Source organism: Silene latifolia, chromosome 1, assembly GCF_048544455.1.
Source record: "Silene latifolia isolate original U9 population chromosome 1, ASM4854445v1, whole genome shotgun sequence".
NCBI classification, from domain to species: Eukaryota; Viridiplantae; Streptophyta; class Magnoliopsida; order Caryophyllales; family Caryophyllaceae; genus Silene; species Silene latifolia.
This window is the reverse complement of record NC_133526.1, coordinates 9,392,757-9,456,141: the sequence shown is the minus strand read 5'-3', so window position 1 is coordinate 9,456,141 and position 63,385 is coordinate 9,392,757. Positions and strand designations below refer to the sequence as shown.

Sequence of the window (63,385 nt, the reverse complement as noted above, 5' to 3'; positions counted from 1 at the left end):
AGAACAAGGTATTAAATAGTATGTCAACAAAATTCAATTATGATTATGATTATGATCAAAGTTCTTAAGCATGATAATTTGAGATAAGGTTTATAATGATTCGGTCTTCTTAAGTTAATGACAAGTGAAAATTGAGGATATATACTTGCATGGTCTATCAGTTTTACAGACTTATATGACTAAAGAACTATTTTAATATAGTTTTGTATATTATCACTAAAGGTTAAGTCACTTGTCAATTAAAAACTTGTGTTTTCAGATTTAATAATTGGCCAATCGGATTTATAATAACGGGTCTAATATTTTAGGTTGTTTGATCGACACAATAAGTTGCCAAAGTAACCACTATTGTGTAAGTTGAATGATTTAGAATATTATGACTACAGTGTGTGATTGAGTTTCATGCGGATAATGGTCGGCCCAAAGGAAGGCTATTATTTGGCCGAAATTCAATCATGCTTGTGGTGGTAAGTATGTAACAATTGTAAGGTTTCCATGTGAATATTAAGTCGGCCCAAAGGAAGGCTTAATGTTTGACAGAAATTTATTGTTAATACTTGATCACTACACCAAGATGACCACTTACAAGTTAATTTTATGTCCAAAGACTAAACTTAATGTTGTGCTAGGTGTCTTGTGTTGATGGGAATGCCAATATTTGAATCTGAAAATCAAGTTAAGGGAGTGTCGTAATGTTTATGACACTCATAAGGATTATGCCCATACAGCTTGTTAAGGTGAATAAATTCAAATTTTCAGTTTAGTGTGTGTAATTCATGCGAATAATGGTCGGCCCAAAGGAAGGCCATTATTTGGCAGAATTATATACACGTAGGGTAATAAATATGTGATGATTATTCGGATTTTCATGTGATTATTAAGTCGGCCCAAAGGAAGGCTTAGTATTCGACGTGAGTTTATCGTCAATATTTGATTACAATTACTAAAAAGTAGTGTCTTTAACTAGTTAATATTTATGTTTAACAACTAAATATTAATTGTGCAAAGACACTTTAATTATTTGAATTTATTCAAAATATAAGGATATTGTTTTGTTCATTCGATTGACATTTATGCTCATTATATCTGTTATATTCGGTTACACTCTCAATTCGGATGAGACCATTTATTAAATGAATGGTAAGAGAATGTAAATACTTATTTTGGGCCGCGATAATCTTAACATTGCTTTAAGAATGTATAATTGCTACTCATAAGGAAAGTATCGTGTGGACTCACGTGATTTGAGGATGGAGTAGGGCATTCAAAATGCATTGTTTAGTGATTATCTAAGGCAATATTAAGGATATATTTAAGGGCATTTTTCAGTTAATTCAGTTAATTAAGAAGTTCATTAAGAAGCTGCAAAAGTCAAACTCAAAGAAATAACAACAAACATAAGGTTAGACTTTTTAGTGTTAGTTTGTTAAGAGTTTTGACACATAAGGAAAATCTAGTAAACATTTTTTAACGCTTGGCGTGTCAGTAAAGTTAATCTTCTCATTCTGGTTGTGTAAGGTTAAGTTTTTTTTTATATCCAATCATGTTTGGTGGGGATATCTGGTTTTTTCACCCACATAAGGATATTGATGCAAGTATAACTAAGATATGACAAGCCAAGTGATGATGAAAGATTCATCTATTTGGGGCAAGTCATCATCTGAGTTTGAGACAGCCAACTAATTTAGTTATCATTAATGACTTATTCCTTTATTTGAATTTGGAAGATTCTTTTTAGTACCATCTTAGGTGGAATTCAAATATTTTTTATATGGGCAAATTTGGTTTATTGTCCATTGAAAAAAATAAATTTTGTGTTTTCCCAATTCAAATAATGACAATCTAACATTTTTGATAACTTTATATAGTTTAGATTGGAATCTCTTTCAAGTAATCTTGCATTAAAGTTCAACGGATATAAAGAAGAATTATGAAACTACAATTTCTCTTCGGTATGACACATTAAAAAGGAAATTAACGTTTTGTGTCAAAATGAAATTGTTGACCCCTTTACTTCGGATATTCATATTTAAGGGTTAAAAGGAGATTAGATACCAATTTTTTTTTTAGTGTCTCATTATTAACATATAAACGGAAGGTGAACCATTTTATACTTAGGTATTAATGGTTTAAATTATTATGTTAATTTGTAGACGGAATTTTAGGCATGGATATCTAAATCTCATTTGTGAGAAGTTTTAAGTTCTTGACGTTTTCAGTGATATTTGACTGAGTTATTTTACTCAGTAAAGAAATAATTATATCATCTTTTATCATAAGTGTTAATACTTTGTCAAATGACTATTAAAGATACAACGTCAAGGTTATTTTTTAAAGAATTTCTAGAGGAGTTCGATCTCTTATTTGATATTATTACACCATATGAGGATTCTTAATATGGATGGTGTGGTATGCATGCAAACAAGATCCTAAGGCCTGGTAAGGAGTGTGATAATTCATACTCTTTTCCATATTACTCTAGTACTAAGTTCTTAAGATTGCAGCTATCTTTGGATAAAGTTCTAACAATAGCATTGACTATTTAATGATAGTGTAAATTATTTACATATCTAGTATGTCTAACTAATTAAGGTTGAGGTTTAAAAACCATAAGGTTAATAGTTGGACTTAAGGAATGTTAATGACTAATTTGTTGGATAGTACTTAAGGTTTAAGGGTAATAAGGTAATGATCCCACAATCAAGTTATTTAAGACGGAAATTATGGGGTTCGTTGAGAATATTGAGTTTGAGTGGGAGAAAAGGTAATTGAAATTATTAAGTCTCCCTATATAGGATCGTCAAGATCAATTCGGTAGAACAAACTCAAATATCTCAAGAACCAATTAAAAGATCCACTTATAAGGATTAATGCAATTATAGATAATTACATTGTGGTCTATATGATTAAAAGGGAATAACAATGTAATGACGGACTAACAAGTTGCAGCAAGAGTTAGATAATGGAATGGTAAAGATGATTTAATCTCTTTTTGCCAAACCATTGAAGGTCCTAACTCATATAAGTGGATTGATGCCATAAAGAAAATAAGTTATTTGATGAATGATGATATTTGGACTTTGTTCCATTACCTAAAGTTGTGAAATATATTGGTTTCAAATATTCATTTGTTACCAAGAAAGATGTAAAAGGTAATGTGACAATCAGGATCATCGTGTCGGTATTGACTATAAGGACTTTTTGGCATATTCGGTTTTTTGGTTATATTGGATGAATGTTAAAGGTTTGTTTTGCAATGGTGACATTGATGAAACTATTCAGTGCAGACGTGCAGTAACTAGAACTTTGATTCAATAGATTCAAAGTAGAATTTCTGCAATAAGGGAATTCATCCAATAAAGCTCAAGTAAGGTTTTCCGTCATAAAGATTACAAATCTGCCTTGTTGTCATCTTATTTGTTTTAGATGAATGGGTAGATGATTGTAGATACTCAAGATTCAGTGGGAGTAAGTAAATATTTCTAGTTAATACCCTTTCAGTTAAGGAGACAAATTAGTCTCAAATGCCCTAAGGAAAATATTCAGAAAGATTCATTAATGCTTAAACTCATGTGTCTTAGGAAATATTTGTGTTTAAGTATTATGGTATATATTTAGATTGTATGCGTTCAGATATTGCGTACAATCTAAAGTTTGTTGGACAGATATTAAGGTAATACGGATTAGGATCTTGGATCCACTAAGGGCAGCCAAATATATTGTTGGTCATTTATATTTGGGACAAAACATTATTTATAGGAGATCGATTCAGGTTGAGATCATTTGGTATTTCGACTCCTAGTTGGTTATGAACATTTGTCATGTGGCTGCAAATTCAGTACGGTATTGAAAGACCATTTAAGTTATTTTGCGACAAATGTACAATTGTAAAGTTTCTAATAACAATATAAATGACGTATTGTTAAAGAAACAATTCAAGAGTGAAAAGGTGTCAATTATACATGTTGATACAAACTCCATTTTGCGGATCCGCTTACTAAGGAATTAGCACTCACGGTCTTTCTTGAGCTAATTGCTCAAATGGGTGTTTCGGTTTTAAGGAAATTCAGTTTAAGTGGGAGTTTGTCATGTTAGACACATTAAAGTTTACGGTTATTAAGTTCTGCAGAAATAAGGTTTTAGGTTTACGGTTTCACTCTGTGTTATTTTGGTTGATCTCACTAAGGTGGACCAGTTGAAAATATGCATATAGGGATCACATTCGGATGCTATTTTCATGCTGCACTCCCATGCTCGATTCATGTCGTTGGTTATATTGACATATGTGACCATTGAGGGTCCTGCTACGACAAACTGGAGCAAAGGCCGCTTTGATCCTATGTTGGTATGATTGATGGACCGAATTGCTTAAGACGGTTGGATGTTTGATAGCATTTTTTTTTTTTTTGAGCTCATAAGGTTATATTGTAAATACAATTATCAGGTGTCACACATATATGAATGTATGTAACACCCCCATACTCCGAGTGCCTTACCAGGACCACTCAGGTATGAAGACATCACCATCTCGGTTGCCCGAGGTATGATAATCAAATAGACAAAACAGAAACAACATTTATTATAATAGTTTAATGAATGAATACAATCCTCGAAACCAAACTGAAAGTATAATACATTATTCCAAAGCTATGCGAGCTCAACGGAAATGTAAATAAAACTAGACTACAACGGAAGGCTCTATCGTCATGTCGTGGCCATCCCACTATCCCGATATCATCTCTATACCTGTTCAATATCCGCTCACCATCCCCGAATGGATCACCGCAGTTTACAAAACAACACCAAAGTCGAGTACTAATCACACAATCAACATAGATACGATAATAAGACAAACAGACAATTTGAATCACACACACACACACACCAACCAACCAACCGTCTCAATCACCGATCGTCCTTTGGACGACCCGCCGATGGGGGACCGCAGCCGTTCCCACCTAAGCCCCGCTCATCGTACGAGCGATAACCCCGTCCATTAATGTGCACATCCCCTTTCGTGGCGGGTTCCACGAAAGGCGAAACTAGGGCGTGAGATCACTCCCGCAAGTGACCCCACTCAGCCGAGAACGCATCTCGAGAACCATCAACAAACACAACCACAATCACAATCACAATTACAATCATCATATCGTCAACTAACTACAAAGACATCACCAATATCCCATTATGGGACTAATGCGAGTAGGAAATCCTACCCGGAAAGCACAACACGCAGACGGTATCTACGGTGTCTCAAAACGCCTCTTCTATGAACTCTCCTCCTACCATACAACACATAGATACTACTATTCAATTACTATTCATAAAAACCCCCAATTCCTAAATTAGGGTTTCACTAATCTTAACAAATCATTATATAAATTACATTAAAAGCTTACCCTCGACGCAAGGAATCCAACGACACGAACTACGATGCAAACCGACCGTCTGAACTCCGGGAATTGTCAAGAACGCGATTAGGAAGAAGACAAGTTGCTTTCTCTCTTAAACAGGTTTTAGGTTTTGTAAAAAGTGATTTAGAACAATGCCGAATATGTTTATATACCCTTAATCGCGTAATTAACAAAACCCGAGAAAACTCCCCCGATAAACCGGACACTCGATCGAGTACCCAAGGTACTCGATCGAGTACCCCCTACTCGATCGAGTGCTGACTACTCGATCGAGTGCCCAACAGGTTAGAAACTATTTATCTGCGCAACTTGCCCTTACTCGACAGAGTAAGGGCTACTCGATAGAGTACCCCCAAGACTATAAATACGGAGTATTACAATGTATTTGGCCCAAGTGGGAGATTGTAAGAAATATAGGCCTAATACAATATTATATATGGACAAATTATTAATTCGGTAATAATTGTATTTATGCGCTATCATTTAAGGTTAGCCCAAATATAAAGTGATCCTCTACGGTGTATTAAATATGGGCTTATTTACGTCATAAAAAGTATGGGTCAGTCTTTTATCTAAGTGTAGATACCCATTAGGTTTGCTAATGCATGATGGGCGCATTAGACTAAGGAGACTATATATAAGTCACCCGGGTTATGGTCCCGCAGTAGCACACAATAACCTAATCTCCCGCATCCCATCGTGAGAGAGATCCCCATGGTATGTGTGTCTACTAGAAGACCTAATCCGAAGACCGTCCCTTCAGACGGTTCATTCCAACCTTTCGTCATGTAATCAGGTACGCTTCCGCTCTACAGTTTATACCGAATAATTTAGTATGGAGTTTATGGTCTCAATTCGGATTAAATCTAACAAATTTCACTTCCAAAACCAATATCAAATTATTCAATTTCACCCAAATAAAAGTCTATGTTCATAATTACATCAATTCATTTATCAATAGGTCTTGGTATAGACGGGTGGGGCGAACAGACGGGTAAAGACCTCTAATAAAATGGGTAGGGGGGACAAGGTGGGACACCTCCCATGTGCTTTCCACTTTATGGCAAATGGGTATTTTGTGAGGAAAAATGGTATCCGTCTATACATATAGACGGATAGTGTCCGTCTATAATAAGAATTTGTGTTCATTTATCTTGCCTACTTCCCAACACTCTTTATTATATTAAAAAAAATAAAAAATAAAAATCCACATGACGAGGGTTTACCTTGCCTCGTAATGCTAGCGAATTTTCATGCATAACTTAGAATTTACGTAAAACTTTATAAGACACTAATTATTTAATAGAGAGAAGACCGAAAGATGAAACCCAAATGAATAGAAGTCTTGATGAATATATGCGACCGTGCGACGAGGAGAGTAATACTGCTAGCTAGCTCAGTTTCCCCATGCCGTCGCCGTAGTCACCGCTTTCCAACTTTTTCCTCTTCACGTAACCCCGTTGACGTTCTTTACTTTCTCCAGTTTATTAATATCATTAATTCATTATCATTAATATTCATTCCGTCTCAGTCATTCGTTTACCTATTGCGTTTTAGGGTGTATCAGTCAATTGTTAACGTTTCTATTTCACGCAATTTGATCTCACACACTCAATTTGTCTCACTTGTCATCTAATAATTGGTCTCGTTCTGTTTCCTTGTTCTTTGTACCATAACCAAAGTGTTATAACAGACGCGAGAAAGAAAAAAAAAAAGGACGTTAAAGAAACAAAACACACAGATTTACGTGGTTTACTAACGGTGTGTTAACTACGTGCACAGAGCAAAAGGGAGGAGAGTTTTATCAATGGGTGAGGAGTTTTCAGATTACAGATTCAGAACGATATGATATGCATAATACTTTCTAAGACCTAATACAGAATAACCTAGAAAATGCCCAAAACGGAACTATAGCCTAATACAGATAACAGATACGTCATAGTCGTTCGAATTTGCGACTAACAATTCAAGACAGATCTAACACAAAGACACATAAAGGTAAACAAATGACCGGAACGGAGAGAGTACTTATTAACTAATATTAATAAAATTATTATTATAATTAACGTTGTTTACTACAATTATAAGAGCTTCCTTTAACTGCAAATGCAAGCACAAATAAATCATTGGTTGGTTGTATTACAACATTTGTAACTTGAAAGTCGTTGATTCCTTTTAACTTGAGTTTTCTTAGAGCGAGGATGGGGTCGTCGAGCAACGGTGGAGTTCCGCCGGGATTTAGGTTTCATCCGACGGATGAAGAGTTGTTGCATTATTATCTTAAGAAGAAGGTTTCGTTTCAGAAGTTTGATATGGATGTTATTAGGGAGGTTGATTTGAACAAGATGGAACCTTGGGATCTTCAAGGTATGTTTATGGCTTAGACAAACTCCATTATTATTCTTTGCCTATAACAAAATTATTTATTATCTATTTCTACAATTCTTAACAAATTTGTGCAATATTATTATGTTTTTTTTTTTTTTTTTTTTTTTTTTGTGATCGGAGTGTCCACCGTTGACAACAGTAAGTAATCCCTCACTGCGAGTGCTCTCACCGTCATCTTATACAAAGCTAGCTCCCTTGATTTTGAAACGTTATAAACATATTTATATATGCTCACTTAATATTATAGTCATCTTTTACTTAATTTTGATTATTTTTTGTTTGTTATTAATTTGTTACATATATAGTATCCTAATATATCCTAATAATTATGTGTTCACTTGAATTCTTTTCATTTGTCTTAACTCTTAAATATGTGAAGAATTTTAAAAGTAGAATCTAAAAAATTATCACCACTATAGACTGAATTGTAATATGCTAATTACTCAAAATTAATTTTATTTTACCTGAATTATTGTTATCTTAAACAATCATGAAATGAGTTTAGAAGTGATCAATTCTTCGACATATATAATCTTACAACTTAGGGCCATACTATATTTCACCTTATGTAAATTAGAACATATATTTCAACAAACAATTCCTTTCATAATTCATAGTGAGTATGATTATGATTGATCTATAATTAGTGCATTATCTTCTTCGCCTGATTTAATTGTGTATATAACTTGTTAAAATTATAAGATAAATAAGTTATAATAACGAAAGATCATAATGAAAAATTCAAACAATTTGCCTGTCTATTACTTCCTCCGTTTCGGTCATGTGTTTACCTTTGATTTCCACACAAATACAAAGAAAAGGGGCCAATTAGTTGATGACAATTTACAAGTGGACCGAATTAAGTGTGGAAAATCGAAATGCTCATTATAGCACGCATTCTCATAATAGAAAAAAAAAATTGACTGAGACACCCTAAAATGGAAAAGGTAAACAAATGACCGGAACGGATGGAGTACTATTTTCCAAAAGTACTCCCAAAATTTTAATTATTCTCCAATAATCTTAAGCTTAAGATGCAGTTTTTCTAAAATTGTTCAAAAAAGTATTCCCTCGTTCAGTCATTTGTTTACTTTTTATATTAGCTATTAGACATATTTCAATCAAATGTAAACAAATAATTGGAAAGGAGGGAGTAATAATATTAATTTTTCTTCGGATGTTTGTGCTTTTTTCCTGGTATGTAATTTAGTTTTATTTTTGAATACTTAGTTGTATGTGCATTATAGCATATTACATACAAGTATAATACAAACTAATGTATTATACATTTCTAATGACGATTTAATAATCTTAAAACTATATATATTTATATTTGACAGAGAGGTGTAAGATCGGAACAACACCACAAAATGAATGGTATTTTTTCAGCCATAAGGATAGGAAATATCCAACAGGATCAAGAACAAATAGAGCAACAAATGCAGGATTTTGGAAAGCAACAGGAAGAGACAAATGCATCAGAAATACATTTAAAAAGATTGGTATGCGTAAAACTCTTGTGTTCTATCGTGGTAGAGCTCCCCATGGCCAAAAATCGGATTGGATTATGCACGAGTATCGTTTAGAAGACAGTGATGACCCTCATTCTACTAATAATGTAAGTCGTTCATCTATTTTATTTACACATTCAAAAGATATTCCCTATTGAACTCGTATCAAATGTCATGTACTTCAGAATATTAGTAGGAAAAAATAAACAAATGCCACGCTAATTTGAGATTTATCGACTCAATTTGATACATTTTTTGGGGGGAAATATGAGAAAAATGGTATAAGAACAATGGTGCAATGAAAAATTGTAGAACAAATAAACCTAGTCAAGATTATTGATAGACAAGTCCTGTGATTATTGAAAAGTACAAGCAAGCGAGTTCTCCTAGAAAAATATCTAAATCCGATACATGTGAGATTTTAAAAATGTATGGAGTTTTCATTAAATATATAGTCTAGATAATGTCATCAGAGGTGTCTAAGTCCCCGTTCAGCCACGAGCATGGGAACCAGGCCTTCGAATTTGGTCATTAAATTTACAAGCTTTATTGATGTAATTCAATCAAAATCTTGGGGCCTCATTTTTCTTGTGGAGCAGAGAGCTCTATTTGACTTAAAACGCCCCTGAATGTCATAATGCAAGTATCTATATAATAAGATGCATGTTATATTGTGATATCTCAAAATTAATAGCGACTAAACTCTACCTGATCTCAGATTAATCCCGTCATATAACACTTTGATTGTTAAATGAAAACTTGGAATAATTAAACTTTTTGTGTATAATATAGGAGGATGGATGGGTAGTATGTAGAGTGTTCAAGAAGAAAAACCTATTCAAAATAGGAGGAGAACAACAAGGAACAACAACAACAACATCAAGCACAAATTCAGATCATCAACTCCTAATAACAGGATCAAGCAGCAACAACCAATCTCGACCGTTCATTCCGCGAGATCACACAAACACACAATACCACCATCACCATAATCACCACCATCTCATGTTACGTAACGAACAAGCAACCTCATCTACATTTGACCTATACATGAATAATAATAATAATAATAATAAGCCTGACCTTGGGGTTGGTCTCCTAACCTATACTCACCCACACCAGATTACACCCCTTGACTACACTACCACTTCACACCATCCTCACCAGCTATTGTACCAATCTGGTCCTGAGGCCGGGCCCACTTTGGAGATGGCGGCCGAGCCGTCTGATCCTCATCATCATCAAGGGATTAATGAATGGACGATGCTTGATCGTGCGGTTGTGGGACATCCGCAAGATGATGAAGTACAGGGTGGTAATAATAATAATAATGGTAATGATTTATCGTCTACGGTACATGACATTAATCAACAACAACAACAGCTTTCTTTACGTGGTGAAATGGATTTCTGGGGATATGATAAGTAGCTTGAATTGGTTCTTTTTCAGGGAAAAATATAAGAAATTATTTTGTATTATTAATTTGTATGGTTAATTAGTTATTTATTTGCTTTTGGGAATTTAACTAAATTTATGAAATGTAAAATGCAGTTTGTACGTAGCATACCACATGAAATTTATTTGCATATATAGAATTTTTTTCCAAAATGGGTTTAAATAACAAACAATTTAACAAAATAGGATAACTTTGAAACTAATTACCAAAAATGGGTCCACGTAGGCTCGGTTTTGGCGATGGTAGGTTCAGGATTAAGGTCGCTTAGCGGGAGAGCGACTTGAGGGGAAAACGCTCAACGGCTGGGCGACTTAGTCAAAAAAAAGAAAAAAAAAAAAAAGAAAAAAGACAAGTGAAGTGTAGCTGATGGGAATAGAACACGCAATCTAATAACATTTCTCTCCCAACCCTTACCATAACACCAAATGTAATATGATGTCTTATTAAGGGGATTAAATTTCCATATTTAATGCTAACAGCAATAAATGTGTTTTGGGACTTGAATAACAATTACTTAATATTATCTTTAATCACTTCCTTTTAACATATAAACTTTCTTGTATTGATGGTTAGGTAATATTGAATAAGTGTTAGTTTTGCGGAAGGTCCTGTGTTCGACTCACAGAATCGTTTTTTTTTTTTTTTTTTTTTTTATTTTTTTTTTTTTTCCGCAAGCACCTAAGTCATTTGTGGGGGAAGGCGATTTGAGCTAAAATCGCTCACTCCGGAGCGACTTGCCCTTTAAGTAGCATACCGAGGTTTGGGTGGACATTAAGTGACACTTTGGGTAAGGTCATTTGAGCGGGAGAGCGACTTGAATCCGAGCCTAGCTTCGATGATGACGTGGACCCATTTTGGGTAAATACTTTGAAACTCAACCCATTTCGTTAATTTGTTTGTGTTTACGCCCCATTTTGGAAAAAAATTCGCATATATAACTACATTGTTTGTTACATATATTTGAACATTAAGTTGATAATTGTATCAATACTTACTAAAAATTAGAAAATTGTTTATTATTCAAATGATTGTTGTTTTTATTATTTGTTTAGATTATTGTGTTTTAACGATGATAAATACTGATGGTATTTCGTAGTATTCTTTTGGACTTAATTTTGATTCTATTAAGTTCGATTCAAATTTCACCATTCGATTGATTGATTCAGTTTATTTCAACATTACGATTATTATTCTTATTGATATCATTATTTATAGTATGACGGTTCGCCCCTATAAAGTATAGGATACTTCATAGCAATTCAGATGACTATATAGATTTGCTTAATCAATTAACCTTATTTAAAACGGAGGTAGCGTCTTAAAACGGTTATTTACAACCTACGTAACATTGGTAGTCTTCTTTTAACATCGGCCCTTTCCATCAATTGCCTAGCCCACTTAACATTGTTTCTCAAGCCGATTGAATTTGGGCTTCTTTTTGTACACTCATCATATAATTAAGGGTTCTGCTATACGTCGTCGACAAATTACTAAATATCGTCGACAATTAACGTAAAATTCCAAGTTTGCCCTCCATATCATGACTCCATATTGGTCTCACCAAAATGCAATTTCCGTCTCAAAACAGAAATGAAATTACCGTCTCACTAAAACACAAGTCACCGTCTCACTAAAATATTTCAAACCAAAAAAAAAAAAAGTCGGGTTTTGTAATTAACAACATGAACGGGAACGATTTTAACAACGATTTCAACAATGAAGATAGTAACGAGGTTAGTTTACGATTTAGTTTTGTTAAAAATTTATGTTTTATTATCGTTTGAATCCCGAATTAGGATAGATGCCATGAATGTAGACGGAATTATGATAGAATTTGTGACGGATTTATATGAAAAAGCAATTGAAAAAAAAAAAAAAAAAAAAATAACACGGAACTGGGCTGAGACGTGGGGATTCTTCGTCCCAGGCCCAGTCCAGACGAAGCAGGGGCTCGTCTCCTCATGGGTTTGGACGAAGGATTCCTTCGTCTGGGCTTGGAGTTGGACGAAGGATTCCTTCGTCTGGCCCAATGTTGTTTTTTTTTTTTTTTTTTCTTTTTTTTTTTAGAGTTTCTCGTTACTTTTTTTTTTTTTTTTGTTTTTTTTTTGTTTCCGACTCGTTTTGTATATAATAATTAATTTCCGTCTTTGTATTAAATTTTTTTATTTTTTATAGTTTCCGACAATTCAAATAATTATAATTAATTTCCGTTATTTCCGACTCGTTGTGTACAAAATAATTAAATGCCGTTTTTGTATTATAAAACAATTGAATTAATTAATTACCGTCTTTATATGAAATTTTTATCTTTAACATTTCCGACTCGTTTTGTAAAAAATAACTTATTACCGTGTTTGTATTAATTTTATATTATTTTATATTTACTTCGACTAGTCCCGTAGCAAATAATTGAATTAATAACTAACTTGTTGAAATGCGTGCGCAGGTGATTAACGATGGAGACGGTGTTGATTACTCAGATCATTTTACGACAACCGCATTTTTTGCATCTAGTCTTTGAAGCGTTTAATTGGGCATATGAGATCGGGCTCCGACTCGGGTTTGGTATAAAAAAAGCAAGCAACAAGAAAGTTGGTCGTAACACGAATTTGAGACAACGTTATTTTGTTTGTCGGATGGGTGGAAAAGGTCCCGTAAATAAGGATGCCGATTCTTTAATGAGGGGTAACACCGCTACCGCGTGGTGCAATTGCAAATTTTCAATGAAAGTTGTTGAATTAGAAGAGAATAAGTGGCAGCTTGTGATGAGATCCGGGTTTCATAATCATGGTTTAACGTTGTATTGTGACGGCGACAGATACTTTGCAAAGCTTGATGACGAGGAGTTGGCTTATATCGATGCCCAAGTTAGAGCTCACGTTAGACCGGCAATTATTAGTGCGGGTTTGCATCAGCGGAATCCGGAAAAGTCAAGACCTAATCGGCGACAAATCTACAACCGTTCTCAGAAAGTAAGGGCCGAGGAAAGAGAAGGGAGAAACCCAAGACTGTGAGATGTTAGCACTTGCGGTTCGAAGATAATACGTTCATTATTGGGTCACCGATCGGAGACCGACGAGCTAACCCACGTGTTCATGTCTCATCCGGCCGTTAAGATGTTTCGATCATACTATTATGTGGTACAGATCGATTCCACGTACAAGACAAATGAATACCGTCTTCCGCTTGTTGAGATGGTTGGAGTCACACCCGTCGGGAAGAGCTTTGTCATCGCGTATGCTCTTGTGACGCATGAGTCCGAGGAGAAATATTTGTGGGTCCTACGGAAACTGAAGGCCCTGCTAAATGATGCCGTTCAACCTAATGTTATTGTTACTGATTGCGAGGGAGGGTTGTTGAACGCGATTCCCATTGTTTTTCCGGATTCGTCTCACTTGCTATGTCTTTGGCATATATATTCTAACGTGGAGACGAAAGCACTTGATATCACGGGTCAGGATGGTTGGGCTAAGCACGTAACCTTTACTTTGTTTACTGCGGTTGTCGAGGCGGAAACCGAAGAAAAGTTTAATGTTGCATGGGGCAAATTGGCAAGGGAATGGGCGGGAGTGGCGGCTTATATTGAGAGGCAATGGTTCCCGCACTTGGAAAAATGGGTCAAGTATAGAACGAACAAGATAAGTCATTTTGGGAATACTTCTACATCCCGGGTTGAGTCGGCTCATGCGAATTTGAAGAGATGGCTGAATAGCGCGAAACTGGCAGTTGATAGCATCTGGATTCGGTTTCATTCTTTGATGGAAACGCAACATGTTGAGATCCGACACTTGTTGGAGTTATTTAGAACGAAGCGGTTGACGGGGATTCAGAGATTATTTTCCAGGCTTTCCTATAAAATATCAAAGAATGCCATCATTGAATTGCGTGAAGAATTCGAAAGGGGTGCCAAGATGACGGAAGATGCCTTGATGATCGATTGCGGTTGTGTAAAGGCTACTACACTTGGTTTGTTATGTGCTTGTTCACTTCATCGCATTGCTAGAAACGGATCTCGGGTTCCTGTTGATGTTTTACATGCATTTTGGAGGAAGTTAGAGTACGATGGTTCGGAGGCAATGCCGACTTGTGACGATGATCGATTGGAGGAGTTATTCGATGAAATTCGGAATGCAGATCCGAGTATGAGATCATCCATGTTCGATGCCCTTTACTCTCAGATACATCCGCAAGAGGAGGATGTAAACGAGTCTCGGGTGAACGAGAACCCTAGAGGACGTCCGAGTAGGGGAACTCGTAGAGATCCGTCCGCCGTTGAGCATGCGCGTGCACGGGTTCGAGTACGTACTCCGTCTTCCCAACGTACTCCGTCTAGTACCCCCCGTTCTACTCCGACGGTTCTGTTACTCGTCGTCTACTCCCCGTTCTACTCCGTCGGTTCGTTTTACTCCATATAGAACCCCCCGGTCCACTCAAACGGGCCCCGGTACACCGTCTACCACTGCTACCACGACTACGGGGAGTTTCGGCACAACTCATTGCGCACCTCTTGAGGTCGACTACACCATTGGTGATTTGAGGTATTTTCCTTATCGTGACTTCCTGCCTTCATTTTTTCACGAGTATGTAGAAGCATGGTTTAATCCTTACGGAGACGGTCATTGTGGTTTTCGAGTTATCTCACATGCTGTTCGGGGTGACCAATCTCATTTCACGATGGCTAGAACAGATTTACTTAGGGAAATTCGTAGTCCCGATTACCGTGATCATATCTATGGCCCAGCGAGATTTGATGCGGAGGTAGCTAGAATTACATTTATGGATCAGATACCGTGTGGCTCGGGTAATTGGATGGACAGTTTCGATCTATATGGTTATGCTACGATGTACAATTGGGTGATATGTTGTATTTCTGCATTTGACGATCCAGAAGGTCAGCGACATTTTGGAATTGGATGTTGTGAGTTAATAATTAGTATTGTAGTGAGTGAAGATGATTTGGATGTTGTGATTGAAATTGACATATAATGGCCTATTTATAACCTATTAATTGTAACGGTTATTTTTGAATTACAACGGTTATTTTGAATTATAACGGCTATTTTTGAATTGTAACGGTTATTTTGAATTATAACGGTAACATTTGAATTATAACGGTAACATTTGAATTATAACGGCTATTTTTGAATTATAACGGCTATTTTGAATTATAACGGTCACATTTGAATTATAACGGCTATTTTTGAATTATAACGGTAAAATTTGAATTATAACGGTCACATTTGAATTATAACGGTCACATTTTTCCCTATATAAACATCTACATAATGTTGTAATTTTGCACTCATCTTCAACCTTTTCTATTTTCCAATCATCTTCTTCTTCAAATCTTTACTTATGTCAACATCATCCTCAATGTGGGGAACCCGACCAATTGAAGGCCTTGATTTTAAGAATCAAATTTGCAATCGTTGTAAAAGAAACGCTATCATCATGATTTCCGGGACAACTACTAATCCGAAGAAAGCTTTTTTTAAGTGCGTACCTTGCGATCGTTTTGTGTCGTGGTTGACTGAAGATCATTTAACAATAACAAAAAAGTTGAATATAGCATGTCAAGATGAAGGTGATGATGCATCAAGTGGAAATGTCATGAAAGAACAAGTGATAGGTATAAAAAAGGAGATTTCGGAAATGACAAGGATGATGAAGTTTTATTTCAAGTGTATCTTGTATTTGTTTGTTTTCATTATGTTGGCCATTGTCATGAAGTAGTTACTATTTCTAGAAATGTATGAATTTGCATCGATTTTTATGTATTCAAGAAATTTAAGAAATTTAAGAAATTCGAGAAATTTTTAATTTAAAACCGTCATGTTTTTTGAAATAAACAACGTTAAAATAGTCAACTAACATAATCATCCAACATAAAAAATGTCTTCAAAACCGTACAACATAAATGAAAACAAACACAAACTAGTTATCATCCTCTTCGTCGCTATCGTGTACACACCATCCGATCTACGCTGAACAACATCACGGGTGTTTGACGAGGTCCTCGCCGACGTATGATATCCCCACCCTCTCAATCAATGGGCCGACGTTCTTCATCATCTTGCGGAGGAAGGCAAGCTGTTTCTTGTCATCCTTAATTTTTTGGCCTCGTAAAATCGAAACATTACAAAGACGTGCGGTCTGCAAATTGACAAGAACAACTAGAACATTATAAACATTATCGAGGAACAAGAAGAAAATTATATCGATTATTACAACAACGTAAGTAATATTATTACTTGGCGGGAATATCAAAATCCTCATGTGGCGGGGGGGCATCATGGTGGTCGGGATCAATGATGAACGGGTGAGAATTCCCATTAAACCAAGCCTCATACCGCCCGTCTCACCCGGAAGCTAGCGGTCTCGATTTACGAGAAAGCCGAACCACGTGATCCCGCCAAAGCAATCCCAAAGATGATCGGTCTCCCAACCCCAACACTAACCTCGTACCCTAAACCCGGCGGGACGATGCGTTGTCAATCTCATAATGGGATTGGGTATGATCTCGCACATACCCAAACTGTCGTAAACACCGATCAGCCGGTACGGCTCCGCTATGTCCATGAAACGAATACAACCGGTATACAAAGTACGAGGATGATACTCCTCCCCGACGCGGCCCGTACGGATCCCACCTAATGGAAGCACAAGTAAGCCCATCTAACAACCTCCGATACTCCAACAATTTCTCCGCATTTTGAGCGAAAGGACCAACGGATCTCCAAGAACACGACCGAGGCTGAGTAGGGTCAATTGCCGAAGGTGGACCGGGTCCGAACATAGGAAAATACTCATAGATCCACGATTGCAACAAGGTCAAGCAACCACCAATAGTCTTCACACCAAAGACGTGAAGCCACCCCAATCGTCGGTACATGAAGGCAAGTACACCGGCTCCCCAAGCGTAGTCGTGTACACCATCAGTATCATACACTAAAGGAAACAACTGAGGACGTAACCTATCACCTGATTTGTCGACAAAAAGTGTCGACCCCAACACCACAGCCAAAAACCCCTGAGCAAAAACAACATCACAATTAGCTCTCGCCGTTTCACAACCGCATCTACCAATATACCCCCACTCTTGTAAATAGGGACCTTCTTAGTAGAGTTTAACGGCAACCTCAACTTCTCTGATGAAATCCCAAAGAAGCCACATACATACATAAGGGGATCCGCCAACGTCCCGTCATTACTCTCCACCTTACAACAGATTACAAGAACCCGAACGCCTAAGATCTCGCGCAACATCGTGAAGGAGTATGGACATCTCCCCAAAAGGCATGTGAAAGCTGTTGGTGTCGGGTTGCCATCTCTCAACAAAAGCGAAATAAGGGGCATGTTATAATTCTCGGCCATGGAATCTAATAGGTGAGAAAGACCGATGCACTGGTCATAAATAGTCTTAACGGCGGAGGAGTGGCTAACAACTCAACAACCTCGTCTTACCAAACCGGTGGTAACCCGTCAAAACTGGTCGACCAACCTCATTAGGAGTCGCCCATATGGTGTTGGCAATGTGGCCCCCGAAGCTAGGAATCACGTGGGGAAAGTCAGGACCACCAGGAACACGATGATCGATCAACCAAGAGACATCCTTACCCGACTTCTTCTTCGGAGCCACCACACTACTAGAACTACCATCCGACTTCCGCTCGAAACGCCCCTCCTCAGTCCGTCTACGTGGCACCCTACGCACTCGCTCAATACCCGCCTCCTCCTCACCTATCACATCACTGCACCAACCAGCTCCTCCTCCATCCGCTCATCAGTCCACGAATCGGTACTACCATCTCCAACCTCAGACTCAAACTGGAGCCCCTTTCGAGCTCGAACTTGACGGTTATTTCCTCCACCGGCCATCTATTCAAAAAATAAAACAAAGAATTTATAAATATAAGTTTAAGTAAATTAAAAATTAAAAAAAAAAACAAAATAACCCGGAACGGGGTTTATTAATAATAATTAATTAATATTTTACGTAAACTAAACGAGACGCAACAAAAATTATTTTACAACAACTTGATTACTTAAATTAATAAAACAAAGAATTTACAAATATAAGTTTAAGTAAATTAAAAAATAAATATAAAAACAAAATATCACCAAAAGAAGTTTATTAGTAATAATTAATTTATATTTTACATCGACAAAACGAGACGGAAAAAATATAACAAAACAAGACGAGATATTCTAAAAAAAAAAAAAAAAAAAAAAAAAAAAAAAACGAGAAAAGGGCCAGACGAAGGAATTCTTCGTCCAACATCCAGCCAAGACGAGAACTTCCTTCGTCCAGAGCCCATATGAGACGAGATCTTCTTTCGTCTGGGCCTGGTCTTGGACGAAGAAGTTCCTCGTCCCAGCCCAGAATTCCGTGTTTCCTTTTTTTTTTTTTTTTTTTTTTCGATTAATTGTTACGATAATTGCGTTTGATTTTCGCTTAACACGCCTAAATCCGATTGAAATCAAAGCATCTATCCTAATTCCGTCACTAATTTGGCATCTATCCTAATTCCGTCACACATTTACAAACTAAGCAAAATACTACAAAAAAAATTTAATCCCGAATCACATACCTTGTTGAATGTTTGAATTCGTGACGGAAAAGATGCGGTCGATACGTTTGTGTCGGGTTTTTTTCTTCAAAATCTGACTCGGGTTGTTTTTTTTCAAAAATTGGAATGTGATAGGTAGTTTTTGAATAAAAAGGAAAATATTAGGGGGAGTGTGAGGGAGGGGCAAATTAGGAAGTTCATTAAAATTGTCGACGATATTTAGTAATTTGTCGACGACCTTTAGCAGCCAGGATAATTAAATGCCCAACTTAGGTTATGTTATTTTCCTCTGAAAAAAGCTGAAATGAACCGAACCTAATGAAGTTGAACTGAATTGAAGTGAGAGTTAATTAATGAAGTTGAACTGAACTCAACTAGACTATATAGAGTTGAATTGAACTGAACTGAAATTAGGTCTAAAAAAAATCACCATCGCAATATAATCTGGCTTAATATTATTCACCTAAATCGACACTCGTATATTGTACTAAAACCGTCTCATCATATGGCATACCAGAAGCATTTTAAGCTAGATTTGGATGCTTTGTAGTTTGTAGGTTTCATTAATTTCGAGCTTAAATGAGTATATCTTGATTTTATTGGCGTATGCACGGAATTCAGAGAGATATTTATGTATGTTTCGAAATTAGTGCGATTTTAGTATTTGTTGAACGGGGTACAAATGCACTCACTGGTCGGTAGACTCGGTACCCCTTGAAAATGCCTCTCACAGTGTGATGTCTTGTGTAGCTCTAAGACAACACTACAGTGAACTGCACGAATTTTTTTCCAAAATGGGTTTTAATAACAAACAATTTAACGAAATAGGGTAACTTTGAAACTAATTACCAAAAATGGGTCCACGTAGGCTCGGTTTTGGCGATGGTAGGTTCAGGATTAAGGTCGCTCAGCGGGAGAGCGACTTGAAGGAAAAAACGCTCGGGTTGGGCGACTTGGCCAAAAAAAAAAAAAAAAAAAAAAAAAAAAAAAAAAGAAGAAAAAAGAAGAAAAAAAAAGACAAGTGAATTGTAGCTTATGGGAATGGAACACGAAATCTGCTCACACTTCTTTCACACCCCTTACCATAACACCAAGTGTAAAGTGATGTCTTCTTAAGGGGATTAAATTTCTATATTTAATACTAACAGCAATAAATGTGTTTTGGGACTTGAATAACTATTACTCAATATTATCTTTAATCACTTCCCTTTATCATATAAACTTTCTTGCATGGATGGTTAGGTAATATTGAATAAGTGTTAGTTTTGTGGAAGGTCCTGTGTTCGACTCTCCTTAACAGCCTTTTTTTTTTTTTTTTTTTTTTTTTTGCAAACACCAAAGTCGCCGTGGGGGTAGGCGATTTGAGCTCAAATCGCTCACTCCCGGAGCGACTTGCCGTTTAAGTACCATACTGAGGTTTGGGTGGACATAAAGTGACACTTTGGGTAAGGTCGTTGAGCGGGAGAGCGACTTGAATCCGAGCCTAACTTCGATGATGACGTGGACCCATTTTGGGTAAATACTTTGAAACTCAACCTATTTCGTTAATTTGTTTGTGTTTACGCCCCATTTTGGAAAAACATTCGAACTGCACAGCACAACCTAGTGTGCCTCAACGGGTCACGGAATAGAAAGCCTTAGAGTTGGCCAATATCGAACCTAGTGTGCCTCAACGGGTCACGGAACAGAATAACCATGAGCACCAAACACACTAACCGCGACAAGAAAGACAAATCTCCTACCAGCAATGAACCAGTAAGGTGTGTCCGAAGAGACAACTGTAGTACTCTAAACCTCCTTTCCTTCAGATACTCATCCAATGCTTCTCTAGCCTTTTCTTCTGACAAACCGATTCTCGACTCACCAAAATTGTTCATCTTCTTTGAAAAACATCTAGCAAGCACAACGGCATCTTCTAAAGCAGCTGAGCCACCCTGGCCGAGAAACGGGCCAAAAACATGCCAAGCATCTCCAGCTACTGTTACAGCTTCTCTACGGAAACTGCCAGATAGTAAGTCCCATGGTGCGCGATATCTTAGTCTTGTGAGGGACAATGAGCTAAGCTCACTGTTCTTTATCATCTCCACTATGTCTTTTGGATAACTAGAAGCCATGTTTAAGGACATTTCTCGGATGGATTCGGGATCTTTTGATATCTCTGCATCTGTGACACCACAATTTTGCTTTTAATCCCCTATTTATTAAAAGAATAGCTGAAACTCTAAATTTTCCCGCCTAAATATATTTCCTAAAATAAGGTTTAGTTTTTTTTAGCATATTATATAAATATGGTGGGCTAAAATACACATAATCTTTAAGATTTATATATTTATAACATTTTGTATTAAACCGTCTACACAAATTTATCTCCGGTCTTTTCAGGATATAAAAAAGAATTCTTTTTTTTTTTTGAAGAATCATACTAAAAAAATTCCTTGATTATCAGTAAAATTTTATAAAATAACACCATTAATTTCTTGGTAATAGAAAAACTGTCATTGAAATACTCATTTCACGATTACTACGATTTTGATTTTGATTTTTCAAATCAAAATATAACGATGAGAAATATAAAAAAAAAAGTTAATTTAAATTTCATAAATAATACACTAAATAGTAAAATTCTATAATATACCGTACATACATTGCATGAGATCTAAACTAGTTAATGGTTAATCAAATAAACAAATGAAAATGTCAAATGAATTCGAGAAAGCGAGTTTGTACCTTGCTGAGTTCCTTGCAGGACAAAAAACCAGTAGACTGTCTTGTCATCAATTGGGATTCTTCCAACTAAATGCTTACCTTTACGGATTCTCGAGAACTCAGGATTGTAGCCATGCCCATCTGGATAAACAGTCAAGCCTCTGACTGCAGATCTAGAGAATGGTCTAGTAGGCTTTAAGCCAATGAAATTTGCGATCATCGAGTTTGCTCCATCACACCCTATGACGACCTACATTTTATCCAACTAGCTAGTTTAGAGATAATTACAGGCTGTATGATCATGCATGGTTAGCATATAATCAAAACGGAAGTACCTTAGCCTTAATTGACCCTCCACTGTGGAGCTGAAGGACTGTTGTAGAAGTAGATGTTTCGAAATGTACAGACACAGCTTGACAGCCAAAACGTATGGCGCCCAAAGGAAGTTCATTGGCTAAAGCTTCAATGAGGTCATTTCTCCGTAAGCAACGAGCCTCTCCTGTGCTGGGAAAACATAGCATTCCTTTTATCAAAATGGCACCCTTCGCCATATACGGAGTATCTAATAGGAATAAATATAATTGTTGGGTCTCAACCATAACCTGAAGGTTTTGGTTGAGATGGTTCATCTATCATGGTATCAAAGGCAGAGTGATCAAAGGTCACGGGTTCAAATCCTGGCAGCTTCCAATAACTCACGAAGTGGAAATTCAGCACATGGTATGAGGGGGCCTGTGCACTAACCACTCTTCGAGCCCAATGGGCACTCGAGTGAGGGGGCGTAATAGGAATAAATATAATTGTTGGGCCTCAACCATAATCTTAAGGTTTTGGTTGAGAATTGAGATGGTTCATTTATCAGTATCAAATAATTTGAGTAGCAGAATCCATCAATATAGTACTTTAAACAGCACCCTATTTCTCTCTTTCTCTCCGAGTTATAAAACAACCAGTGGCGGTATAAACGAGTAACGACCACTAAAGTATCAACAGCCCTGAAGATACCTTACAGCACATTGACTGAATTCAAAACATGGATGATCTTGCATAAAAATTGAATAGACATTTTACCTAAATGGGGTTTCTCGCACCGTGCCTTTGTCAATCCAAGTATCAACAGCCCTGAAGAACCCTTACAGCACATTATATTAGAACCGAAACTAAAAACATAAATACAGATAATTTTCAAGTGAAGGCTCGACTGAACCGACATGTACTACCCGAATGTATCTTGAAATCCCCTGAATGACTTAATAATTTTCAAGGAAAGCAAATGAAATGGGAGTAAATACCGTAACATAGGGATGGCAGTAGAGCGAAGAGAGGAATCAATACCAAGCTGGTGAAGAGCACGCCACCCATTAGGAAACACACCGATAGCTGCTCCTGTTTCTCTTAATGTCTCAGACCTTTCTAACACTACACTCTTTATTCCTTTCCTGCATTTTGTGATCAGTTCATCCAAGTTAATTAATTCGGACTCTGACTTAATGTTCAGAATACCTCCTGTCTTAACCGCTAGTATAAAGGTCATCCGGTAGGACTAGTTTGTTATTCGCTAACTAGCTCCTTTGTTTACTATCCTTCCATATAGTAACACCACAAATTCTCATTTCTGACGGACAAAATCCGTCACTTTGAAGAGACGTGAGACAAAAGAGCAAGTGGGGAGGGCAAGTGGGGAGGGGCTGTGAGAGGTCTCTTCGAAAAGACCGTCACAAGCAAGACGCTTTGTAGTAACACTTTAGTACATGTATCTCAAGTAATTATGTTTCTTCCTTTAGTCACATGATGATAAAGTCAAGAAACCATCTCAACCATGTTTCTTCCTTTAGTCACATGATGATAAAGTCAAGAAACCATCTCAACCAAAACCAAAAGCTTAAACTAATGGTTGGTGTTTGAGGATCGGTTTTATACTCTAACATGTCATCCACATGAATGCCCTTTCTGCGCTAGAAGTGTGACAAACTTCTCATACCTGGTGTTAATATTCTACCTTAGAATCAAGGGTGGTGAGATTTGAACAGTGGCTCTGAAACCATGTATAAAATATGATTGTATGACTTGGTTATTTTACCGTTTTCTCGGCAATTTCATCATTTTCACCGGCACCTCTCACAGTAAAGCTGATGAAATTACCGAGAGAGACGGTGAAATAACCAATTTCACCACCATTATTTCTTTTATAATTTAACTAGGGTTTGGAGTCTAGAGAGAGATAGTGAAAGGAGGATATGAAAAACACCAAAAACTCAAGAAATTGTTACTCCTAGTTTATGTGAGGAGTCTAGTATAGTATTTACCCAGAAACCAAGCTGTTATAATTCCCAAATTAGGAAACGGAATTCAAGATACTGAAGAAAACCCTAATAAAAAGGGTAAAAAAAGCTGTACTATATCTTTTGGCAGGTAACACATCGGGTTATGTCAGGTTCATGTTCGTCACATGTAAATGGGTTATGAATTCTTTAATTCAAACACGACCCAATTAAATCTCGTGTTGTATTCGAACCCTGTGAAGGTAGCCGTGTTAAAACTCATGAGGGAGAGCTTTACCGTTTTACCGCCCAGATGGTTCTTACCCGGGTCGAATCCGGACAAACCGAGTGATATACAGCCAAAAAGAAAAAAAACCTGTATAGAGTCTAATTGCAGAGAAAAAAGCAAAAGAAGACCACCTGTGAAGAGCAAGAGCAGTAGCTAATCCACAAATTCCACCACCAACAATTACAATTTCAACGTCTTCTACTGTACTCATCTTGCCTTATTTTTTTTATTATTATTATTATTATTTTTATGTATTACAAATGATAAGATCATAAAAGTTAAAAGAGTATGGTTACTGGCTTACTGCTATATATCATGACCTAAGCATATAAAAAACATAAAGTTTATAACACTAGTACTAGTTCTACATCTGCTCTCCATTTATAAACTCCAAGAAATTAGCAAGTGGCAATGGTGGTTAATTAACGTCATCCATGATGTCGTTTCACTATTACTTTTATTACAATGAAAGCTAGCAACTAGTTTTAAAATATACGGTTTTTTTAACTACGATAATGATAAGGCGTCATTGGATGGTAATAAGTTTCAATATTACATGTAGAGCCCATATAATGTATAGAGTCTACGTTCTAATGTGAAAGGGTGATACTGAAACACAATATCACCGATAATGTACATATTATGCTATACAAAGTAGGAGTAATTGCTTTAGTTATCCTGTAGTACAATATACAATGGGATTTTCAGTTTTTTCAGAGTGCTTTGAGCCTTTGACAACTGAGAAACACCCATCTTCCATGAATGTTGTCCAAACTCCAACCTGTATGTCTTGTGAGTTGTGGCCGCTTTTATTCGTAGCAAAACTGAACTGATCCGGCTAGTATCTGACACTGTCTATGATATTTTGTGTCACTGAATCGCCTTTCGTAGATGCAATAGTTTCGACCACCTTTGATCTAGTGATGCTGTCGTCTGATCGCCTATATCTGCACACATAGTTTAGTCTGTTAGTCAGGTGATGCAGTTGCATCTTGGCAACTGTATTAACTTATGGAATGCCTCAGTTTTTGTAAATGGTTTACAGAATGCTTACAGTGTAACTTTGGCTCTGCGTTTGCACATTCCTCTGAACAAGTCTCCTACATATATACAATGTCATTGCTGACAAATTACTCAAATGCAATGCCAAATCTTGGAGCAAAATTTTCAGTGAAGAAAACAACTAATGCAATTGGGGAACCTGTAAAACCCTCAACTTTAACTAAGAGTTTTATTTTTTTCATTGCCAGAAGACGACTGCCCCCGTAGCCTGTAGGCAGTGGCAGCCACATATATGGTACTTTCCAACAATTGACGTTTTTTATCATTAAAATTTGTCCGTTCTGAAAATTTTATGTCTTTAAGAACCCGTAATAAGAAATGATTAACAATTACATTAAAATAGACCCCACAGGTAAAAGATTCTGGCTCCGCCAGTGCCTGTAGGGCCATCATTTTATCCTTAGTATGACTACTTACCTTGTTTTGATCAGGTGGATGAATCTCCTTATTACCTAGGCATGATGTAAGATGCTTACCCTAACAGCAATCTGAAGCCGTATAGTATCTTGTATGAGGGAGTCTAGGTCAGCTTCACAACCTGGTTTAACATAGATTACCTGCACCCAATTTCATACTGTTGATATATATCGTCCCAACTAAAAGTTTAAACTACTGGTTGACTGAATGACAGCGAAAACGTGAGACTTACAGATGGATCATCGCCGCCAATCTCTGGCAAGGTTGATGAGTCATCTCCATCATTGGGTAGAACCCAAACTCTAATGCTTGTGTCGATCTGAAAACAAAAGACGAAACCAAATAAACAACACCCCTGGTTACTGCACTGAAGAATTATTGAAGAGTAGTGTACCTTTCTACAGTAAGGAGAAGAGCAACTACTGCATTTTCTGGCAATGTTTGTGATCACTCTACCTTCTACTGACAGGCCAAACCCTGCATGCTGTGCCCAAATCAATCATGCAGCTGTCAGCTAAATGTACAAATGTAAAGAACCGGTTGAGTTGGAGGGAGTAAAGAAAATGACCTTATGTAGGGAAAGAGTAACGAAAACCTCGGTGCCTTTACGTCCATCTTCAGCTAAATCATGTAACTGAAGGTCCTTTAGAGAAATAAGGTACTCACAAGTCCATTTCCCTGGATATCTTCCTGTGGACGCTGCTGGTATGGTGATCACTCGACGTCGCACTTTTGAGGCCCTTTTTGCAATCTAATCCAATATAATAGTCACCAGAAATTAAACTCATATTATCACAAACTCAAACCCAAAGAAGAAGAAGAAGAACAAAAAGGGCTTACCAAAGGGCCATCAACTTTTTTGGTAGCTGTAATGAGTTTGATGATTTTCGGGGAAGACGATTTCGGGTGTGCTAAGTAGAATGGAGTTTCTAATGTGTTGATGTTCTTAGCTGAACTCAGTTGGATGGCCTTGGCCATTTTTCTGTTTTTCTGCTATGCTTCCCTTTCTGTTTACTATTCTTTTATGTGGTCAGTATTTGTATGTTGTGTTTCATGTTATCTTATCCAATATTTAGGCGTGTGATATTAAATCGGCCTGGACCGAATTGAGACTAAAGTACGAATTTTGCTCAAATCAGTCCTTACCGCGGTGCTACAGTTCGCCTGGCACCATTTTTCACTGGACAGTGGATACGGCTCATACGACACGATGGAATCCGGCCATACCCATCGGCGGATCTACTAACAACATTCCGGGGTGCGCGGACACCGGAATCAGATTTTTTTTTTATTTTTTTTTTTTGCATATTTTATCTAACTTTCAGACTAAAAAAATAAATTTATAACTTTTTTATCTGTATATAGATTTTAAATATTAATCAGGACGCCAGAAAGAAATTTTTCTGGTTTCGTTGTTGGCCATACCTTCAAATACCCGCTACATAGTGCGCTAATTTCATTATTTTTGTGGCTCAATTAAAGGAAAAAAAATAACAACAGGAGACGAAAGGGTCGGGAACAAACCCCAACCCATACCGTTCTCCTGTACTAAAGATCTTCAAAGGCTCCCAGATAAACGCAAATTTATCCATGGTTACGGCTGCTTATGCCCGAGCTCTATACATCACGTTAGACGAGAGCATGCTGTGTAGATATGTTTATTTTGTTCCGATAATAAGAGTGAGAAGATCAAGATACCTAGAAAAAGTTGCTGAAAAACTCAAAATGGAGAAACAGAAAGGCCAATCATACAAAAAAGAACCAAAAGACGAAAATAAGACTCTTGATCATGCTGTCACAATGTTGTGCAGACGAAAATCAAGCAATCAACTACTCCTAGAAATATTACCCAAAATCTGAAACTTGGAATGCAATTATTCTATCATCAGAAGTCTGATTGATGCATAAGTAACAGACATTTTAGCTACTAGGCTACAAGTATACCTGTTACGTATGCATCAAAGACTAACCGACAAAAACCATGCATAAAATCGCAACCTTAACTAAACTACTATCCTCAGTTGTGAATTGTGATCAGAAAGAACTGGTAGCGCGCATACAGCAGCAGTTGAATGTAATGCGTTCAGGTTAGGGCGCTTAAGAAAGCGAGGCAGCTGACTTTCTTGTTACAGCTGTAAGTACCCCTTGTGAAAGTAATTGTATCATCAGGGTCAGTGAATTTGAACAGCAGCATGAGGTTCTCAGGTGGCTCTGTCGTCTGGTATACCGAACACTCTTTTGACGTAGACGCTGCTCTCCTTAGTGTCTCCCAGTATGGCCACACAAACCACAGTTCATTCCTGTCAGCAGCCTTCTCCACTGTCTTTTCTCCAACTGTCAGCCTCACTGATGCCTTCTGCAAATCTAATGTCACTGCAACATTTGATTCCAAATCAAAGAGTCGATTAGAGATATCTAGATAAGGCTCCACTCGAGACGAGTAAAGAGGAGTAGGCCAATTATAAGATGACAAGTGGACCAAATTGAGTGTGAAAGATCAAATTGCTCATCAAATGCAATCCTAAAATAGAAAGGACAATAAATAACGAAGATACCAAAAATGGAATAGGACAACAAATGAGCGGGACAGAGGGAGTACTAAGCATAGAAAATCGAATTATAGTACTTAAAATGTAAAGCATAGAAAATCCATAGAATCTTAAAATGTAAATGAACAAAATACTCACCAAAGTCGGGTAGCGAATCGGGTGGCAGTGTAAGAAGGTCGGTAATAAGGGGGATTAACTGAGAAGATAGTATAGATGCCTCAAAGCCATAGATGATATCAGGAAACCTTGGATATTCCGGATTCACATCGGTTAATTCGACATTTGATGGTATACCACGAGGAACTTCATCTGCATTCACAAACTGCAATCTTAATATACAAAACTACCAAGAAAAACAAATTGCAATAAAGAATTTATATCATAATTAGCAATTTAAATCGTTTTAATTGAACAATAAAATCCATCAATTTTCAGTCATTTTACCCAAAAAAATCAAGAAATGTCACAATTACAGACTAAATTGACTGAAGGTAATGAAATAAAGAATTTTGCAATATTATTATTTTTAAGAATCCGTCTCATTTTCGATAAAACCCGAAAAAATTAAGCCAATAACAGAGACTTCAATCCACTGTTATTTCAAATGTAAATATAATGAAATATAGAATTTCTAAGAAATCGAGAATATCGGAGTTACAGACTAAATTGACTAAAAAGTAATGAAATATAGAATTTCCAATATTATTATTTTTTTGAACCCGTCTCATTTTCGATAAAACCCGAAGAATTTAAGACAATAGTCATACAAGATATCAAAATAACCCACAACATATCCAATAAAAACAGAGACTTCAATGCAATGTTACTTCAATTGTAAATATAATTAAAAAAATCAATTTATGATGAAAAATAAATCAAGAAAAGTATGGAAGAACTGACTTTTATCCAGTGGCGTAGGTAGTATAGTAGCATGGGGTAGCACATGCTACCCCACTTTCAAAAAAAAAAAAGAGAATATTTTTTTTATGCTACCCCTTTTAAATAAAATATAACACAAATAAGGCAAGCCAACTGTCCAACACTCCAACTGACTTTCAATCTTCCTTTATTCTCTCAAATATTTTATCTTTCCTAATATTATACTAATTTTTCTCTACTTTTCCATCAATCTTACGCACAACTGCACAAGCACAACCCCCAATTCATCCATCTATCTTTCTTTTCTTTCATTTGAGGTATGTATAAATCATCTTTTTTTATTTAGTTTATATTTTACAAATTTGTTTAAGTTTGAATCTTTGTATGGAATGTGCTAAAATGATCTGGGTTTTGTATGGTTTTTGAATTTTTTTTTGGGGTTTTGATTTGCAGATTTCGTGTGAAGTTTTTATCTTTGTATGAAATTTGATGATTTTAACTTGGTTATTTAGAATTACAGGATTATATGTGCTGTTTTAATACTTGTTTTTTGTTGAGCATTCTGTATTTAGTTGAGGATTGCTATCAAGTTCTTAGCTTTTCATGAATTTCGGTTCAACCTTCCATGATTTTATGATTTGGGTATGTTTGTTGGGGACTGTAAGTGATTAAACTAACTAAAACATAACAATAATGAAAATAACAATAAGAGAAAAAGAGAGAAGAAATTAATACCAAACTTGTATTAAAAGAGATCAAGATTGTAGATCTTCATACAATTTGTAAATTCGAAGAGATAAAACTAATCTAATCTAAGAACAATGAAGAAAAGATGAATTTTTATTGGAATTTTTGGAAGAACAAATTAAATTACCCTCATCTCCTCTACTCTCTACTCCCGTCTTTGTTCTCTGCTTGTGTCCCCCCGAATTGACGGCTGCTCCCAACGCAATGAAGCCCACATTTCCAAGCTCAAAGCAGCCCAAGTCTTAGAAAATTGATTGGAAACAGTGTACAAGCAAATTGAGGGGACAAATTATTACGCAGCTCATTTCCTTTGGCCCGTTTTGATCCGCTTTTCTTAGTCGGACTTAGTACCTACAAAATAAAAAGATAAAAGCAATACTAATATCCAAAAATATTATAAAATATTAACTATTTAAAACTAATCGTCTAAAGTATTATTTATACTAAAATGGGTGAATAAAGCTAATTCGAGTTATTAATTAGATGGAATAAGAGACGAAATGTGGGTTAAAATTCGGTAAAATAAAGTGTTATCAGGGACTTATCGTACTGTAGTGAATGATTAAAATTGTATTTTAATATTAAATCTTGTTGAATTTCAGGGATGAAGAGAATTAGTACGCCGACTATTACGAGTTTTTTTGCAAAAAGACAATGCAATGATGATACACATACACCAAATCCAACTGATTCAACTCTCTCGGGTGACGAGTTAATAGATGGAGAAACCGAATTGGGAGGTATTTTTTGTCATATATTTGCAATGCATATTTTTCGCTACCCCATATTTGAAATTCTGGCTCCGCCCCTGCTTTTATCGATGGGTTCGAAAGCGAAGGTGACAAGATCAGAGCCATGGCGAGAGAAAACAGAGAGAAGCCATTCATCTTTAACAAAAGTCAGAGATACTAACACGCGGTCCAAACAAATCATCTTAGAAACCGGATTTATGCATTCAAAGTGATTAAAGAACTCGGGATATAATCGAAGAAAACCGTAAACTTGTTCCTCTTCACAACCGGGTTCAGATTGAGTGGCATTGTAGACAGTGATGGATAAACCGGAATCGTCGACTTCTAAGAGACCTTTTTCTGGAGGGATTGAAGTGGAAGTTTGAGAGAGCTGCAATGGCGTGACGGAATTTGGTGGAGGGTTGAAGTTTGAAGTGGAAGTCATGGATTAGTACTCCCTTCCCTTTGTCTTTGGATGTGGGTTTATTTTTCTCGGGTGACGGTCCGATAATGGTGACTTTCTTTCCTTTTGATGGAGAATCAGGAGATGGAGATGATTCCGCCATTGTTGTTCAAGTTCTTGTTTTGGGGGTTTTAATGAAGAAACAGAGAGGAGGGAAAGTTAGTTGGGATTTTTCTAACGGATTCTGTTATGTTGTGTGTGATTGGGTAACGGTTAGTTAATTATATAGTGTCAATCTTTGGATTTTTCTAAAACCTCTTTTTTTTCTCTTTTTTTTTATTATTTTTTATTTATTAAACACGAAAAAATAATTTTGTTGTCTCATTTAGATTTTTGATACTTTATTATAAGGGTTCTGATTTTCGCAGTACATATTTTACTCAGTACACTATTGACAATTATACCCCTCTCATTTTCCCCTCCCATTTCCCATTTCCCCTTTCTAATTTCTCCCTAATTTATTCTCTCTAATTTCACCCACCTCATGGGGGCTATGGGCTACAGCGACTGTTGCCGATATATGGTCATCGGCGGAAGAAAGAGTTTGCCAGCCAGCCAGACTGCGTGCCGACAGCAAGGTTGCAGGGGTGGGTGGGCCAGGGTGATGTCATATGGGTTGGGGGTGTACTACATAGATATTCCTACGGTTAGTGCAATTTTTTAATTTATAAGTAGTATTCGTCTTTATCGCTGGCCACCACATACCACATATATTCGTCCTTCTCACCGGTATCAACTACACGAATACCCCCATCCCATACCCATAATTAATTTAACATAAACCCTAATTAATTAAAAGAATACAAAATCATACAAAGAGTCAATTTAATTAGTTATATAAGAGAATAATGAGTTGAATACGGATTCTATACTCGAATTATCATTCATAATTGAAGAATTTGAAGGAGATTGAAAGAGGCGAAGGATCAACCATAGAGAGAAATTAGAGAGAATTAAGTTCATGTTTTTTATTCAGGGGTAGACAAATGGAAAAATTAGTGTAAAAAGTACTGCAATGAGTAAAAATTGTACTGCGAAAATAAATTCCGTATTATAATTTCTTACGTATTTAATATTCTACGCTTGAATGTGTTTTATGTTGAGATTTTTACGATAAATTCAATTCGGTAGTTTGGTGATTTTTTTTTTTGAGTTAAGTATTTTAGTGATTTAAATGTTATTCACTGTTATGTTTGTTCTCTAAAAGTAATTATTCGGCAATATTTGTAAGTGATAATCATCAGGAGCGGTTTAAAGAGTGTTTTTTTCATTTTCATAACAAAACCATAATAAAATTAGTAGACCAAAAATTCAAAAAGTTTATTGTATCATGTATAACAGAAAAAAGTTATTGTATTTTGTTTAATTCACACGGTCAAAAACCAATAATGGTGTTCTTTTGATCTGTAAACTTTGAATTCTTAATGATTGATTGAATCTCTAGTAATTATATTTCTAATACGTCTCTCAGTCGTAGGGTCTTGTAGTTAGTTATATTTTGAGTCGTAGTTCATGACATCGAACTTTAAATTTGTATGAGCTTTGTACAAAACACACTTAACTTTTATGCTTGTTTTTATGGTTGCCCGTATATTTATTAGTTGAGCATGTTAAATCGAATTAAATAATGCAGTTTTTGACAATTGTTTTTTTTTAAAAAAAAAAAAAAAAAAAAAAATAAATTGTCTTATTGGATAAAATTAAAAATGTGAACTCATACAAGCTACAAAATGTTTAGTCCGTGTTGAAGCGATACATAGATAAAAAGTAGGATAGCTTGAAAAATCAATGTGTCAAATCAAACTACGTTATATCATCGTTCTTCATTGGAGTTGCTCTTATCCTACTTTCAAGAACGAGATTATACATAACCTTCTAAAATTTTTGACCCACGGACAAATCCGGATTAGCAAGTTTGGAACGGGTTAGTGGGCAAGACTTATGTAATTTTCCTAAAATCTCTTGTCCGTACCCCCTTATTTTGCGGGCGGGATATATCGGGTTCAATGGACGACACGATCCATAAACAGCTCTACTGATAAAAATTCGTATAAATTAACGTTATTCACATAAATTGTCTTATGATATATATATTATCCATGTTATTCACACATCCTCGCGTTAAATAATCACATAACGAGGTGATTTTCAAATGTTTATGTGGTCAAAAAATAAAACAACCATTCAAAAATTGAAATATTATTCAGACCCGGAATTCTATATATTTCACCGTATGATTTGATTATAATACGTATTTTTTTGTAAAATAATTCTAGTTAGATTCATGTTTTTTTTTTTGTCAAAAACTACCTTATATTTAGGGGTATTTGTAAAAAGACTACCTTATATTATTTTTCTTGTTTTAGACCACCTATGTTTTCTCTTTTTTTGGTCAAAAACTACCTATGCTGAAAATGTGGCGAAATTTGGTCGATTTAACGACATTAACCTATCTTACATTACTCTCTTAACACCAAACAACAACAATCAAGTGCTTTCAAACCACAATTTAACTTCAAATAAGCATAATTTATGTTTTCACATTTCAATAATAACTACGAACATTTCTTAAAGTTAAGAGTATGTAATTACATCATGACTTCCCAAAATAGTCGAAAACAAACAAAATAATATAAGGTAGTATTTTTACAAATACCCCCCTAAATATAAGGTAGTTAATAGTTTTTGACAAAAAAAAACCCAAGATTCATACAAAAATATTATATTGTATTAGTATGGGTTTTTTTGTCAAAAACTACCTTATATTTATGGGCATTTGTAAAAATACTACCTTATATTATTATTTTTTGTTTTCAAATACCTTTGTTTTCTGTATTTTTGGTCAATAACTACCTACGGTAGGAGTCTAGACATATTTGGTCTGTTTTCGGCTTTAACCTATCTCACATGACTCTTTTATGTTGTAATCTTACTTAGGCCCGATTTTGGGAAGTCATGACGTAATTACACTGATGTTTGTAGTTATTACTGAAATGTGAAATCCATAAATTTTGTTTATCTGAAGTTAAATTGTTGTTTGGACAGAGTTGATCATTGTTATTTGTTGTTAACAAAGTCAAGTAAGATAGGTTAATGTCATTAAACCAACCAAATCGCACCATACTTTCGGCATAGGTAGTTTTTGATAAAAAATGAGAAAACAAAGTTAGTCTAAAACAAAAATAATAATATAAGGTAGTAGTTTTACAAATACCCCTAAATATAAGGTAGTTTTCGACAAAAAAATCCTATTAGTAATCCCTCCACTTTTTAATATATGACGTTTTGCTTTTTCGAGGCGAGCCTTTGAATTTAATATTTAAAAAAAAATATTTGGTAAAATATTATAACAATTATACCATTAAATTATTTATGAAAAACTCTTTCATATGAGTATACATATCACTATATTTAAGCATATAATTTGAGAGATATTGAAGAGAGAAGTGTGTGTCTCGAAATGTGAGAAAGTCATATATAGAAAAACAGAGGGAGTATTAATTAGAGTATTAATTAATTTGAAAGTATATTGTTTTTTAATTGCACCGACCAATGATGTTGAGGTATAACCAATTTTGAGACGGATAGAGTAATTAAATTAGAATCGATTAAATTAAGAAAACCCCGAGTCCTTGGTCACATCTGAATTCGTTCCTCGTGGCGACCGAACACCGAGAACCGAACAACCACCTTCAGGCTTCAGTAATCTATCCTGTTAGAAGAGGTAATTCAACCCTAATTTTGACGATTATTTGTTTGTTTGATTTTGGTTACTCTATACATTAGATCTTCAAATCTATACTCATATGATTTAATTCCAAAATTGAATTAGATGGTGCGTTTATGGTGGATTTCGTTTTTGTTGTTGATGTTTTCTTCCTCTGCTCCGATTTCGCACGCTAGTGCTGGTGATGCCAATCCTCTTTACAGGTACCTTACCTTTTAATCTTCCTACTATTCCGATTTGTTTTATTACTTCCTCTGTCATGATCATTTGTTTACCATTGATTGAAACACCCCACACGGAGATTATAAAAGTTGAACAAATGATTTTGAGACGGAGGGAGTATATAGGTTAGAATGCGAGCTTTTGTTTCGGTTTATCAAATTTGTTTCTTGCATTGGAATTCTGATTTGCTCGCGTAAAGGAATAGGGAGAGTTCACATGAGCTTAAAAGAGTTTTGGGATATTCTACACGATACCCTCAATTTTTCAACTTTCTACACGTTACCCCTACCCTTTTTAAAACATACACGGTACCCCCTAATTGTTGTCGTGTGTACCCCTAAACTTTATTCTCCGTCAATTAAACTCAGTTTTAGGCGTTAATAGATGGCTTGGACGCGTAACCAAGCTTGTCATTTACATCCCATGACATAAGAAGTCTATTATGCTCAATATCCATCTTTGGACGTGATAAATTGGCAAGGGATCAATAAATTTTCCGTAAAAAAGTTTTAGCTCATTTAGCCCATATATATCAATAAATATTAGGATCGAGCTGATATTGATCTTAATAGAGTCCTTATGTCATGGGATAATAAATGACAAGCTTGGTTACGCGTCCAAGTCATCAATTAACACCTAAAACCGAGTTTAATTAAGGGAAAATAAAGTATAGGGGTACACTTAGTGATAATGACAACAATTAGGGGTAACATGTATGTTTTAAAAAGTTTAGGGGTACCATGGAGAAAGTCGAAAAATTGAGAGGTACCAAGAGTTTTTTGTCTTTAGACCGATTGACAATGTGAGGGGAGGAAATTCCTTGGTTTATGAAATAATTAACGCGCTTCTGTTTTATCAATGTGGGGCACGGACAATCTCATTATAGAGGGAGTTCTCTTCAGATTGCATTCCAGATTTGTTATTATTATTTAGCAATCATGTAGAAAAGGTCATAGATGTATAAAAGTTTTTTCGGAACTCTTTTTCAACCACTAAGAGGGCTTCTTGAGATGCATGATCAAGATGGCATAATAGGAGTTGATAAGAATCTGGGTGGACTATCTATGAAATTAAAGCTACTTGTGTTTCTTTGACGGAAATCCAAAGAAAGTAAGAGTGTGTCATTATCCCATATACATGCCATGTTACGTGTCAAAAACGATGAGTCATACGACACTTGGCTATTTCATTATTGGCAAAATCATGATAAAATGTCCTAAAATAGCGCGTCTGATACTCCAAACAGCTTACCCGTTCAGTAGTTACTTGCAATTGAGTCTCAGTATCGTGGAAAACTATTTGAATTTCTTTAATTAGGGATATTGAGATTATTGCACAACTTGAACATTATTTTAGGTACTTCAAAAATTGCGCATCAACGGAGACTTAACTGGTTTCTACCAAGAATATGGATTCTTAGAAAGAAATCTGTAGCTTGCTCTCCAATTTGTGTTTCACTTTGACATAAGTAATGATTTTTTTTTTTTAGATTTTTTATCCCGTGCTTTCTTTGTAATCTCAGCTTGTGCCACCATTGTATATCACTAAAAATGGTTGTGCCACGGTATTCAATCATTTTAATTGTCTCAAATCACGATATCGTACTATAATGTTATGTTATGTTCAATATTGTGGTTTTTTTTAGGGTCATAGAAGGCATATCGGTATAGTAGAGATTGTAATGGTCTAAGTCTCGTCCATAGAATTTAGATGTTGGTCAAATACGGTCTAGTTTGGGGAGATCTTCAGAATATCGGCTCGTTAAAATTAAAATTCTTTGTGATTAGGTCTGTTATTTGATCACTTAAAAAAATTATTTATTTATTTCAACTGTTCTCTTTCGCGGTAACTTGCAAAGGATCTCATCTCCATGTTTTTGGAACATTGTTTTCTGTTGGTTACTGCAGGTTTTGTGTGACACGGTGCATTAGCAGTGGTTGTATTGAAGAGAAATGCTTTCCCCAGTGCAAGGTTCCTTCAAGCAATGGTTCGAGCGATAGTCCATGGTTCATGCAGATGCCTCTGTTTGTAAAATGGAAGCAGTCGGATTGTTTAAGTGATTGCCGCTACTATTGCATGGAAGACATAGAAGTTGAAAGACAGGCACATGGTCATGACCCTGTAAAGTATCATGGGAAGTGGCCTTTCAAGCGTGTGATTGGGCTCCAGGTTGGTCATACTTGACAAATCTATGAAATGTTACACTCCCTCTCACCTTTGCTACAATATAATTGCTGTTCGCAAATACTATTCTGTTCATTTTTTCTTGGTTACCAATTTGATGAAGTTTATGCTTTCAGGAGCCTGTTTCGGTGGCTTTATCAATCCTCAACTTACTGATGCATCTCTATGGTTGGCTATCTTTTTCCAAGCTTCTTTACTATAAGCTTCCTTTGAAGCAAAGTGGGACATATTACGAGTACACAATTTTGTGGCATATCTATGCATTGGTATCCTTGAATTCGTGGCTTTGGAGTGCTGTTTTCCACAGCCGGTAAGGTTTTATTTTTTTATTTATTATTTTTTTTTCTATTTTTTTTGTTGCCTTATCAATCCTCAACTTTCTGATGCATCTCTTTGGTTGGTGATCCTTTTCCAATTTCTATACTATAAAGCTTTCTTTGAAGCAAACTAGGACATTACGATTTACGAGTAGACAATTTTGTATTGTTATTGTTGAATTCGTGGCTGTGGAGTGCTGTCTGCAGCCAGCAAGTTTTTTTTTTATAAATTTATTTAGTCCCTCAAACCCATGCACACAGATTGAGTGGAAAAGTGGTTAAAATTTTTCTGTATACATTTCTTGAATCAAAGCAGATTCAAGCAAAAACAAAAACATATTTTCTATTATATAAAGTGATTAATATAATGTGCTGAATGAACTCTGCATATCTTGTTTTCGTGGTCGTTTAAAAATTGGTAATCCAGCATTCCACCCTCACAATACCCTATCTACTGGGATCTTCTACTTTTTCTCATTTGGGGCAAAGGGGGCTGAACGATCCGAGTTTTAAGATTGATAGCAGAGACACTGAAGTGGAATACTCTTGAGTTGGATACAACTGTAGCCTAACTATAAAGCTATGGTCTTCAAAGGCCGCTGTACAGAACCTAGGTTTATATTGTTGTAATCTAAGTGATGAGATTTTCCTTCTTTCTAGAGGTTGCATGCATTTCTTCTACCTCTTCACCTCCTTTACGCTTAATGCTATAAGGGGAGGACGTCAGCCCCTTAACTTTAGTTTTCTTCTTGTTCTTTGCCATAACGCCCAATCTGGGACGGGAAGGAGGCCTCAGGCCTTACTTAGTCGCGCTAATGTAGGGAAATTAGGGGTCTTGGAATTTCTATCAAGCTATATGTAGGTTACTTCATTGAAGTTTTTTCCTTTTATTTCTGGTCCTTGTTCCGAAGAGGCTTCCATCTAGATACTCTAGAATAGTTTAGATGTATAGCAACTTTTACGTTGAGTTCGGTTGATTCCTTTCGTCGAAAGTGGCATATATTTCTGGCCTATTTACTTTCAATGAGAGCAACATAGGCCCAAACATTTTGATTAATATTCAATTTAAGCCAATTTAAACACTGCTTGCCTGTTAAATCATTAGAAAAGTTCGACATGACACCAGAAGAGTATGGCGTGGCACTACAAAGTAATTTATATTATATTAAATTAAATTTATCATCTATTAAACAAAAATAATAAAAATGCATACATATTTCTGTATTCTACGAAAATACACATGTTCTGTAAAACACTGAATAACCCAACAGTTTTTTTTTTACAGAAACACACCTTCACAAATTTATTATGCTCAAATCTTCCCCATTTTTTGCCTGCTTGAAAATTTGAAATTTATGCAATGGTTAAAGAAATTTTGTTCGTGCAAGTACCTGAATTTTACCCAGTTTCAAAAGGCCTGATAAAGTACTACACTGCATAAATCTTTTTAATCGTAATATTTGAAAAACAGAAGTACCTAAAAATCTCAATTTCTCACTAACTATAGCCAAGTTGTCAACTTTTTGCTGAAATTTAATGTCATCTTGAGAATGAATGAGGACCCTGAAGGCCTGAACTGAAATTACCAATTAGTTCTCTCAGAAAAATGACCTTCAATTGGTATTTGAGCAAGTTTTTTGTTAGAGATGGTCAATAAAGTTTCCTGAAGGGCTAGGCGTTTAGAAAGGAGAAGGTTACCGGATTTGCGATTCGCTAGAATATGTGTTATATGTATTTTTTTTGAATGTTCTATATATCGCTTCTTTCTATTGTGAAGTACTGGTCATTCGATGTAGTTTTCAACGCAATTTGGGTCATTTGGACAGTCTCTTCGTAGTTGTGCCATTTCCCAATTTTTCTTCCCGATGATAGACAAAGATCAAAGTAGTTATGCCATTTACCTATCCTTCCTGCCAATAATAGTAGAAAAATTCACAACTCCCACCTTTTGTATACCACTTTTTCAAAATTCAACCTTTTCAAAATTTTCTTTTAAACTCCCACCTCTAATGATTTCCTCCAAAACTCACACCAAAAACCCATTAAGTGTCTGTCTTTAGGGGATATCTTCGTTGAATATGTTTATTTTGTCTAAAAGTAACATTTGGTTGAAGGGAAAGATTAATCATGATTTCGAAAAAATTGTCTTTTATTTTGGCAAAAAAAAAGGGGCTTTTAATGGAAGTTTTGGAAGAAATTGTCAAAAAAGGTGGGAGTTTTGAAAAAGAAATTACATAACGTGAGAGTTTCGAAAAAATTTGAATAGAAAAGGTGGGAGTTGTGAATTTTCTCGTTACTAGTTGATCAAAGTTGGGCCAATGGGGAGATATAACTACAAGATAAATGTGTACTCCATTAATTGGATTATGCATATTTGGTCACGTACTCATGTCAATAAATATTGCTGCATAAAATAGGTTTTCCTATCATATTGCAATATTGAACAACCATTAGAACACGGGAATAGCTAGATTGCTAATAGAGGAGACACGGGTGCTTGTGAAAGCTAGGGAAGTGCTTGAACAAGCTTTATTATTTGTTATGGATATGAGGAAATGAGGATATCTTGCAGATGAATGGTTACATTAGTATTTCATTGCTTGTTCTAAATTATGCAAAACTCGATTAGACATTAATAGTAAGTAACTTTGAACTGTCATTAGAAGTTGTAGAACGTCATATTTGGGTAATAATAAGGATCGCAAATTCAGTAGTTCATGACGTAACCTGATCCAACTTGCTGATTAAGTGCTCGAGTTCTCGATCCCTGAATATTTGGTGTTCTTCTCAAGCTGTAGTTGTAGTTCTTGTCAGCTGATTATGTAACATTCATATCTACATTTATATAATCTGTCTAATTGCTCTTTCTTATATAACTGTCATACATAATGATTAAAATCACCCAAAAATTTCTTTTGGATCTTTTATAAGAGTTTAATTCCTTTTTATTGAAGTGCAGAGATCTGGATTTAACAGAAAAGCTTGACTATTCATCAGCTGTAGCGGTACTTGGGTGTTCACTCATTATTTCAATAATGAGAAGTTTTCGCGTTAGAGATGAGGCAGCTAGAGTCATGGTGGCTTCTCCTTTCCTATCTTTCACAGTTACCCACATATTGTATCTGAACTTCTATAAAATGGATTATGGTAAGAAACAGAATCTCTTCTTCATTGATGATTTCATGGCATCATACTGCATCCCTGATAGTGAAAACAACACTTGAAATTTAGAATTTTTTACTCTTTGAGTGTGCAAGAAGCTAATTTGAAGTGGAAAGGTGCAGTCTGTTATCTATACATTGAAGTTAGTTAGTTAATCAACTAGGTGAAACTTTTCTCTACAAGCTTAAGAGTTGAGTTTGGGCTTAACTTAGTTTTACCTCCACTCCCAACTGTATTGTCCCTATTTGACACATGACACACATCAGATGTCAATTTTGGCCATTTATTTCTCCAAATACATATGGAGATAATGTAACTTAGTTCCTTCCTGATGCGTCACTGAAGGCCCTTGTGAAAGAGTTGAGTTGCTTGAGGCGATGTGTCACGTTAACTCGTTCAGAACTAGGCAAGTGGAGATACTTCTATTAGTTCAAGCTCCCAGGATAAGAAATTGCATGGAGCACGGGTTAAGTGACATCATTCTTGACCCTTTCTCCCTAGCAAAATAAAATTTATTGAAATTACAGATGAACTCATTGCAATTGTTGTGAATTAAGATTGAGCTGGAGTGGACTGTAGGTATGTTGAATATATTAGCTAGCAAGTTGTTGAATTTGTCCAATTCAAGTCACTTTACTAACATGTGGGGCTTAGTATAACAGGGTAAAGGAGGTTCATAGTAAATAAATAGAATAAAAATGCATGCTAGTTTAGCCTGGACTCAGTGGCTGTAGACTTGAGATAAGCTATGTCTTGGTTCATATGGAATTAGCTCGACTCCAGACTTTTGTGAGCCAAAGCTCAGCCAAGGAAGACTCCGCTTCTAAAGCTGCTACTTTACAATTAAAGTGCAACAACTTTAGTGAGTCATTTTGCTGTATTCCATCATAATCATAAACCACAGAATAATGATTAATGTGTATTTACCTCTCTTAGAAATAGAAAGGAAGACTTGGACATTAAAATGACTTCGAGCCTATAAAGTATAAATTATAAATGATATCACTTTTGGTGTTTTTGTTTACGTTGTCTAACCTTCACTGAAATGAACAGGATGGAACATGCAAGTATGCGTAGTGATGGCAGTTGCTCAGCTTCTGATATGGGCAATATGGGCCGGGACCACTCGCCATCCTTCACGGTTGAAGCTATGGTTTGTTGTCGTAGCTGGTGGACTTGCCATGCTTTTGGAAATATACGATTTCCCTCCATATCAAGGCTTGGTTGATGCACATGCTCTTTGGCATGCTGCCACCATCCCTCTTACCTACACTTGGTGGAGCTTCATTAAGGATGATGCTATGTCTCAGACGTCTTACCAAGTCAAGAAGGCCAAGTAAACACCGGCTTCTGCGCATCAACACTTTGAAGGTCTTCATTCTCTTGAACCGTGTAGTGTGATAGCTGTTAGAATTGCCGTCTTGTCCTTTCTTGCTCGTATCATGTGAGTGGCGGAGGGAGAGGGGGGAAGGAAGTGTCGCTTCCCCGTCAATAAATTATTTAATGCGAGTTTTAATTAATTTATATCCTCTTTTTTTTAGATCAATTAATCTTGGTTAAAATAGGTAGTTTCTGGGCTTCATCAGGTGGTATGTACATGTCGCGTAATTGTTTTGCAAGACTAGTCCTAACTTTACATTGAATACCTGAGATTGTATGTACATGTCGCGTTTTAGCCTGAGACGTCAGATTGTATCCACCAACACTTGGAGCAACACTGTCGAGATTTCCATCGAACCACCATGTATGGTTGGAAGTTGCAAATTCACTCTACACTTTGCTCAATCATGAAGCAGAAGGGTTGAGTTGTGAGTATAAAATGTCAACTAACACATTTTGACTGAGCTAATTACCCATCTACAATAGGTGGGTAGCATTACAACTTAAAGTGAAAATCAAGACTTTCTTAGACGGAGTTAATTAGTAAGGTTATTTTTGGCAACGGATAACAAAGTAGAAGGTTATAAGTTAGGTACAAACAAAAGGTAGAAGGTTATAAGTTAGGGAGACTTGAAAAAACGAGAAGATACAAAGATACAAACGAGAAAACCCTTTAAATCAATTTCGCGATTCCAAATAGTGTCTAAATTCCATCACCTTTGTTTTGGGAATTGTATCCGTGGATGCATCTTGGGCATTCATTTTCTCAACTATTTCTACCCGTCTGTTCCTCATCATCTTCAACCCATTTTTTTTTTTTTTTAAAATCTGTTCCTCATTTCAGCTGGGTCTCTCTTCCTCAGGTTCTATTTCCACTCTCTCTTTACATTTCATGAATCAATAACTAATGTAATAAGTACACTATATTATGCTTCAATCTTCACTTTCTTTCTTAAGTAAGTCTCATGAGAGACCGTCTCTCATTACATTTAGATTTTATGTATTACGATTTTGGTAAAGCTCTCTTACTTGAGGGGTTCGACTCGTACCCGCGACATTAGAATTGATAAAGTTGGTTTGTTGTAATTGCAGCGCGCCATGGCAACCCTTTGCAGGCCCTGCCCCTTTTTCTTGGTCAGTAATCTCATCCTCGTTTATTTTTATTTTCATTATACAGTAACTGATGCAATTCTCTACACAATTTTGCATTATACAGTATGTCATTTGTAAATAATTACTGTAGTTGACAACCTAACTTCAGTTCATTCTCTACACAATTTGCATTATATGTCATTCTGTAATATATAAACAGCAGAAACTTTGATCCTTTCTATTCAATTGAAATACAAGTATGCAACTGTGTGACTGATTTTACTCCCATGCTCCCGATTTCAGCATTTGATACGGACGACTTGTTTATAATTGTTTCTTAAGTTGTTGGTCACTGAAATTGGACTGCAGGGATTATTTTACTTGCTCTATTGGGTATTAGAATTTATGAAAAACTCTGCAGCGAATTTCGCTTGCTGAAAATGATAAATGAAGAATGATTGTAGCAATTCTCAAGATTATACTACGAAACTTAAATGAGTAATGAACTTGCATTTATTGATATTCGACTTGTTTAATTGCAGAAAAGATGCTGGTTGCCTAGTAGGAGAAAAACCCCGGTTTACAGGCCACAACTGACTCAATGCAGCCCACGATGTGTCTACGGACTCACAGTTGAACCACTCACTGAATTTCCCTCTGTCGTCATGAATAACAACCCTATTGGTGCGCTACAAGCATCACATGTTGTCGAAGAGTTGAGACAAAACATGCTATTATTAGACTTGGATCCCGCAACTGCAAAGCTTGTAATTCCATTTATAGGACCCTTTCTTTCTGCACTTTCCTTCCTCTTCATCGTAAGAATAGTCATGTCCTGGTATCCAAAGCTTCCTGTCACAAAGTTCCCCTATGTTCTCGCCTATGCACCCACCGAGCCAATTCTGGTTCCAACTCGCAAAGTAATCCCGCCTTTGGGTGGAGTCGACGTCACTCCAGTGGTTTGGTTCGGGTTACTTAGTTTCTTAAATGAGATATTAGTAGGACCTCAAGGACTTCTTGTACTCCTTTCTCAGCAAGTTTAACATTATGTATGTACTCGACACGATTATAGATGAACCAGCATGAGATCCTGTGCTGTGTGCTCTGGTTATGTTGACAGCTTTAATTGTTTGGGACGGAGGGAGTAGTATGTATTTATATAAGAGTGACAATGCGAACTATATTTCTTGTCAGTCTTTCTTTTGAGCAAATTGTTTTGACAGTTAATGCGAATCCATTTTTGAAATAATGGTCAAAAATAAAATATTTGTCGTTTTGGGTCGGTTTTGAAAATATTTGTCAAAATGGTGTCCACGTAGGCTCGGGATTTCTGGACCTAAAACACGCCACTACCAATGGCGTGTTTATAATGAGTAGGGAAAGAAAATTCATTAAAAAATGGACTAAAACAAACACGCCATTGGGAATGGCGGGTTTCGGAGGGAAAACACGCCACCCCCTATGGCGTGTCTTATGTTATTTTTTTATTTTTTTATTTTTTTTTTTAAGTTCAGTCAGTTGAGGAAAAAAATTGTTGTAAAGACACGCCACTACTAATGGCGTGTTTCCTTCACAAAACACGCCATTAGTAGTGGCGTGTTTCAGGTCTAGAAATCCCGAACCTACGTGGACACCATTTTGACAAATATTTTCAAAACCGACCCAAAACGATAAATATTTTATTTTTGACCATTATTTCAAAAATGGACTCAGTTAATGCCTAATGAACACAAATTGACGTAAACTGCAAAATTTATTGATCCTCGTAGTTTTTGTGTTTATTTCTACAAACTTGTTTAGACTCGTGCAAAAATGTTGACGATTGATGGAATAAAATAGCACACAAGTCCCAACTAACTTGAGACTTTTTACCAACAAAACTAATTATTAGAACACAAATTCTCATTTGTGACGGATTTTGTGATGTGAGACAAACTAATACAGGGCCTCAAAATATTGAATTTTCCATGGGTTCCTTGAAGGTGAGCTTGGGTAGTGAAGGTGAATTAGGGGAAAATCCGACGAGTTCTTGGACTCGTACATAAAGGCCGTCCTTCTCTTCTGCTTTGACCGTTTGCCCAACATATACGATAACTTCATCGAGTTCCATAGCATTCGCAATGACATACTTGGCTAGCCCAACATCAACGTAGCTTCCCATGAATCCAACAATTTTGAGGGTCTTCATTCTTCAAGCATGTGAATCGCCGTTGAACATGCTTGACTATTATACGTTCTGATTGTTCGTAACACGAACAATAAAACATTGGAAATACCTGCCACAAGAAACTTTATCACATTAAAATAAGACCGAAGGAAAACGCCTACTATCTCAAAATATTATTGAAGAAAAATATGGCTGAACACTAATTTTCAAGCAAAGAATTACTCTCTCAAAAAAGCCATGTTCTTTTGTGTTTCAAGAAACATCAAAATTCCGGAAATCAACCTCTCTTTGCAAAGTTGTACAAACCCATAAAGGATATTACGTCGAGAATGGTACCCCTATATTAATTCATACTAGTTTTCTTGCCCGTGCGTTGTACGGATACTAAAATAATATGTGATAAATTTAACAATAAACTGGAATATAGACATATAGTACATTGTTCATGTCTTAAGATTTTATGTATGCCGCATGACCAACAAATAATTCCTGTTAACATAATATTGACATAAGAATTCCCCCTACTACTAAGAGAATAAAAATTGTCTTAGTTTTCCCTCCAAAATGCATTTATCTAACTAAGGAAACAAGTAAAACTTTCTTTCATTAAACTATTATCTTCATTAAAATATAATCTTATAATTAACTATAATCTTTTTCTTAAATTCAAAATTATAATTTCGTTCAATAAAATAAAGTAAAATAAAATTGGTGTTAAACAATAAAATATAATTTGGTAATTTTCGTTAATGCAATAATTATAACTTTAGAGAATTTAACACATTCTTACTATTAGTTTCGTGAGGAAAAAAAATCATTAAAATAGTTGGAGAAAATTTATAAAATGATTCTTAGTTTTATGGTAAAATAAAAATATTTTCATAAAAATACACATTTCATAATTTTACAATTCTCTTTGATTAGTTTTCCATTGCAATTTTTTTTGTTTCATATCAAACTACAATGGAGTGAAAAAATAAATATTAATAAGGTACCTATATATTTTAAATGTATAAATAATACCCCTAAAAATAAAAACTTTATTTATACCGCGCATGCATTGCGCGGGATCTATACTAGTAAAAGAGTGTTTGATTAATAAAATATTTTTTTTAGGAAAATAAAACCAATATAAAGTTTATATATATGATACTTGGACTGATAGTTTTTAAAAAAATTTCATTAATACGGAGTACCTGTTTGTTTTTCAATTGGTCAAGGAAAACAATAATATCTACTCTGCATAACCAACTTAATAATGCAAGAAATCTCCTTCTTTCGAATAACGCCATAATTTAATCATTGCTTGATCAAATTGTAATTACGTAAAAATATTTAGAGGTAGTTAGAATGTTATATCTCCCGGTCAAACTATAGAAGTACGTTTGAATGTGAACCAAATTCCGACGCAATACTACATGACTAGGGCTGCTTATGACCCCCATCTCAATAGCAATAGTCTTGGCCCCCGTCTTCTCATTTGAAACAAAATATTTCACGCAGACCCTGATTTTTCTTCCCTAATTACACACATGATCTAAAACAATCTCATCCCTTGAAAGATCAATCATTGTCTCCGAAACGTATCTCATATTTATCCAATCAAACTAAACCCCTACTTCTAGAAAAATCCACCATCCAATTGAAACTAACCCTTGCTCTCGACAATGTTGATTTTTTTAGGAAAATAAAACCAATATGAAGTGTCTATATATGATACTTGGGATTGAGAGTTTTTAGATTTTATTCATTAATACTTGTTTGTTTTTCAATTGGTCAAGGAAAACAATAATATCTACTTTGCATAATTAACTCAATGATGCAACAAATCTCCTTCTTTAGGATAACAACCATAATTTAATCATTGTTGGGTCAAATGGTAGTTACGTAAAAACATTTACAAGTAGTTAAATGTTATATCTCCCGGTTAAACTATAGACGTACCTTTGAATATGAACCAAATTCCAACGCAATACTACATGGTCACCGCTTATGACACCCCCCTATAACAATAGTCTTGCCCCCATATTCTCATTTGAAACAAAAGCCTTCACGCAGACCCCTATTTTTCTTCTCTATTCACACACATGATCTAAAACAATCTGATCTCATCCCTTAAAAGATCGATCCTTGTCTTTGAAACTTCTCTCAAATTTATCCAACCAAGTGGAAACTAACCCTTGCTCTAGACAATGTGTTTAGAATTAGGATTTTACTTTAACGGATTTTCTATCCTATGCCCACAAGGCATAGGATAATAGTTATTAAGGCATAGGATAACAACCACTTTTAACTATCTTAAGAATCTTTTCCTAGTAAAACTAATTATCATTAATTAACCACTTTTTTTTTCTCTCTCCTCCCTAATTTCTCTCAACTTCACGTTTAGATTTTTTTTTTTACTGTACCATTCACTTTCCCACATTTTATTATACACCTTCCCCTTTTAATATACTATACTTCCTTAGATAGGTAATTAAGATTCTAAAATAACGTACTTAAATACCAAAAATATTCTCAAATAAATTGTTCAACTTAGATGGCAATGTTAATCGTCTACAGTACCATAAAAGAAAGATGTTCTAACATTTTACATTAAAAATGGGATTTAACTCCTCAATATCTTGGGTATCCTTTCTCCTTTTCCGAACATTACTAGTCGTCGACATAGTGTTAACATGAACATTTTCCTTATCCGGACAAGTTGTGATATTATGGCCGGATTTTTTGCAATAAGAACAGCTTCTTATTTGCTTCAATGCAGCTTCCTTCCCACCAATTTGTCGTTTAAATTTAGGACGACCTTTTGTTCTTGAAACAGGAGGATTCGCAATAATAGTGTCATTGCCAATATCGCATGCCATATCTTCACAATTTGCCTCACTTTGATTAGTCGTTGAAAGAACAACTTGGACATGAAATTCATCACGATGCCAACGTAAAGGTAAATAGCTCATTGGAATTTCAAAACAATCTTTGTGTAGGAAGACAGATAAGACATGCCGACATATAATACCCCAAAATTCAAAGAGTTTGCAAGTGCAAGTGATATTGTCTTCGATCCATGTCACATTGTGTTTTTGAGAACTTAATTCCTTGTAGTGTTGCACAGTAAAAACAAAATTATCTTTATCGCATACCGTATATTGTGTAGCTCTTGCAAACTCGTCTTGAAACTTTTTGAAAGCAAATGCCGTGAACAATTTGTATATCTGCTCCTCTATAGGAGATAATGTATGCAATGCAGATCCCCTATATGTATCTAACATTGTATGATGTAGATGACTTTGCTCAATATCTTCGATCGCTAGATCAATCTACAAATTCACAATATAAATAGTATAAATAAATCGATGGACCTGTGTGCACGTAAATGCAATATGAATTATGCTCTAACAAAATGCAAAGTACAACTATGAGGATTTGTAATGGATTTACAATGTAAATAAGGGAAAGCAAAATACACACTGAGCAAATAATGATATACGTACACAGTGCAATTAATATGAGCATTGACTACACTAACCAATAATGATATATGTACGCAGCTACATAACAGTACATTCGGTAAAACTAATAGATTAAGATTTTAAGAGTAACCTGTTTGATAAGCCGGGTTAAACAGGAGCGTGATGATGTAAAGCGCTTCACAAACTATTAATGCTCTCACATCTTCCGGTAGTTGTCATACCACCAAAAAAATTCTCACGAAGATATGCCGGGACCCAACTTTGTTTGATCTCGTATAAGCCACATACATGCTTATTCTCCTGCAAATTAAATTTTGACACTACAAGAGGCCATTCTCGTTCAAAATCATCAATAGAATCCAACCTATAAAGTCTATCAAATTCGGCACACCAACTCGAATATTGGTTTCTAAGAAGTGCAGTAAACCAACCAGAAAATTTTGATGTAATATGCCATATACAAAAGGCATGTTTTGTATATGGCATTTCTATCAAGATAGCTTCTGTCATCCATTGATCTTGATCGGTTATGATTGTCTTTGGATGTCTCTTCATTAATGAAACAAAAGTCTAGCAATTAAACAAAATATGTTAGTGACAAACAACATAAATTTGAGGAGGGAAAAAAGAGAGTATATTTTTTTACGTACCTTCATCAACCAGCGGAAAGTAGCTACACTTTCATTTCGAAGAAGAGCACAACCGAAAAGTATAGTTCTTCCATGATTATCGATTCCAATAAAAATGTCAAAAGGCATGTCAAATGCGTTCACTCTATAAGTAGTGTCAAATCCGGTACAATCTCCAAACTCTTGGTACATATCAAAACAATGGGCAGGCGACCAAAATATGTTTTGAAGCCTATTTTGAGAATCAACCGTGAAATCGAATTGAAAACTAGGATTTTGACTCTTTGCTATCTTACAATGCTCAAGAAGATCCATTGCATCGTTGTCCAAATTTTCTCTTTGAATCCTACTAAAAAAATTATGGACATCTTTTTTAAGAAAAGGAAGATCCCCATGTTTCACATTTTTTTGAAGCTCCATCACTCTCATTATTTGCTTGACTGAAAGACCCGCATCTTTGTATAACAAAAGTTGTTGCTCATCTTCCATAGATATGGTACGGTAAGAAGGAAGAAATCGCACTTGCACAGGTGACAACAATTCATGATTATGAACTGAATTAAATTGGGTGACATGCCATTCCTCAGGAAAAATGTCATTAGTTTTTTTTTAAGTACACTCTCATGACAGCCTTACAACCACATCTTGAGGATGACCTATTTCGTTGCTCTTTGAAAGGTTCTACGATTTTTTCCTCTGGGAAACCTTCTCTATGACATAAAAAATCCCGTCGAATCATTTTCCCATTTTTATTAGCAAAACGGCCTCTTCGAATTGAAAACCCATTCTTCTGAGCGAAATTCTCATAAAATTTGTAAGCCTCTTGCTCACTAAGAAAGCATTGCCCTAGAAATGGCTCAAAAGAGTTCGCATCAATTATTTCGTTATTGTCCAAGTTACATATTTCATGTTCAGGATAACTGTTCAAATCAATATGATGAACATAGTTGGACCTATATAAACAAAATGCATGACATGATTAGTAACTAGAACATGTGTATAACCATTGAATCACCCAAAAAATACATCACAACATACCGTTTGATATAAAAAAAAAATTAAAATTTCACAACGTAAAAGCTCTATAATGCCTTTAAATATCAAAATCCCAATTCTTACGGGACCCTGTGACTAGAATGTTAAAATACAACACTATTACTAACGATTTCATATATCTGTATCTCATGCGTTTGCATAAGTCATGACATTTACAATAATAATTAAGAAGTATGGGTCCTCATCCAAGCATAATAGCACATCAATTAAATTAAAATTATTTTTTCTACACAAAATTCACATGAGAAACATAAATTGAATTAACCAAAAAAAAAAAAAAAAAAGAATACAAAGAGAAATACCTTTGCGTTGCACTTAAGACAATGAAATTTTGTTCCATTAGAATAGTACATATGAAAGAGTTTTAGGTGTATAAGATGAGTTGTGTTGTTATTTTGTGATTTTTTAAGGCTCTATGTTAATGGTGAAGTAAATAATGATAGGTATTTGAATAGTTAATTAGAAGAAGAGTGCAGTAAAAAAACGTGAAGTTGAGAGAAATTAGGGAGGAGAGAGAAAAAAAAGTGGTTAATTAATGATAATTAGTTTTACTAGGAAAAGATTCTTAAGATAGTTAAAAGTGGTTGTTATCCTATGCCTTAATAACTATTATCCTATGCCTTGTGGGCATAGGATAGAAAATCCGTTACTTTAATTTGGATTGATGGGGTCAAGATTAAGTTTATCAGTACGATCTTTTGAGGTTTCTTGTTATTATTCATGTTACCTATATGTTTTAATGCAAGCGATATTTTGCTGATAAATAACCTTATTTATTATCACTATCCTCGTTGAACTCACCACCCTTCACAAATGCACATTCCCTCCACCCCACTAATTTACCCGCAAAATAAAACATCAGTCACTCTGATTAGTTCTTACTACTTGAAACAACCTTCAATCCACTACCACTATCACTACCTTTCTGCCACGTTTTACATCTAAGAAGTCATAAATCACATTCACCTCCATGAAAATATGGATCCTCGTCTCCCTTATCGAAGACAATTTATTTCTCCTTCAACAAAGAAAAGTTTAAGAAGCAATCTTCCCTCTTATCTCTTTCCTTTTCCCTTTCTAGTCGTTTTCTCGTCCCCTCCCCTACCTCCATTCCAGATACTCAAACAAAGTGTTTAGGTACTATGTTTGTAAATTAAATAAGTTTGAATATTATATATATACACGAACTTTGTTATTTATTTCATATTGCATAATTAAATCTTACAATCTTCATCTCATTTTTATTCTTCACTTAAAATATATAAATTTAAGCAAGTTCAAATAAGTTAGCTAAAAGTTATAAATCACACATTGTACGAAGCTTTATAATCATTTTTTTATTAATATGAAATAAATGTCATAAACTTCATGAGAATATTAATACGATGGAGAACTATAGAAGATTTGGTAAGTACGTGACCGCCTTTCAGGTTTAAATTTTTCATTTATTTTTATATTTTTGCTTAAAGGTGGTTAAAGCATTGTATTATGCATGACGAATATGTCTCACCCTTCCCCAATTTATATCTCTCCTTAAATTATATTGATTATGTGCTCAATTTACACAAAAAAAAATATATAGCCTCAACAATAATTAGTTTGCTCCATATAATTGAATAGTACCGTTTTTTATGCATGTAAATTTGTCAGAAGAAAAGCTTGAGAGAAACGGTCTTCACTATATTAGGAAAAGACTACTCTTACCCTTTTATGTGTTTTTCATGACTTTTTTTTTTAATGTATCTAATAATTTGAATCCTAACCTTATACATATTTCTATAATAAGTGTATCTAATTTACCTCAAGCCTCATTCAAATCTATTTTATTACTCGTGGTACCATTTTTACTTTAAATTGTAAAACAATCGCACAATAAAGTTTTTCAAAACATTTACTCATTTGTTATAATATGATATTTCGATTCGCAAATTAGCAGCAACTTTCTTTATCTTTTAATACTCCTTGAAAAATAGATATCAAACTTTTTACTTATCAATAATTTGTGAATATCTAATTTAAGTTTTGATTAATATAGTTTTATATAATGACAAATGAATGTAAAAAATATAATAAAAAATTATCAATAGAAGTTGAAGTGTATTGTGAGGGAAATAACTATAAAATTAGTAGGAGGAATACATATGACATTTGAAAAATAAACTTCGTATTATGTATAATTAAATATGACATTAGCAATAACAAAAGACGTAGGGGCATATTTCAGCGTTCATTTTACTCTTTACATGAGTAAATTCCATGTAGTATATATTATGCATGCATATTTGTAACAACCTGATTCGGCCTAGGGCCTTTGAGCCTCATACCTCATTTTTTTAATCGAAAGTTGTTATAAAATTGGATATTATAAATATATCAGTGTTTTTTTGGCCTTCTAATTTAATAAAAAGTGAACAAATATTAATAAATAATTTTTTAATATTATTAAATTATGGATAATTAATTTATTTCCTGTTTCTAATAATAAAATTGTAAAATTAATTAATTCTCATTTCTAATAGGAAAATCATATTCCTAATTATAATAGAAAAATTTTAAATAATTATTATCTCCTAATTCTAATAGTATAATTAGGAAAAAGAAGCCTTAATAAATTGTTAATTTATTTCCTATTTCTAATAGGAAAATTCTAAAATAATTAATTAATTCTCATTTCTAATTAGGAAAATTATATTCCTAAGTATAATAGAAAAATTGTAAATAATAAATTATCTCCTAATTCTAATGCTAATCGTATAATTAGAAAAAAAAGCCTCTTTTAGTTATATATATTGATTCGACATGGTACCGAGCTAAAAGTCTTTGACGGTTTATAATTCTTAGCCACAAACTCGAAATTTCAAACTAAAGATATCGTAAAAACGCTCAATTTGAAAAAAAAATGGCTAGTTTATGAGCTCGTAACCATGAGATATTGTCGGTCAAAGTTTATGTGGATAAACGCGTTTGATCAATCGTAACTCTAGCAACAAATTTGAAAGTGGCAATATTTTTTTCAAATCGAAGATCTCGTAAAGGCGATCAATTTGGGAAAAAAATTCGCCGCGTTCTGAACTTGTGAATTGTGATCACGAATTATAAGTCAAAGATTTCTACCTCAATAGGGCTACCATGTAGAATATGAAAAAACACAAGGGTACCACGTAGAATACAAAAATAAAAATTCAAATAGGTTGATCGGGAAAGCATAATAGTAAAATTATACAACAAGATACGGTTAATAACAAATTTAAAGAAATATTATAAGATCTCCATTTTGAGATCGATGATCATCTTATAATGGTTAAAAAAGTATAAACCACTTAAAAAAATAAATTAAACTTTATAGAAAAACAATCAAAAGGTGGGAGTTGGAGAAAACTTAAATTGGAAGAGAAAATGACATAATTAAAATATTAATTATTGTCATGATGTTCAAAAAATAAATTGTGAAATTTTAAAGATTATTCATTCAATTATTTGTACTTATTTATTTATCATTAATTATTAGAGTAGCTTCGTTTTTTTTTTAGGAAATTATGAGAGTAAGTTTTATGTATTATTCCTGTTTTGACAAAAAAAACAAATAAACTTAAAAACATACGAAGTAGAATTTAGAAATCATACTATTTAATATTTATCCGAATTTTCACTTTCGCTTCCTTTTATTACATGCCTTGATAATAGTTCATATAAAATGAAAAAGAAAAATATATGTTATAGATTATTATACTCGTGAATACAAAAATACAGTTTCAAATAGGTTGATCGGGAAAGTATAATAGTAAAATTACACCACAATATACGTTTAATAACAAACTAAAAGAAATATTATAAAAAAATAAAAAGAAAATTCTCTCTCAAAAACTCTCTCTAAAAAACCCTAGCCTCCATTAAATTATACAAGGGGCTCCATCGATTATCAATCGATCGATGGTAAGCCCCAAAATTGTTTCAAATTTTAATCAATAGTATGCATACCTATTTTCTATTCAATAAGTGTCTCCCTTTTGGTGAGAATCGTTTTTCCATCCCTTATTTCGGGGGTTTTCCATTTATTCGTGGTTTTAGTTTCATCAGTAATATAGTCAGGAGTAGTTCGTTGATGGTTTGCAGCGTCTTCTTTCAAAGGATAAAAGTGATTTGTCAACGATCTTTGGAACCAGTCAGAGGTAAATTTTATCTCATAAATCAAACGAAGGATCCCCTCAAAAGCTACATGAAGATAGCGATAATAGGACGAGCCGAATTGTCAGATGCTGTTTTGAGATCCCTAGTTTATAAGAAAATTATTTTTCGTTGGTTTCCATTAGATTTGTTTTCGATTATAGTTATTCTTTGTAAGTGTTGTATGGCGTTCTATTAATGAATTGTTCTTTTCTCAAAAAAAAAAAAAAAAATATTATAAGACTTCTATTTTGAGATCAACAATCATCCATTATTTATCAGTTTCTACCTTACGTTTTTTACCTTTAATTTTACCTCAGTTTCGTGCCTTTTGTATTTCTTCCCTCTTTAGATTACCCACGTGATGGTTTGCCTTATCTGCATTCACATACGTTTCATGGTGCTTTAAAGTTATATAAAAAAATACATTGACCAAAAGACAAAACATCAACCTGACAAAAACTTGTCAAACAATAAAAAAATTGTCACATGTAAGTCACTAAAATCAAACCAACTGGAAAACATGAATTCAAATATAAAGCAAACGATTCATAAACCAACAACATAACAAATTAAAATATACTTTATTAGACACGACAACAATAGATTTTGTTTAGAACCCAAATTAAAACCCCAAACATATCGCATGTTCCTCGGCTCGCCGGCCGTTTTCCCACCGCTATCATCCATTCCGGATTTCCGGCACCGGCGAGCCGAACATTTTCTTCATTGATCATCGTAGTTTCTTATAGCTGCAGTTTTAGGGATTTGTTGGTCATCCGGTTTGTTGATTGTTCTTAAGGTCGATTGGTTTTCGATCGGGATCGCGTTTAACTTCAAGTTCTGTGCGCCTCGTGCAACTCAACCGGTGATTTCTTTCTCCCTTCCTTGTGATTTGTGGTTGTTAATAGTTTCGTTTAGTTCAATAAACATTCAGCTACTGCTTTTTATGTCTCTTGGCTGGGGTAGTAATTGATTTCCGTATTACCGCTTTTTTTTGTGTTGGTTGGGGTTTCATTTAGCTGGTGATTGCTTAGTTGTTGGTAAAAGCTTGATTAGGTTGCTGATATGGATTCCAATCGGGTATGTGTGAAGTTTCTTCACTCATTTGCTTGTTCTCATTTAAATGAGGATTTTTTTGAGGATGAGGGATGGGATTTAATGAATTGTATTATGCAAACAAAGGGATCTCCCATCCCTAAAATAAAGGATTTGAAGGATAGGGGTAATAATCTTTACAAACAGAATTGTTTTAGAGCTGCTGCGTCTTGCTATGATGACGCTTGTAAACTCCTAAATCTTGTTGTTGGCATGGAGAGTAACTATAACACTAACTCTTTGTCTGATCTTGCGGTTTCTTTGAATTTAAATTTAGCCGCTTGTGCTTTAAAGCTATTTGAATATGAGGCATCAAGGGACCATTGTTCTATAGTCTTATCCTTTTTTCCCCATAATGTTAAAGCCCTCTTCCGAAGGGGATTGGCTTTTATGAAGTTGAATAAGGTCTTAGAAGCCAAGTCTGATTTGGAAGCGGCTTTATTGGTTGAGCCTAGCAATAAGGACATTCTTAGGGAGTTATGTGTAGTTAAGAATTGCCTTGCAATTAATTCGAATGGGAAGAGGAACATTGCTGACAATCCCCTACAAGACCCAACTAAAAAGGGTAAAGTTCAGGTTCAAGATGATGAGCCTCTTTCGAAAGCTATGAGAGAGTCCGGTAATTGTTCTGATAGTAACTCTAGAGTTGATTCTACTAGTTATCTTGATAATAACATCAACTCCACTGGAGAAAATTGTACCCAATCGTGTGTGACTCAGCAGTATGATATGGAGCTGGATAGTCATAAGCTTGTTTCGGACCAACAATAATCTTCTATTATTGATGTTTCATCTTCATCAAGTGAGGCCTCTTGTAATTTTGATGGTTGTGCTGTGGGTAATTCTTTGGATGAGAATGGCCCTAACAGATATTTGAACCGGAATTCCCATGGTGTGGAAAATAATATTTCAGTTTAGAAAAAAGGGAGGAGGACACTTCGTGCTAAAGATTGATTCGTGTACTTATAAAAAACTCCTTGATGGTAAGAAAGTGAGTTTTTTTCCAAAAATCACATTTGTCAACTCTAGAAATTCGAGTTCTTAAACCATGTATCAAGCAGCCGCCTGATACAGTCTCAGTCACTTCCCATAAGAAGAAAAGAAAAAGACGACGAAAAAGGACAAAAGGTTTGCGAGCAGGTGGTCGACCACCGCCGGGCACGAGACCAAAAATGATGTGTTGCCGTTACCTTCTATGATTTTTAACAAGCCAACTGGTTTTGATCTCATTTGATGAGAAAGCTACTTCAAGTTTATCCTGTGAGCTCTTCAAACACCGAGAATTTATGCGGCTCATATGGTGTTAGTCCTCATCAACTTCCATATTTCGTCTTCACATCATCGAAGTTAAAGGTTCCTAAAGTGTTTCATGCTAGAAGACAATCAACAAAAATGCAAAGCCGAAGAGAAGAATCTCCAAGACGCAATGTTTATATCTACCCAGGTAAATTTTCACGTTCTTGTGACGTGAGTGTGTCTTGTTACAGGCACTCTCCTAAAGCTCAATTACTGAAGAAAAGAAAATGACCGACATCCTCAATGTGCTAGTCTAACAACTATTTGAAGAAACCTCGTGTGTTAAGTAACCCCACCCCTAATTTAAGTTTAAGTTTCTGTACCAATAATGTAGTATTAGCACCGGACCTATCGAGACCTATGTGCTTTATGTAAAAACTTTCTTTACAGCTGTCAAAAAAAAAAAAAAACAACAACAACAACAACAACAATACTCAACAATAATACTCAATATAATCAAATAAATAAATTAAACCATAAAATACAACCCACAACTTAGAAACTCGTGACAATGGGCATATTTAAATAAATAATGTGAACAGAAACTATTATAGGTATTATAGGTTTTATAGTCATTACACAACCATAAATTCCCATATTTTAATTTAATTTTTAAATTTTTTTTGTGGTATTATTAAATTAGATAATTGATTGTCGAGGACCTCAAGAGATGAATTAAATAGGACAAAATATTAATGAAAATTATGGGCGTTGAGTAATATAAGGACTTTTAATAAAATTATTGACATATTATATTAAAAAAATTAATTAAATAAGAAAAACTTTTAATTAATTTGGTGTGTGTTAAGTATTATGAAGAGTTTTAATCAATTTATTACCACGTTTAATTAAAAAAAAGTTTAAATAAGAAAATATTAATAATGGCGGGTGTTCAGTAATATATTTAATATACAAAATTAATTTAAGAATAATGATAATATCCTTTAATATTGTAGATATAAGTGAATTAAATTAACTTATAGATAATTGATTTAAATTAATGTCATATAATAATAAATTGATAATCCATGTCACATTAATTCGCCATGTTACATTAAATATATGCAACATCACATTTAAATATGCCACGTCATATTAAATTTTAATCTAGGTGACTTTTTGGATCCTACGTGGCTTTATCTAGGTGGCATTTATTTGTCATTTCAGGGTAGCCTTTTAATTATATTTTATAGATCAATATTAATTATAAATTATGAAATTTGATGTGAATTTGTAAGGGTTATATAAATTTTGGAAGACAATATATTTAATATACAAGATTAATTTAAGAATAATGATAATATTCTTTAATATTATAGATATAAGTGAATTAAATTAATTTATAGATAAATGATTTAAATTAATGTCATGTAATAATAAATTGAAAATCCAGTCACATTAATTCACCATGTTACATTAAAAATATGCAACATCACATTTAAATATGCCACGTCACATTAAATTTTAATCTAAGTGGCTTTTTGGATCCTACGTGACTTTATCTAGGTGACTTTTATTTGTCATTTTAGGGTAGCCTTTTAATTATATTTTATAGATGTGATGTAGGTGTGAATCTGGATGGACAATAAAGTACCATGGATTGACATTCACATGACATCAAGAACTTAGGAAAACTAGTTTTCAACCCGTGCAATTTGCACGGGTATGTGTTTAGACTTTAGAGTCATTGATATCACTGTTAATATTTTAAAAAATGTTAAAGTAATATACGTAAATATTTCATACTCTATTTCTTTTATATTGATAATAGATTAAATCACGTGCTAAATTTGTAAGGGATTGAAACTTGCACATGTTTTAAATATGTGATATTAACGCACAAATTCGGTGTTGTAACATGAAACATAGTATATAGTATGTAGTATATAATAAATGCAATGTATGTGAAATAATAAAAAGCAAACACTATAAATATCTCTATAAAATGGAAATAATTGTCAAATTTGAAAAGGATTTACAATCAAATTGAAGAAACATAACTGTACACTTAACGAAAATAGTCTAATATCATTCCAAATATTGGAAAATTTCATGATAGACTACATTAGTTGTTGTATTTGATGTAACCTTATTACTATCACAAATCAAAAGTTTCAAACCTTCTTTTCTTGTAACTCAGTAAATCGCTACGTAAAGTTGTCCATGACTAAAAACTGGTCTTGGAAGGTAGATGCTATATTATCTATATTATTTACAAATGCATTTTTTTAATTTGAATTTGTTACTATTGGGATATTGATATTTTAATTTGAAATTTGTTACTATTGGGAAAACTGTAGTAAAAACTTGTTTTCGTTTTGTAAATATTTGTAAGTTGTAATTGTAATTTGTTGTTATTTATTGTAATGTAAATTGCTGTAATTGATTATTATTTGTTGTAAATTATTTTTTTTTAATTGTAATATACGGGGTATTCCATTAAATTACTTATTTTTGTGTTAATCATTAAATCAGTACGCCCTGAACACTTTTGCAAAAAATCAATCAGAACGTTATTTTTTAATTAATTCCGTAATTTTTTCTGTGGGACCCGCATTTCACGAATGAAAAAAAAAACCTTGTTGTGTTGACGTGGACGCACAGAAATCGTCTAAATGTTCTTGTATTTATTAAGATAAGATGTGATATTATTGTTTCCGGATGACTCACAAGAAAGCTTTGTCAAATATACATCAACATTCCGATGCTTCACAATACTAGAAACATCAACTTTAGTGAGCCAGATATTATCAAATACAGCTATCTTGAAGAAAACAGAATGAATCTATCTAAATAACCTATTATTCGATGTAGTACAAGAACATAATAGCTAACAATTCAAGAACTAGCATAACAATCCAAGAATTAGAACCTTACTCTTCGATCCGCAAGGATTTAATTTCTTCCAATGCTTCCATTTCTTCCGCGGTAGAGACTCCTGCAAGAAACAATTCGAAATACAGTTGAAACAACTTAGCATCATGTAGTATTTCCTTCTCGGCCTTCGGATGATGTAGTATAAATCCATGGTGGCTTTGTAGAACGGGCTTGCCGCATTGGCTAGAAGTACGTATTTTTGACGTAGAGTCGGGTATGCAAGAAAGTTAAAGTGGACCTCCATTTTTGATAGAATAAGTACCATCTGTTCTTTGTGTTTCACTATTAAGGAACTGTAGTACGTAGAAGCTCGAACGAAATTCTCCACCTTTTTCTTCCGAGACATGTAACGTCTTAATAAAGCCGTTACGAGATCAGCCCCATAAGCATCTTCGTCCTCATCGTAAAAGTCCGCTAGAACATCATCAGCATGGTAAATTGGCCAAATGTCTCCCATTTTTCTTGATTATTCAAAGCTTTTCTATGGTTGCATAAACACCCCTTTGATATTTGTGACTTTTTTTTTTTTTTTTTTAAATGCCCAACTTTGATAATTGATGATGGTATGTTAGACACTTCACGTGTTCTACGATAGTGTGTGTATAAATATATATATATACACACGCACACGATGGGAAGATAGTTAGTATGAGTTAGTTGGAGTTTGTTAGATAGTTAGTTAAAGAATAGTTAATTTGTTATAGTTTGTTAAAGGATAGTTTGTTATGAAGATTCTCTTGTAATTACAATAATTCATTCATCTTCTTAATCTCTCTAATTCATTCATCTTCTTATTCGTTAATAACAGATCCCGCTCAAAGCAAAGGTATAATTTATTATCTTTATTTTATAAGTCTATTATACTTAGAGAATTTAAACTGACATCTAATTAATTTTTCATGTTTCATCACATTATAAATAAATAAATTATGAGTACTAGGGGTATTGTTTTTCTCTAAAATTAGTAGAAATAACCATCTTCCTCTTGCTGAGAGACATGTAACGACGTCACGTGTAGTATGCTTGCGTGGACTTAGTCGTGATTTTATCAATATTTTTTAACCGATTTTATAATGAATAATAATCTAAGAGAGCATCTCACATAGGTACAAATACAAATATTATAAGAGTAACACATATAAAGTAATTCTTTGAATACTAAAACCAATGAAAGAAAAAAAGGAAGTTGAAATAGAAAATTTACTATATATCTTGTGTGAAAGATTTTGTATTTGTAATTTTGTATATAGTCATTTTGTAAGAGACTAAAGTTGATAATTCCTTTTGTGTTTGTTTGTTTGACACAAACAAAGAAAATGAGATCCTCTCCCTTTACATCAAAACCTTCCATCACCTTACCCCTCACCCCCTAGTGAATGAGATTTGATTCCCCCTACTCACTCACGAGTCACCACCACTATCACTAATCCACCCACCAGTCCACCACCATCAGTGACCTCCACGACGCCATCAATACTAACTCTTTGACGACTAACATCGCGAGTGGTGGTAGCCTCTCCTTGCCACCCGTCGCCGATCCAAGACACCACCACGACCTAATTATCACCATAATCCGTACTACAACAAACACGATTAAGACCCGCCACCTGCTACATACTTCGACCACCACTGGACCGCGCACGACACCTCTAGACCATTATTGTCGGTGCCCAATACTCGAATCAACAACCCCTCACCACCTTGTCGGTGCCCAATACTCGAATCAACAACCCATCACCACCATAATCCCCTCATCTATCCCGAAAACACCAGATCTGGTGCCTTCAAGGGTGGGGGAGGGGATTTCAGAGTTGAAGCTAAGGAGTGTTTTTATGGCTTGGGAGTAATGGTTGAGTCATGAGTGGGAAATATACTTAGGCAAGGTGCCGACGACGGAGGCTCTATCGCCGGCGATGGAGGCAGGCGGCGTCGCCGACAAGGAAGGGCAATTAGGATGGGTGGTAAGAGGTTACCTTGGAAAGGTACGATGGTTGTTGATGGTGGAGATAAAATGTGTGGTGGTTGATGGGATAGATGACTTTCCCTTTCATATGACAACCAAACAATGAGTTTAATTTGGGGTCATCTCATTCTTTACCCCCTCTTTCTCTTTCTTTATTCCATTTTCTTACCCTTTTCCGTACCAAATGCCCCCTAACTATTTATAAATATTGGTTTACGTTATTTTTTTCTCCATTTACCACAAGATTCGTTTAAGAGATATCTTCAAATGTTATAACTAGAGCCGACCCTACCCGAATCCGAGCAAACCCGACCCAACATAATCTAAAAATGTTGCAACCCAAACCGACCCAGCCCGAATCGATGTCGAATCGTAACCCGACACGACCAGATGATCAATGAACCGAAACAGGCCCGATTAAATTGATGACCCGACAAATATTAAGCTTAATATTGATCAAAATTAAAGTGATTTTGTATTTAAATTGATAAGTTTGACTTGATAATGAAGTAATTAAATCAAATAGTTAAAAGCTAAATTCAGTGAAAAAATTGAAGTAATGTGATGAAGTAACCAAATGTAGATACCTCATTTCTGCACTCCCGCAAACCACCCGGTGATGATTGGGCCGCATGTTTGGTACACGGAACGATTTATGACAGTTCTTAAGTTTATCGATAAGTGATAGCTCAAACACTTGTGTCTACCTCATAGTCGTCATCTACGCGCCGATACGGTCGTTTTGACAGTAATTAGAGTACATTTGGAGTCCGGGTAAAAAACCGTCTTCATTTTCTAATAACAGTTTAAAATGCCAAGTCAGAATATTCTGGAATGTTCCGGATATTTCCATTCCATATTTTCAATCTTTTATCTCTTTGGTAAATTATATCCCGAAAGTATTATATAAAATATTAAGGAAATTGAGATCAAACCGCAATTCCATAATAAAAACGCGGAAATCTTTCTTCCGCAGGAGGAAACCACTTGGGAAAGGACGCAGCAGGTGCTGCGCCTCTTCCAAGAGACGCAGTGCCTGTTGCGCCTCTTCCCCAAGTCCTCCCTGCGTATTTTTCATATCTTTTCGAGATTCACTTTCAAAGTTTCTCCGAAACCCTAATTCCTCCGTGTGATTAGT

At 34.9% G+C, this 63,385-nt stretch overlaps 7 protein-coding genes across 10 annotated transcripts; 4 read left to right on the top strand and 3 right to left on the bottom strand.

Moving 5' to 3' along the window:
* Positions 1 to 7,615: 7,615 nt before the first annotated feature.
* On the top strand, positions 7,616 to 10,741 carry LOC141649320 (protein BEARSKIN2-like). Its single transcript, XM_074458024.1, has 3 exons — positions 7,616 to 7,781; positions 9,143 to 9,420; positions 10,106 to 10,741. Exons 1-3 carry the CDS (start codon positions 7,616 to 7,618, stop codon positions 10,739 to 10,741), a joined length of 1,080 nt encoding a protein of 359 aa, XP_074314125.1.
* A 3,123-nt stretch (positions 10,742 to 13,864) lies between these two features.
* On the top strand, positions 13,865 to 15,755 carry LOC141634137 (uncharacterized). Its single transcript, XM_074446440.1, has 2 exons — positions 13,865 to 15,089; positions 15,358 to 15,755. The coding sequence occupies exons 1-2, from the start codon at positions 13,865 to 13,867 to the stop codon at positions 15,753 to 15,755; spliced, it is 1,623 nt and encodes a 540-aa protein (XP_074302541.1).
* A 5,137-nt stretch (positions 15,756 to 20,892) lies between these two features.
* Positions 20,893 to 24,870, bottom strand: LOC141597246 (monooxygenase 1-like). Of its 3 annotated transcripts, none has more exons than XM_074417636.1 (6): positions 24,727 to 24,870; positions 23,338 to 23,484; positions 23,117 to 23,167; positions 22,381 to 22,549; positions 22,067 to 22,295; positions 20,895 to 21,503 (listed from the first exon to the last, which is right to left on the bottom strand). In XM_074417636.1, the coding sequence occupies exons 1-6, from the start codon at positions 24,804 to 24,806 to the stop codon at positions 20,977 to 20,979; spliced, it is 1,203 nt and encodes a 400-aa protein (XP_074273737.1). In that variant the 5' UTR covers positions 24,807 to 24,870; the 3' UTR covers positions 20,895 to 20,976. The 3 variants fall into 3 exon arrangements, with proteins under 3 accessions (XP_074273728.1, XP_074273737.1, XP_074273745.1); XM_074417644.1 differs by having other exon boundaries at positions 22,381 to 22,544; positions 24,727 to 24,813; XM_074417627.1 differs by lacking the exon at positions 24,727 to 24,870 and having other exon boundaries at positions 20,893 to 21,503; positions 23,338 to 23,594.
* A 319-nt stretch (positions 24,871 to 25,189) lies between these two features.
* LOC141597267 (large ribosomal RNA subunit accumulation protein YCED homolog 2, chloroplastic) lies at positions 25,190 to 27,132 on the bottom strand. 2 transcript variants are annotated; one of them, XR_012522728.1, is made up of 7 exons: positions 26,915 to 27,132; positions 26,643 to 26,825; positions 26,469 to 26,558; positions 26,307 to 26,393; positions 26,075 to 26,214; positions 25,650 to 25,695; positions 25,190 to 25,542 (listed from the first exon to the last, which is right to left on the bottom strand). XR_012522728.1 is itself a non-coding variant. In XM_074417655.1 (7 exons), the coding sequence occupies exons 1-7, from the start codon at positions 27,050 to 27,052 to the stop codon at positions 25,466 to 25,468; spliced, it is 702 nt and encodes a 233-aa protein (XP_074273756.1). In that variant the 5' UTR covers positions 27,053 to 27,132; the 3' UTR covers positions 25,190 to 25,465. The 2 variants fall into 2 exon arrangements, 1 of the variants encoding a protein (XP_074273756.1); XM_074417655.1 differs by having other exon boundaries at positions 26,134 to 26,214.
* A 671-nt stretch (positions 27,133 to 27,803) lies between these two features.
* LOC141649274 (uncharacterized) lies at positions 27,804 to 29,487 on the bottom strand. Its single transcript, XM_074457986.1, has 3 exons — positions 29,391 to 29,487; positions 28,762 to 28,932; positions 27,804 to 28,447 (listed from the first exon to the last, which is right to left on the bottom strand). Exons 1-3 carry the CDS (start codon positions 29,413 to 29,415, stop codon positions 28,158 to 28,160), a joined length of 486 nt encoding a protein of 161 aa, XP_074314087.1. The 5' UTR covers positions 29,416 to 29,487; the 3' UTR covers positions 27,804 to 28,157.
* Positions 29,488 to 34,985: 5,498 nt separating this feature from the next.
* On the top strand, positions 34,986 to 42,770 carry LOC141597211 (uncharacterized). Its single transcript, XM_074417586.1, has 6 exons — positions 34,986 to 35,167; positions 35,276 to 35,373; positions 37,300 to 37,561; positions 37,693 to 37,886; positions 40,853 to 41,040; positions 42,109 to 42,770. Exons 2-6 carry the CDS (start codon positions 35,276 to 35,278, stop codon positions 42,393 to 42,395), a joined length of 1,029 nt encoding a protein of 342 aa, XP_074273687.1. The 5' UTR covers positions 34,986 to 35,167; the 3' UTR covers positions 42,396 to 42,770.
* Positions 42,771 to 43,152: 382 nt separating this feature from the next.
* Positions 43,153 to 44,720, top strand: LOC141597200 (protein COFACTOR ASSEMBLY OF COMPLEX C SUBUNIT B CCB3, chloroplastic). The gene is made up of 3 exons (XM_074417576.1): positions 43,153 to 43,298; positions 43,528 to 43,569; positions 44,070 to 44,720. Exons 1-3 carry the CDS (start codon positions 43,179 to 43,181, stop codon positions 44,568 to 44,570), a joined length of 663 nt encoding a protein of 220 aa, XP_074273677.1. The 5' UTR covers positions 43,153 to 43,178; the 3' UTR covers positions 44,571 to 44,720.
* Positions 44,721 to 63,385: the final 18,665 nt, after the last annotated feature.

Bases quoted from the DNA above. Each gene is read 5' to 3' on its own strand.
- LOC141649320 (XM_074458024.1), top strand. From the start codon at position 7,616: ATGGGGTCGTCGAGCAACGGTGGAGTTCCGCCGGGATTTAGGTTTCAT. The intron at 7,782-9,142 runs GTATGTTTATGG...TATATTTGACAG, and splicing joins GGAACCTTGGGATCTTCAAG to AGAGGTGTAAGATCGGAACA. The intron at 9,421-10,105 runs GTAAGTCGTTCA...TGTATAATATAG, and splicing joins ACCCTCATTCTACTAATAAT to GAGGATGGATGGGTAGTATG.
- LOC141634137 (XM_074446440.1), top strand. From the start codon at position 13,865: ATGTCTCATCCGGCCGTTAAGATGTTTCGATCATACTATTATGTGGTA. The intron at 15,090-15,357 runs GTACTCCGTCTA...ACGAGTATGTAG, and splicing joins ACGTACTCCGTCTTCCCAAC to AAGCATGGTTTAATCCTTAC.
- LOC141597246 (XM_074417627.1), bottom strand. From the start codon at position 23,579: ATGACCTTTATACTAGCGGTTAAGACAGGAGGTATTCTGAACATTAAG. The intron at 23,168-23,337 runs GTATTTACTCCC...AGGGTTCTTCAG, and splicing joins ACTGCCATCCCTATGTTACG to GGCTGTTGATACTTGGATTG. The intron at 21,504-22,066 runs GTACAAACTCGC...GTGGTGTCACAG, and splicing joins CCTGCAAGGAACTCAGCAAG to ATGCAGAGATATCAAAAGAT.
- LOC141597267 (XM_074417655.1), bottom strand. From the start codon at position 27,052: ATGGCCAAGGCCATCCAACTGAGTTCAGCTAAGAACATCAACACATTA. The intron at 26,826-26,914 runs GTAAGCCCTTTT...ATATTGGATTAG, and splicing joins AAAAAGTTGATGGCCCTTTG to ATTGCAAAAAGGGCCTCAAA. The intron at 26,559-26,642 runs GTCATTTTCTTT...ATTTGGGCACAG, and splicing joins TTACTCTTTCCCTACATAAG to CATGCAGGGTTTGGCCTGTC.
- LOC141649274 (XM_074457986.1), bottom strand. From the start codon at position 29,415: ATGTTGTGGGTTATTTTGATATCTT. The intron at 28,933-29,390 runs GTATGACTATTG...TTGTGAATGCAG, and splicing joins GTGGGTTATTTTGATATCTT to ATGAAGTTCCTCGTGGTATA. The intron at 28,448-28,761 runs GTGAGTATTTTG...CAAATGTTGCAG, and splicing joins CGATTCGCTACCCGACTTTG to TGACATTAGATTTGCAGAAG.
- LOC141597211 (XM_074417586.1), top strand. From the start codon at position 35,276: ATGGTGCGTTTATGGTGGATTTCGTTTTTGTTGTTGATGTTTTCTTCC. The intron at 37,887-40,852 runs GTAAGGTTTTAT...ATTGAAGTGCAG, and splicing joins AGTGCTGTTTTCCACAGCCG to AGATCTGGATTTAACAGAAA. The intron at 41,041-42,108 runs GTAAGAAACAGA...TGAAATGAACAG, and splicing joins CTTCTATAAAATGGATTATG to GATGGAACATGCAAGTATGC.
- LOC141597200 (XM_074417576.1), top strand. From the start codon at position 43,179: ATGCATCTTGGGCATTCATTTTCTCAACTATTTCTACCCGTCTGTTCC. The intron at 43,299-43,527 runs GTTCTATTTCCA...TTGTAATTGCAG, and splicing joins GCTGGGTCTCTCTTCCTCAG to CGCGCCATGGCAACCCTTTG. The intron at 43,570-44,069 runs GTCAGTAATCTC...GTTTAATTGCAG, and splicing joins GGCCCTGCCCCTTTTTCTTG to AAAAGATGCTGGTTGCCTAG.